This window comes from Hemiscyllium ocellatum, unplaced genomic scaffold, assembly GCF_020745735.1.
Source record: "Hemiscyllium ocellatum isolate sHemOce1 unplaced genomic scaffold, sHemOce1.pat.X.cur. scaffold_251_pat_ctg1, whole genome shotgun sequence".
Lineage (NCBI taxonomy): Eukaryota > Metazoa > Chordata > Chondrichthyes > Orectolobiformes > Hemiscylliidae > Hemiscyllium > Hemiscyllium ocellatum.
The window spans coordinates 278,694-350,402 of record NW_026868120.1 but is presented as its reverse complement, the minus strand read 5'-3'; the positions used below and the strand labels follow the sequence as shown (position 1 = coordinate 350,402).

General features: G+C 44.9%; 17 non-coding genes across 17 annotated transcripts; 1 reads left to right on the top strand and 16 right to left on the bottom strand.

The window, feature by feature from the left end:
• Window positions 1-795: 795 nt before the first annotated feature.
• trnas-uga (transfer RNA serine (anticodon UGA)) lies at window positions 796-877 on the top strand. Its single transcript has one exon. It is a non-coding gene; the product is annotated as a tRNA-Ser (tRNA).
• A 16,085-nt stretch (window positions 878-16,962) lies between these two features.
• Window positions 16,963-17,044, bottom strand: trnal-uag (transfer RNA leucine (anticodon UAG)). Its single transcript has one exon. It is a non-coding gene; the product is annotated as a tRNA-Leu (tRNA).
• Window positions 17,045-19,873: 2,829 nt separating this feature from the next.
• trnal-uag (transfer RNA leucine (anticodon UAG)) lies at window positions 19,874-19,955 on the bottom strand. Its single transcript has one exon. It is a non-coding gene; the product is annotated as a tRNA-Leu (tRNA).
• Window positions 19,956-22,784: 2,829 nt separating this feature from the next.
• Window positions 22,785-22,866, bottom strand: trnal-uag (transfer RNA leucine (anticodon UAG)). Its single transcript has one exon. It is a non-coding gene; the product is annotated as a tRNA-Leu (tRNA).
• A 2,830-nt stretch (window positions 22,867-25,696) lies between these two features.
• trnal-uag (transfer RNA leucine (anticodon UAG)) lies at window positions 25,697-25,778 on the bottom strand. Its single transcript has one exon. It is a non-coding gene; the product is annotated as a tRNA-Leu (tRNA).
• A 2,831-nt stretch (window positions 25,779-28,609) lies between these two features.
• trnal-uag (transfer RNA leucine (anticodon UAG)) lies at window positions 28,610-28,691 on the bottom strand. Its single transcript has one exon. It is a non-coding gene; the product is annotated as a tRNA-Leu (tRNA).
• A 2,830-nt stretch (window positions 28,692-31,521) lies between these two features.
• Window positions 31,522-31,603, bottom strand: trnal-uag (transfer RNA leucine (anticodon UAG)). The gene has a single exon. It is a non-coding gene; the product is annotated as a tRNA-Leu (tRNA).
• A 2,831-nt stretch (window positions 31,604-34,434) lies between these two features.
• trnal-uag (transfer RNA leucine (anticodon UAG)) lies at window positions 34,435-34,516 on the bottom strand. Its single transcript has one exon. It is a non-coding gene; the product is annotated as a tRNA-Leu (tRNA).
• A 2,829-nt stretch (window positions 34,517-37,345) lies between these two features.
• On the bottom strand, window positions 37,346-37,427 carry trnal-uag (transfer RNA leucine (anticodon UAG)). The gene has a single exon. It is a non-coding gene; the product is annotated as a tRNA-Leu (tRNA).
• A 2,831-nt stretch (window positions 37,428-40,258) lies between these two features.
• trnal-uag (transfer RNA leucine (anticodon UAG)) lies at window positions 40,259-40,340 on the bottom strand. The gene has a single exon. It is a non-coding gene; the product is annotated as a tRNA-Leu (tRNA).
• A 2,831-nt stretch (window positions 40,341-43,171) lies between these two features.
• Window positions 43,172-43,253, bottom strand: trnal-uag (transfer RNA leucine (anticodon UAG)). The gene has a single exon. It is a non-coding gene; the product is annotated as a tRNA-Leu (tRNA).
• Window positions 43,254-46,083: 2,830 nt separating this feature from the next.
• On the bottom strand, window positions 46,084-46,165 carry trnal-uag (transfer RNA leucine (anticodon UAG)). Its single transcript has one exon. It is a non-coding gene; the product is annotated as a tRNA-Leu (tRNA).
• Window positions 46,166-48,997: 2,832 nt separating this feature from the next.
• trnal-uag (transfer RNA leucine (anticodon UAG)) lies at window positions 48,998-49,079 on the bottom strand. The gene has a single exon. It is a non-coding gene; the product is annotated as a tRNA-Leu (tRNA).
• A 2,832-nt stretch (window positions 49,080-51,911) lies between these two features.
• trnal-uag (transfer RNA leucine (anticodon UAG)) lies at window positions 51,912-51,993 on the bottom strand. Its single transcript has one exon. It is a non-coding gene; the product is annotated as a tRNA-Leu (tRNA).
• A 2,831-nt stretch (window positions 51,994-54,824) lies between these two features.
• trnal-uag (transfer RNA leucine (anticodon UAG)) lies at window positions 54,825-54,906 on the bottom strand. Its single transcript has one exon. It is a non-coding gene; the product is annotated as a tRNA-Leu (tRNA).
• A 2,831-nt stretch (window positions 54,907-57,737) lies between these two features.
• Window positions 57,738-57,819, bottom strand: trnal-uag (transfer RNA leucine (anticodon UAG)). Its single transcript has one exon. It is a non-coding gene; the product is annotated as a tRNA-Leu (tRNA).
• A 2,727-nt stretch (window positions 57,820-60,546) lies between these two features.
• trnal-uag (transfer RNA leucine (anticodon UAG)) lies at window positions 60,547-60,628 on the bottom strand. Its single transcript has one exon. It is a non-coding gene; the product is annotated as a tRNA-Leu (tRNA).
• Window positions 60,629-71,709: the final 11,081 nt, after the last annotated feature.

The window sequence follows — 71,709 nt, the reverse complement described above, 5'->3', positions numbered from 1 at the left end:
GGAATTCAAACCTCGCCACAGCTACAAGACCACGAGAAGACTCGGGTACAAACACGTTAAGAAAAAAGCCTCGAAGTGAGCAGGAATCCTTTTGGAGAAAAGTTGGTTGCTGTGACGTGGATGTGTTTGCAGCTGGTACAGGATTGTTGCCATTTCACTACAGTGAATGTCCCAGGATTTACTGTTTTTGGATCGTGCAATGAGTAAGTTTACCCGTCTCTGTTACGTAATTGGTCAACACGTTCATCCATTAACCGAGCAGTTGGTGGTTTGGGACGTTCCAGGGTCGGATCTCTCACTGCTCATACTTCATCCGTTTTCTTTCCTGCACAGCTCCGGGATTTTAATGTGATCAGGAAAATGTTCCCCAAACAGGAATCTTATCCAGAATCGCAAAGGAATTTCTTTATCGTTTTAATGGCTAATGCAAAGGACTGTGGATGTTGGGAATGTGAAAAAAAAATAGAAAATTCTGGGGAATGTCAACAGGTTTGTCAGTATAACTGGGAGAAAACGGAGTTCTGAGAACGTTCTGAAGAAGTTTTGAAACGTTGAATCGCCTTTTCCCAGCCCAGCTCCTGCTCGACCTGCTGAGTATTTTTCTGCATTTTCCGCCGTCGTTTAAGCTGAATATAGATCCCACCTATCGGGGTGGAACACCCAGACCCACTTTGTCGCGACATTTCATCGATTTGAAAGCTGTGGGTTTTGAATTCAAATAAACCAAACCATGATTCACTACTGCTAAGCTCCCAGGGACAGAGACCTGGAAATGAGAACGCTGTGCATGCATTTGTAGTTGTGGCCGAGTGGTTAAGGCAATGGACTTGAAATCCATTGGGGCATTCCCACGCAGGTTCAAATCCTGTCAACTACGGCGAAGTTGGGTGGCCTTTCGCTTTTCGAGATTCAGATCACGGCGGGGAGAATCACTTCATCCTGTTCATGAATGGTGCAAATCTCCAGTTCACTCAAAGAACTGCACAGATGCACACTTCTTTTGCCAAATTTGTTTAGACTCGTTATGACACAGCATAAACCCTCCAGCTTACGATAAAACCAGTAACACAGAAATGATTTATGCTGTACAGGAATCTGCAACAATTCGATTGGCCAAGAACTACACGAAGTAAAAATTCAGCACTTCATTTCTAAAGTAAGAGAGAGATTAATTAACAAACCAATGTATTTCTATTACCCATTTTGATGTTCCATTCGATAATGCTATTCAGATAAAACTCCCAGTTAAGGTTTACAAAACAGCACTTCTTTATAAAAACCAGGCAGCTGTGGGTTCTTGTCTTCGGATCTTCCTGTCTCTTCTTTGTCCCTGTTGGGAGATTCTGTGTCAAAGATCACGGATCGAAAAGTTATGTTCCACATATATATTTTTTTACAAGAAGATTGTTACATGCAAGGTCCTGGCAGTCCTCCTCTCAACACTTCAATGTCCCCCATCTCATACCCCAGAGCATTTGATTGGGTCCCTGTTTATTATTAAAGACTTTCAAGAGACGCAATTAAAATTTGAATTGAAATTTATATATTTTCCTGATAAAAATTTAAACTGAGTGGCCAAACTCGAACTATTTATGTCTCCAGGCAATGAACGAATTGAATTGTTCAACCCAGGATTACGTCGTCGTCTTATTGAGAACACTTTTTTTGTGTCTGGTTGTTCTGCTGCTTTTAAATCTCTTAAATGTGCACTAATATGTTTAAAACACATCGACTCTACAGGAAACAATGAACCATCATAATGAAGATATGTTTACATTTTTATTTTTAAATACTTTACCCTAACATATCGATAAATTTCATGCAATTTCGGCTTAGTTTTTCCCTATATAAACATATAAAACATGAAATAAAGACAATCTCATCTGAACACCATCAGTTGAATCTGCGATAACGTATCTGTGATTTCATTCTACTGACCCACAACATGCATGATTTTTAAAGTGAACGTCTCTTCCATAAGAAGCCAATGAAATAGTCTCATATTATTACATATATACAACGTTTTAGCGGATTGTGGTCTGTGTACATAACCTCTCCGATCCGTCATTCGTGGCACATACATTATATTTGTAACGCCAGTACCAAGCTCAATAGTTTTTTTTTTTCGATTGTGGAGCATTTCTTCTGATAGATGTTGATTTTCTATGAAAAGTTATCAACTGGCAGTTCTTCCCCATGCTCATTTTTCCCGTTGGAGTACACCTCCAACTCTAACGACCATCGATGGCTACTTTAAAAGTTTTTTTAGATGTTTGGAGCAGGTAATACTGGTTTGGTGGTTAATATCGGCTTCAAATGGTCAATTGCCACGTGACATGTTGCTGTACACCGAAAAGTAGTGTTTTTCTTCAGCAAATCGGTTAACGATGCCACTATACTAGAACAGTTTGGAACAGACTTCTGATAGAGTCCGCCGAGTCTGAAGAATTAAAGAAACTCATTCTTCGAGGTTGATCATGGCAATTCCTCAGAAGCCTTCGTCCTCACGTTCCGGAGGGTGCTCAACCTGCCATGACCGATGTTACCTCCCAAGAACATCACCTCTGCTTCCGTGAATTCTGTTTTTGATATGTTTGCCATCAGTTTCGCTTCTCGTGGTCGTTCAAAGAGCTCTGCCAACAGACCCTTGTGATCATTCCTTGAATTGCTAAGGATCACTACATCGTCCAAATAGATTACACAATTTGTCAACCCGGCCACAACTTTGTACAAGTGTGTTTTGGTGTGCCGGGCTTGTTCTTCATTCAAAAGTGCATCACTTTAAACTGATATAGCTCATATGGAGTTACAAGCGCAGAGATTTGTTCACCAACTTTGACAATGGTACCTTCCAGTACCCACGCATTATGCCCGACTTGGTGATGTAACTGGCTTGTCCGACTTTCTGGATGCAGTCCTCCAATCTAGAAGTTGGATATGAGTTCGATTTTGTAACGGCATTGGCCGTTCCATAATCCACACGAAATTCAACACAAATCATCTGGTTTGGTAACTAAGACAATCAGCGAACTCCACGCGCTCTGGCTTGATTCAATGATGTTCTCGTCGAGCATGGTGTTCAACTGCATCTAGTCCTGTCAGCCTTTGAGACGATTAAGTCGAGAGGGATACTGCTTTATCGCAGCAGAATTCCCCACATCTACTTCGTGTTCAATTGCTTTCGTCCTCTCCATGTGATTCTTGCATGTACCCTGACTCTGTCGGAACAAAAAATCTTTCAACACTTTTCTATGCTCCTGAGACAGACAGCTTTCTAATCCATCCCACTCCTCAAGGACTTCATCATTTTAGAATCTGTTTTGAGGTACATCAAAATTCAAAGCAACTGAATTCGATTCCTCACTCTGCTGGGCAGTAACGAACAACTCTTCCTCCAGTTCCTCCTTTGTTGTGTATTACGTTTTCAACATGTTCACATGACATACCCAATACAGTTTTATTTTCTATCTGACATCTTTGCTAAATAGTTCAACTGACTCAACTTTTTCACAGGGACCAGTAAACCTAACTTTAAAGGGATCACCTATGATTGGTAACAGTACTGACAAGTTTTCCCTGTGGGAAAACTTCTGAGTCCCAGATTTTTATCTGCCACCTGCGTAATTCTATGCTGTGCCATTTTTGGGTGCTCTTTTGCTGAATCACTGACTAAATTTAGTATCTCCCTCAATTCCGTTACATGATTTAATTGTGTGATCTTCGACTTTGACCCTGTCATTTGTTTCTTTAATTAATTCCAAAGGGCAATCACTTCATGTGCGAATATGAACTTAAAAGGAATTGACTGAGTGGATTTGTTTGGAACATTCTTAATGGCAAACAATACGAATGGGATATCTTTGTCCCAATCATTCGGGTAATCTTGACAGTATGCTCTCTTCATGGTTTCAAGGTCTTAAGCCATCTTTCTAAAGTTCCCAACGATTCAGGAAGATATGCACTAGATTTAAAGTGTTGTATCTCAGCTATCAAAAACCTCCTTAAACAGTTGTACAGTAAAATTTGACCCTTAGTCTGACTAGTTAGGTCATAGCATGTGAAGAAAGCTACTAACTCCTCTACCAGAATTGTGGAAAGATAACTCAAAACCAGAAATTGCAGGAAATACAACTCAACAGGTCTTGCAGCATCTGTGGAGACAGATTCAGAGACAATGTTCCACGAGTTCTTCAGATCATTATGAGGTTCTTTTCCACCACCTGTAATGCAAAACCTGTGTGGATTTCCCCAGAAAGTTCCTGTTTTTATTCAGTGCCAGAAATCCGCAGTTTAACATTAGTCATTGTCAGAATCAGAAGACACGTTTGTGGTTCCGGATAAGATTACAGTTCTAGGGAACATTTGCTGACCCAATTTGTAACCCAGAACATGTGCACGAAACAAGGCATGTAGTGAAACAGTCATAGTATCAGCACCTGAAATCTCAAACATCAACTTTCGTTTAAACAGCCGCAAGTGTTCAACACACAGTTTGGGAAAATAGAAAGATATTTCTGTTAATCCTCAGAGTCTTCCTTGGGCTTCTCCAAATACAGGGAGTCACTTTCAAGTTTGGTTGCCACTCCCCTGAATATCAACTTCCTTTCTGTCTATTACGCCCAGCGTAAATTTCCCGGCTTCATTGGGGCTCCAAGTGATCTTACATAAGGGAACGCAATTTCTGCTCATATATACCTCAAATTCAACACTCATGGGAAATAGATATGAAAGGGACATATTCGCCCATCCTTACTACCAGCAATGGTTAGATCGTGTACTCTCGTGCCACCAGTTTAGCTTCTTTAAACACTTCTATTTTACAATTCCTAATTAACGAAAGTACTGATCCGTATTCAATACTTTCCGTATTCAGCTTTGCCAGAATGGAAACAGCTGAGTCCTTTCACCCCCTTTCGAACTCTTGGAAAGATGTCTGTACTGTCTCTGCTCAGTTGGGCGATTCACACTGCATTTCCCTCTAATTCTGCTTCCCAATCTGTTCGTAAAGATTCACAAAAGTGCACACTAGATTTCCTGTTGCATTTCGTTACAAAAATTCCACCTGCCAACTGACAATCTTTTCGCAAATTCACTTCATAAACCTCTGCCTTACAACATTACCAGGCATGAGGAAATCCCCTTTTCTGGACAGATTGCCGAGGGAGGTAAGGTCTTTTTTTGGAGGAAAGGTGAACCGGATATTTCCACTGACTGTTCATAATGACGTTGGAAGGAGCAGTGAGGATGGGCAATTTGATAAACAGTAGGAAGTGTTGTCACTCACCAGGGCCAGTTCCCTGAGCACTGGGATTGAAGATTTTTGAATGGAAGGCAGCACGTGCGCAGAATAAATGCAATCGAGCAGTATCCGTCGAAAGAGAAACAGGAGTGTATTTGTGTTTCAGACCTCGAGTTTCCTAAATGTAGACAAATGTCCAGAACTGTTTGATGCGACTGGGTTTTGAAGTTTGAAAAATAATTCGTACTGCAGGAGGTAAGTCGAAACTCAAATTGCCAATTTGTAGTCGATAGAATTCGAACCAATGCAGAGAAACCCCGGAAGGATTGCTAACGCATGACCTTATCCCCTCAGCCGCAGCTACGTGGGGCGTGGACCCTTAGCATTGCTTCTGGAATGGAGGCTTCCAATCTGAAAGACTGCTTCCTGGCTTGCTCTGTCTGCACAATGATCTCAATATTTGCTTTCCATATATATTTGTTAACAATGGAGGAAGCTGATGGGAGTTGAACTGAACGACACACATTGATGTTGGATAGAGCGGATGGGAAGAATCCATTTTCATGCGCAGTGAGATTAATAAACTTGGTATGGATCGAGAAAGAAAGATGTCATTTCATGTGTATAGTGTCTGCCAGCGCCAAATGGATCACAGCTGATGAAGTGTTTTTGAAGCAGAATCGTCATCGGCAAATCGAATTTGTAAATCAGGGCAGATTGTTTAACCAGAGGTCAAAAACGAAAATAATTCCAATGCTCACAATTGCCACTGGACACAAGAGTGAGTGCAGACCTAACTTGAGAGATTTGTTTGGCTTTGATTTAAACGTGGGATAGTGTAGGACAGAGGGTCTAATGTTAGAGGAAGGGGTTGCCCATTTAAGACACAAATGAGGAGGATATTCTCTCTTTCAGAGGGCAGCAAATTTGTTGATTTCCTTACAACAGAGGACTGACAAGGCTGGGTACATTCACAACTGAGGTAAAGAGACATTTACGCACTTTGGGAATCAAGGACCATGGGGTTAAGGCAGAACGGTGGAGTTGAGGACTAAATCTTCGAGTAAAAATGTAGGTCTGCAGATGCTGGAGATCAGAGCTGAAAATGTGTTGCTGGTTAAAGCATAGCAGGTTAGGCAGCATCCAAGGAACAGAAATTCGACGTTTCGGGCCAGAGCCCTTCATCAGGAATGAGGAGAGTGTGCCAGGCAGGCGAAGATAAAAGTAGGGAGGATGGACTTGGGGAGGGGCGATGGAGATGTGATAGGTGGAAGGACGTCAAGGTGAGGGTGATAGGCCGGAGTTGGGGTGGGGGGGGAGGGGTCAGGAAGCAGATTGCAGGTTAGGAGGGCGGTGCTGAGTTGAGGAACCGACTGAGACAAGGTTGGGGGAGGGAAATGAGGAAACTGGAGAAATCTGAGTTCATTCCTTGTTTTTGGAGGGTTCCCCGGAGGAAGATGAGGCGCTCTTCCTCCAGCCGTCATGTTGTTATGTTCTGCCGATGGAGGAGTCCAAGGACCTGCATGTCCTCGGTGGAGTGGGAGGGAGAGTTAAAGTGTTGATCCACGGGGTGGTTGGGTTGCTTAGTCCGGGCGTCCCAGAGGTGTTCCCTGAAGCGTTCCGCAAGTAGGCAGCCCGTCTCCCCAATATAGCGGAGGCCACATCGGGTGCAGCGGATGCAATAGATGATGTGTGTGGAGGTGGAGGTGCAGGTGCAGGTTTGGAGGTCCACCTCCAAACGGACCCCACCACCAGGGATATATTTCCCTCCCCTCCCCTATCAGCATTCCGCAAAGACCACTCCCTTCATGACTCCCTCGTCAGGTCCACACCCCCCACCAACCCAACCTCCACTCCCAGCACCTTCCCCTGCAACCGCAGGAAATGTAAAACTTGCGCCCACACCTCCTCCCTTACTTCTCTCCAAGGTCCCAAGGATCCTTCCATATCCGCCACAAATTCACCTGCACCTCCACACACATCATCTATTGCATCCGCTGCACCCGATGTGGCCTCCTCTATATTGGGGAGACGGCCGCCTACTTGTGGAACGCTTCAGGGAACATCTCTGGGATGCCCGGACCAACCAACCCATTCACCCCGTGGCTCAACACTTTAACTGTCCCTCCCACTCCACCGAGGACATGCAGGTCCTTGGACTCCTCCATCGGCAGAACATAACAACACGACTGTTGGAGGAAGAGCGCCTCATCTTCCGCCTGGGAATCCTCCAACCACAAGGAATGAACTCAGATTTCTCCAGTTTCCTCATTTCCCCTCCCCTCACATTGTCTCAGTCGGTTCCCTCAACTCAGCACCGCCCTCCTAACCTGCAATCTTCTTCCTGACCTCTCCGCCCCTACCCCACTCCGGCCTATCACCCTCACCTTGACCTCCTTCCACCTATCACATCTCCATCGCCCCTCCCCCAAGTCCCTCCTCCCTACCTTTTATCTTAGCCTGTCTGGCACACTCTCTTCATTCCTGATGAAGGGCTCTGGCCCGAACGTCGGATTTCCTGTTCCTTGGATGCTGCCTAACCTGCTGTGATTTAACCAGCAACACATTTTCAGAGTTGAGGATTAAACAAATCAGCCAGGATCTCATTGAACGTTGACGCTGACGGGATGGCCCAAATGGCTTCCATCTGCACCAATGCCATTTCTGTGAATTTGAAAATGCTGGAGACCATTGTAACGGAAGTAAAGCAGATAGTTTAGAAAAGATGATTGTAAACTCAGTCAACATCTTTCGTTGAAAGGAAAATCACACTTTGGCAATTTGCCGGAGATTTTTTGCTGACGTGAGATGAGGATTTTATCAAGGAAGCTGATAGATGAACTCTATTTCTATTTCTAGCAGAGACTCAATATGGGGCCAAATAATAAAACGTCGTTGAACAAGTTAAGAGTTCATGGTGTTGTGTAATAAATGCCTTTTGACTGTCCATTATTTACTGAACACAAGCCACCGAATCATGTGTAATTTTTAAAGTTGTAAAATGTAAATCGTGAAATGCAGTAATGTCAGGCATATGGCTTCAATGATCTTTCTCTGTATTAACGACCTGATGAAGTGGCAGAGTGAAATTTGTCCAGTTTTGCTGATGAGGCACAATAGATTGCAGGACATCTTGTGATGAGGTTGGGGAATCTGCAGTGCGATATACTGAATGTAGGTCGTCTGGGTAAGGAAAAAAAAATGACAGATGCAGTTTCCTGTCGGGTATGTGAGGCCATGAATTCGGTAGGAAGAGTCAAAGTCCGAAAACTATTAAAATCGAGAGAAACTGCAATAAAATGTGTGCAGAATAATCTGGATGTTCTTACGCATGAAACAAAGATGAGCAACTGATTTATTATTTTCTGGCAAAAAGATCCATACCCTTCTCTAATTTTTGCAATGAGATGGTTTTCCAGGAAATCACTGGAACTAAGGAATCTGTAAATTAATCGAAGACCATGATAAGTTTCGTTTTGTTCGATGGGACATATTTGATGCATCATTTAATGTTCTCTGAACTTTTTTTACAAAAGAGCCGAGACTGGGCGAGTAAATTAAGATCACTGAAGATTATTGCCATCCTTTATTTATCACACACAATTTTTTTTCTCATATGTTTTATTTCACATCATAGTTGCTGTGAGTGGGCTTGCAAACTACACCCGCTGGTGACTTGTTTCCTCACAATTTCTCATATCTAAACAAACAGATTCTACATTCTTACAATTGGACTATTTTCGACAGTCTTGTGTCCCATATCTCAGGAGGAATCCACTGCACTTTTATCGTGTTCAGAGGATGTTCATGAGAATGTTCTCAGGACTGAGGCAGGTTCTCAGGACTGGAGTTAGGTTCGCACGCTTGAGCTGGGAGGTTCATTTCAGAAGTTTCGTCACTCTGTTGGTAAATCTTCAGTGGGCCTCAGGCGAATCAGTGAACATGATTCCTGTTTTCTATTTATATGTTTGGGTTTCTTTGGGTTGGTGATGTTATTTCCTGTGGTGATGTCATTTCTTGTTATTTTCCTCAGGGGGTGGTAGATGGGGTATAACGCGATTTGTTTGTTGATAGTGTTCTGGCTGCAATTCCAAGCTTCTTGGAATTCCCGATTGCGTCTGTTTGTCTTGTCCTAAGATGGATGTGTTGTTCCAGTCGATGTGGTATCCTTCCTCATCTGTAAGGATACTAGTGAGAAGGTCATATCGTTTTGTGGATAGTTGGTGTTCATGTATCGTCGGGCTAGTTTTGTGCCTGTTGTCCAATATATTGTTTGTTACAGTTCTTGCACGTTATTTCGTAAATTGTATTAGTTTTGCTTGTGGTCTGGATGTGGTCTTCTAACTTCATTAGTTGCTGTTTTACTGTTTGGTTAATGTGATTCTATTCTCGGTGGAGTTTGGAGAGATGAACAGGCATCTAACTGAAAAGTGCAGAATACTGAATGTCCTGGGCAGAGTGGATGTTGGGAAAATGTTTCCATTAGTTGGAGATACTCGGACCTGAGGGCATAGACTTAGAGTTAAGCGAAGACCAAATAGAACAGAGATAAGGATAAAGTCTTCATCAAATGAGTGGTGAGATTATGGAATTCATTGCCACAGAAGGCTGTGGAGGCCAGGCCGATGAGTATGTATAAGACTGAGATAGATAGATAGGTTCTTGAGAATCAAGGGATACGAGGAGAAGCGGGAGAATGAGGTGAGGAAACGTATCATGCAAGATTGAAATGTATAGACGACTTGATGGTCTGAATGGACTAATATCTGCTCCTATATGTTATGGTCTAATATGCTAACTAAGTGCCCAAACTGTGTGTTCTGCAATGTTTGTTGTGTCAAGTTGCATTTTGCCTCAGTTTAGATACACAGCTTGTTATCAGCTGCAGATTTCATTTCGAGTTACTTGATCTTAAATCCACACCTTGATTACCTGAAAACGCTGAAAAATAATCAGAAACTCAGAGGGCGAGAGGGGTAGGTGGAGGGAGAGGGGGTGCAGAGTGAGAGAGAGAGAGAGAGACATCAAGATGGTTTCAATAGATCTGGGAATGCTAGACATTGAACAGGCTTTAACAATAAGTGGTTTGTATCAAGAAAAAAAGAAAGTTCTAAGTTAGGGTGGAACACAGGAGCAATGGAATATCAGAGCCATTAAGCCCGGAGAAGAGAAATAAAGTGTGTGCCGGGGCCAGCTTCAAACTGAAAGAAAATAAAGGACATAAACAATTGGAAAAAAAAGTGGAAAGTATGTAAATTCTGAATTTGTTGCATACGGTTTTGAATCCAGGAAGCGAGGAAGTGTGGAGGAAGGAAGCTAGAGAACTCATTAGTTTGTCACCTGGACCCACTCTCTATCCTGTTTCAAGCAACACATTATAAATTAGAACACGTGGCCCAAGGTCGAGGTGCTCACTGGCTGTCAGTCTCTCTTCTCCGGTTGTGCCTGAACACTGGCAACCTTTGAGACAGAACGTTCTGGGAATCTTTTTCCCTGAGTTTGGCTTCTGCTCAATTAATCTGTTCTCCTCTAAGGTTCTCAGACTTTCTTTCGTGAATTTCTTTCCTGAGCTGACAATGTCACTTATATCTTCTTTCACAGGGGATTGAATAGAGACCTCAACGAAACAGCACATCAAAATTTGAAAGAGTGACCCTTCTGCAGGGCCTGAAAATAACCAGCCTTCAACTGTCAAAGGAAAAACTGTCAAGGGATAACCAGATTTGACCTACAAAGAATGAAACCTGAAAGCAACAACACCCCCAGATTTTATGGACTACATAAAGTGCACAAACCAGACATCCCACTCAGACCCAAAGTATCACTACCAGGACACCATCACACAAACTTGCTAAAGAACTGCAACAGAAATAAAAACATCTGATCAGCGGATCCAGACACTCTATACAGTCAACGCTGGAATTCTTGGACATCATCAGAAATATACATATAGACAGGAAGAAACTATGGTCTCATTCGATGTAAAAGCATTGTTCACTTCTATCGACAAAACCCTAGCCAGAGAAACAATAGCCAACCTGCTGGACATACAGAACAGACAACAGGGCGTTGAATCTTTCAACACGGATGGCATAGTTAAACTACTCGTCCGGTGCCTCACAACGCTTCATATTCAACAACCAAATATATGAACGGTACACCAATGGGCTCACCCATCTCTGGACTCATAGCAGAAGCGGTAATGCAAAGGTTAGAACAAACTGTCTAACTGCAAATTCAACTCTGGGTCAGATATGTGGATTACACCTTTGTAATCATTAAAAACACAGAAATAGAGAACACACACCCGATCATCAACGCCATCCTCACAGGAATCCGATTCACTAGAGAAGAACAAAAGGACAATCAACTCCCATTCCTAGACGTGATGGTACAGAGAACACCGAACAGAGAATTCACCACAAAGGTATACAGGAAAGTCACTCACACAGACCAAGTCCTGAACTATGAAAGCAACCACCCCATCACACACAATAAGTTGCATCAAAACACACTTCAAAAGGGCACAACACATTTCAGTACACCAGGACTGCAAAAACAGGAAGAATAACACCGATACAATGTTTTAGCCAAAAACGGATAACCCCGCAATTTCATCAACAGATGCCTAAGGGAAAGGCAACGGAACGAGGACATGCCACAACGCAAATGACTAGCCACAGTACCTTACATCAAGAGTGTTTCAAAACTGACAGCCAGATTACTGCGACCACGAGGACTCATAGCAGCACACAAACCAACAGCCACTCTCAGACAATGACTCACCAGAACGAAGAACCCGATACCCAGCATGAGCAAAACCAACACAGTGTACAAACTCCCATGCAAGGACTGCACAAAACACTACACAGGACAAACAGGAAGACAAATAACGATCCGCATCCATGAACAACAATTAGCCACGAAACGAAACGACCAGCTATCCTGAGTAGCTACACACGCAGATGACAAGCAACATGAGTTCGACTGGGACAACACTACTATTATTGTACAAGCCAAACAGAGATCAGCCAGGGAATTCCTAGAGGCAATGCACTCATCCACAGATTCAATCAATAAGCACATCGACCTGGATCCAATATACCGACCACTGAAAGGACAGCTGGAACTGAAAACCGGAAGTGGCAGAGACAAACCACTATAAATTCCGGAGGAAACATCACAGGAGCGCTTCACAGGAGGCTCCCAAGCACTGAGGATGTCACATAGACAGGGGACGAAACGTCTGCAACAAAAAATTCGCAGCCTGGGCAACAGAACCACAACAACGAGCACCCGAGTTACAAATCTTCTCGCGAAGTTTTAACCCCAGTCCTGTTTCTCAAGGATGTGGAGGGGACCGGGTTTGAGAGTTGGGTTTGAGTTTCGCTGTCTTTGCTCTCGCTTCTGGTCTTACACATCCTCCGCCGTTTTCCTTCACTCACTCTTCATCTTGCACTCTCTCTACCTACCAATCTCCATGTCTCTGAATTACCTGATGCTTGGTTTTGCTTCTGTCGTGAAGAGATCACAGGCAATTGTTCGTGTAAAACAGCAGGGATGAAGACACAAGCTGCTGTTAGGGCAACATATGGAGTGATGTGTTCGCAGATTGTTTCCAAGACAACAGATTGGAATGGGGTTGCAGGTTCTTGATAGGGAACAGAATGATTTAACAGGCCATCAGTCGTAGAACAGAGTGGGAATGTTTCACAGGTAATTCCTGGGGAGGCAGAGTGGGGATTGAGTTACACGTTGTTGCGACGTAAGCAAAATGGGGCTGGGATCACATCATATTGCTACGAAAACGGTCACGAAACGGGATCACAGGCCAATGCCTGGATTACAGATCGTTGATGGGAGAAAAACGTGGGGTTGGGTTCAGAAAATTGATAGGAAAGGAGGATGAGAATGGGTTCACAGACCGTGGCTCTGAGAACGATCGTGCATATGGATACACAGACCATGGACATCACAGTGCGGATGGGATCACACGTCGTTGGTGTAGAAGAGAGTTGAAATGGATTTCCAAGCCGTTGCTGCGAGAAAAGAATGAGGATGGGTTCATTGGCCATTACGAGAAGAACAAAATGGGAATGGGTTCACAGGCCGTTGCGAGGGGTAGAGTATGGGGAAGGCTCTTGTGATCGATATGCAGCGGGGATGCTGTCACAGGCAGTTGGGAGGAGAACAGAGTCGGGGTGAGGTTTCAGCCGTTACGAGGGAAATAGGGAGGACTGAGTCACAAGTCATTGCTAGGAGTACAGAACTCGGCCAGAGAACAGTCACGAGATGTGGCTACAGGTCTTTCATGTGAGAAAAGAGTGGGGAACGATGCACAGTTTGTTGTTAGGGGAGCAGAAAGGGAATGTGTTCGCAGACTGTAGCCAGGGCACGGATCAATTATGATTTCAAACGCCGCTGTCTCCAGGACGGAAATGAAGGAAATGGAGAAACTCAATAACATATTCACTGGAATGATTTTCCAATTCATCAGAAAGCCAAATCACGATGAATCGACTCACCGCAGGAGTTTGTTTAACAACAGCGATGAAATGACAGTCTCCATTCTTGTCGAGTAACAACTCAACTTGCCTGAGACATAAAGCATCAGTCGAGCTGTTTGTGGCCTTCTGCCCGGGAGGTGAACACCGTCATGACAGCTGAGAAACTTTGCAAAACTCAGCACGATTCCACACCCCAGTTAATTCCCGGGGAAGCTAAACTACGTTTGTTTGAACAAAGATGCAGCAGGGATCGAAGCAGCATTTCAACAAAGGGAGCAGCAGTGGAGTTGATCAGCTGAAACGACAGAGAGGGAAATTTGAACACACCCACCTTGCAGGTTTGGAAGTAGAATCCAGTGCCTTAGACCGCTCGGCCACACTACCAAGCAATCAACCACCCCATTTTCTTGTATTTCTAATTGAGCTCCTGCATAACAACAGATGGAAAGTCACATGAAAAGGGTTCCATGATCCCTCTCCGACTCGCACGGCTGCTGGATGTGCCCGGCTACAATATCAATTTCGCAGCAGATAATGATAGCCCATCAATCCGGATAAAAAATCAATGGTAAGCTGAGGCTATCTTCTCAGACTCTTTTCAGCTACAAATGTATCTGTGAGTGCGTGAGCATACATGTTCGCTTATGATTTGGTCAAATAACCATGAACTGCTTGACATTACTGCAATTTCGATTCTTACTTTGCTAAATGATTTCACCCATTGCTCGAAATAGGACAACTTTCACGTTTACACGGAACATGAAACACACCGGACTACAGGGAAAATAAACAAAGCTGAGCAGGCCGTGTTCCACATCATACCGTGCAGCATAGTTTCAGTCACTGTGTCTGTTTTGTAGAATAATAGTCCCAAAGAATGTTCTCCACACTAACACCGGAGGTAGCATTACAATCCGAGAACGACCGATCACATTGTGAGGATGCTCTGACCTCGGGCCAGTTCGAGATGCCACTTTCCTTGCCTTTTATGCAATTGGCTGCAGGGATGTTCACACCTGGACATGAGCCACATCGACATCAACTGAGTTGGAAACCTGCGTGGGAATCGACGAGAAGCGACTCAAAAAATCTTGCTAAATTCCATGGTGCTTATTAGAAATGCAGTTTCTGTTCACCTCAATTTAAAAGGCAGTTTCTGAACAGAGGAACTGAAATCAAAAGCTAATTATCTCACCCCACCCCCACTCCGGAGTGGTGCTAACTGCACTTGATTGCTTTTTGTTCTCGATGTGAAGAGCTCTCACGCCTGAGTCACCTTCACGCCTCTTGTTGCTGAGTGACTCAAAAAGAAGGAGTTTCAACAGAGCTGCAACTGCCTCACTTTCCCAGTCGCTCTCCCCGTTTACATTTTCCTGCTCATCAGTGATTTAATGAAAACCAAAAGGATGCGATGTTATTCTGCAGCCTCTTTGTCGATTCCTCCGTTTAAATTCCAACATGGCTTAGATCTCGGGGCGCACCTTAATGCTAGCTTTGAAAGCACAGGTCCAGAGCTTCCTCTGAGAGTGCAATTTCTTTCATTGCTGTTGCTGATTGAATGAGCCACTAACGTGCGAACTGCTCCAAAACATGATGCAGGACCTCTGGTGCCAATTCTCGCACTTTGAATAACGACAGACAGCTTCCAAATGAGGCCTTTCAGATACGACTTTGGGGTACATTTGGCAGACAGAATAGTTCAGGAATCCGTGGTGCACTGTGACACCAGCGCATCACCTTCTTCCCTGTCTTTGAACCGGGCCGCCTCAGCAAGGAATGCAAATGCAGTATTGCTCTTCGTGGAAGGATCGGTAACTACACTCTCAAACTGAATGGCACATGATCAGAAGCAGTTTGTAGAATATCATCTTTACAATGCTCTGCACAGTAATCAAATGGAAATGCATTGCATTTCACTACGAGAGCAGATTTGTTCAAGCAAATTCGAAGGCAGGTTTGCAGATGGGAAAGCAAGCAGGAAAGCTCCGTTCTTGTCCATGTAAAAGGCTGCAGATGAAGAACAAAACAGTTTCGACCGCGGGAACCTATCTTGCGGAAGGTGAACGTGCTGATCACTATGCTACAGAAACAAGCCCACAGCCGCCCCTGCTGCAGCTCAGTGGTATCCGACACTGAAAGTTGAAGACGTTCTACCTTTCACCTTTCTGTTTCCAAATGCTCGTTGTTTCATGGGAGTTGTTTAATTTTGGCTGTGTGGTATGCATGGACGAGATACACCGAAGTATCTGTTTTCACGCGGTGTAGCCCAATAACGTTGTGTTGCTTACACCGGCTTTAAAAGGATAACTTTTTAGCCGAGCTGGCCGTCGCAGTCTGTGGCACAATCATTTAGTCTGTTCGACTGCTCACTGGAAAGGTAGTATTGTGAAACACTGCAGAAACGAAGGACTTCCTTACTTTTGCTGCGACTGACCATACTCTGTGAAATTTTCCCAGATTCTCAGTTGAGGAGTTTTTGCAGCTGGAAATTACCTCAGAAAGCCTGTTAATTCGTAATGTATTGAACGAATCGCAAAACAGAAAACATTTGGCACGCAACACAAACAAAACTGGCAAACCAAATGCATTTTCAGATACAGTGAGCATGAATGCTAAATGTGAGACACTCCGAGGGCATGAGCCGTAAAGTAATCTCACAACTAACAACAGGGCAATTCCAAATTACTTTTCAATGATACTTGAGCCTCAGTGCACCACCATATCACAGACAATGCTGAAAAGAGAGAAAGAAAGAACATAATAAGAATGGGCCACAAAAAGTGAATTTCACCAATCACAGTCTCGATTAGATTACCTTTCCCTTCAGGGGTCTCCGGGACAGAAACGAAGGAAATTGGAGAAATTCAATAGCATATGACATCAAAATTCATCGGAACGATTTTCCCACTCGCCAGAAAGCCAAATAACGATGAATCGACTCACCGCAGGACTTTGTTTCACAACAGCGATGAAATAGCAGTCACCATTCGGTTCCAGTAAAATCTCAACATGCTTGGAACGTAAAGCAACAGTAGAGATGTTTGCAATTTTCCACGCGGGAGACGAACACGATCATGACAGCAGAGGAAATTTGGCACTTTCCCACTCGACAGTTGATTCCCAGGGAAACAAATCGAATTTTGTTCTGAACGAAACAACATCAGTGGTGGCAACAGCATTTCAACAAGCTGCACCGTTGCAGTCGATCAGCAGCAATGGCAGTGGTGGGATTCGAACCCACGCCCCTGTCGAGACTGGAACCTAAATCCAGCGCCTTAGACCGCTCGGCCACACTACCAACTGCGCCAGTTCCCCATTTTCTTTCACTTCCAATTGAGCTCCTGCATAACAACAGATGGAAAGTCAAGTGAAAAGGGTTCCATGATCCCTCTCGGACTCGCACGGCTGCGTGGATGTGCCCGGCTACAATATCAATTTCGCAGCAGATAATGATAGCCCATCAATCCGGATAAAAATCAATGGTAAGCTGAGGCTATCTTCTCAGACTCTTTTCAACTACAAATGTATCTGTGAGTGCGTGAGCATACATGTTCGCTTATGATTTGGTCAAATAACCATGAACTGCTTGACATTACTGCAATTTCGATTCTTACTTTGCTAAATGATTTCACCCATTGCTCGAAATAGGACAACTTTCACGTTTACACGGAACATGAAACACACCGGACTACAGGGAAAATAAACAAAGCTGAGCAGGCCGTGTTCCACATCATACCGTGCAGCATAGTTTCAGTCACTGTGTCTGTTTTGTAGAATAATAGTCCCAAAGAATGTTCTCCACACTAACACCGGAGGTAGCATTACAATCCGAGAACGACCGATCACATTGTGAGGATGCTCTGACCTCGGGGCCAGTTCGAGATGCCACTTTCCTTGCCTTTTATGCAATTGGCTGCAGGGATGTTCACACCTGGACATGAGCCACATCGACATCAACTGAGTTGGAAACCTGCGTGGGAATCGACGAGAAGCGACTCAAAAAATCTTGCTAAATTCCATGGTGCTTATTAGAAATGCAGTTTCTGTTCACCTCAATTTAAAAGGCAGTTTCTGAACAGAGGAACTGAAATCAAAAGCTAATTATCTCACCCCACCCCCACTCCGGAGTGGTGCTAACTGCACTTGATTGCTTTTTGTTCTCGATGTGAAGAGCTCTCACGCCTGAGTCACCTTCACGCCTCTTGTTGCTGAGTGACTCAAAAGAAGGAGTTTCAACAGAGCTGCAACTGCCTCACTTTCCCAGTCGCTCTCCCCGTTTACATTTTCCTGCTCATCAGTGATTTAATGAAAACCAAAAGGATGCGATGTTATTCTGCAGCCTCTTTGTCGATTCCTCCGTTTAAATTCCAACATGGCTTAGATCTCGGGGCGCACCTTAATGCTAGCTTTGAAAGCACAGGTCCAGAGCTTCCTCTGAGAGTGCAATTTCTTTCATTGCTGTTGCTGATTGAATGAGCCACTAACGTGCGAACTGCTCCAAAACATGATGCAGGACCTCTGGTGCCAATTCTCGCACTTTGAATAACGACAGACAGCTTCCAAATGAGGCCTTTCAGATACGACTTTGGGGTACATTTGGCAGACAGAATAGTTCAGGAATCCGTGGTGCACTGTGACACCAGCGCATCACCTTCTTCCCTGTCTTTGAACCGGGCCGCCTCAGCAAGGAATGCAAATGCAGTATTGCTCTTCGTGGAAGGATCGGTAACTACACTCTCAAACTGAATGGCACATGATCAGAAGCAGTTTGTAGAATATCTTTACAATGCTCTGCACAGTAATCAAATGGAAATGCATTGCATTTCACTACGAGAGCAGATTTGTTCAAGCAAATTCGAAGGCAGGTTTGCAGATGGGAAAGCAAGCAGGAAAGCTCCGTTCTTGTCCATGTAAAAGGCTGCAGATGAAGAACAAAACAGTTTCGACCGCGGGAACCTATCTTGCGGAAGGTGAACGTGCTGATCACTATGCTACAGAAACAAGCCCACAGCCGCCCCTGCTGCAGCTCAGTGGTATCCGACACTGAAAGTTGAAGACGTTCTACCTTTCACCTTTCTGTTTCCAAATGCTCGTTGTTTCATGGGAGTTGTTTAATTTTGGCTGTGTGGTATGCATGGACGAGATACACCGAAGTATCTGTTTTCACGCGGTGTAGCCCAATAACGTTGTGTTGCTTACACCGGCTTTAAAAGGATAACTTTTTAGCCGAGCTGGCCGTCGCAGTCTGTGGCACAATCATTTAGTCTGTTCGACTGCTCACTGGAAAGGTAGTATTGTGAAACACTGCAGAAACGAAGGACTTCCTTACTTTTGCTGCGACTGACCATACTCTGTGAAATTTTCCCAGATTCTCAGTTGAGGAGTTTTTGCAGCTGGAAATTACCTCAGAAAGCCTGTTAATTCGTAATGTATTGAACGAATCGCAAAACAGAAAACATTTGGCACGCAACACAAACAAAACTGGCAAACCAAATGCATTTTCAGATACAGTGAGCATGAATGCTAAATGTGAGACACTCCGAGGGCATGAGCCGTAAAGTAATCTCACAACTAACAACAGGGCAATTCCAAATTACTTTTCAATGATACTTGAGCCTCAGTGCACCACCATATCACAGACAATGCTGAAAAGAGAGAAAGAAAGAACATAATAAGAATGGGCCACAAAAAGTGAATTTCACCAATCACAGTCTCGATTAGATTACCTTTCCCTTCAGGGGTCTCCGGGACAGAAACGAAGGAAATTGGAGAAATTCAATAGCATATGACATCAAAATTCATCGGAACGATTTTCCCACTCGCCAGAAAGCCAAATAACGATGAATCGACTCACCGCAGGACTTTGTTTCACAACAGCGATGAAATAGCAGTCACCATTCGGTTCCAGTAAAATCTCAACATGCTTGGAACGTAAAGCAACAGTAGAGATGTTTGCAATTTTCCACGCGGGAGACGAACACGATCATGACAGCAGAGGAAATTTGGCACTTTCCCACTCGACAGTTGATTCCCAGGGAAACAAATCGAATTTTGTTCTGAACGAAACAACATCAGTGGTGGCAACAGCATTTCAACAAGCTGCACCGTTGCAGTCGATCAGCAGCAATGGCAGTGGTGGGATTCGAACCCACGCCCCTGTCGAGACTGGAACCTAAATCCAGCGCCTTAGACCGCTCGGCCACACTACCAACTGCGCCAGTTCCCCATTTTCTTTCACTTCCAATTGAGCTCCTGCATAACAACAGATGGAAAGTCAAGTGAAAAGGGTTCCATGATCCCTCTCGGACTCGCACGGCTGCGTGGATGTGCCCGGCTACAATATCAATTTCGCAGCAGATAATGATAGCCCATCAATCCGGATAAAAATCAATGGTAAGCTGAGGCTATCTTCTCAGACTCTTTTCAACTACAAATGTATCTGTGAGTGCGTGAGCATACATGTTCGCTTATGATTTGGTCAAATAACCATGAACTGCTTGACATTACTGCAATTTCGATTCTTACTTTGCTAAATGATTTCACCCATTGCTCGAAATAGGACAACTTTCACGTTTACACGGAACATGAAACACACCGGACTACAGGGAAAATAAACAAAGCTGAGCAGGCCGTGTTCCACATCATACCGTGCAGCATAGTTTCAGTCACTGTGTCTGTTTTGTAGAATAATAGTCCCAAAGAATGTTCTCCACACTAACACCGGAGGTAGCATTACAATCCGAGAACGACCGATCACATTGTGAGGATGCTCTGACCTCGGGCCAGTTCGAGATGCCACTTTCCTTGCCTTTTATGCAATTGGCTGCAGGGATGTTCACACCTGGACATGAGCCACATCGACATCAACTGAGTTGGAAACCTGCGTGGAATCGACGAGAAGCGACTCAAAAAATCTTGCTAAATTCCATGGTGCTTATTAGAAATGCAGTTTCTGTTCACCTCAATTTAAAAGGCAGTTTCTGAACAGAGGAACTGAAATCAAAAGCTAATTATCTCACCCCACCCCCACTCCGGGAGTGGTGCTAACTGCACTTGATTGCTTTTTGTTCTCGATGTGAAGAGCTCTCACGCCTGAGTCACCTTCACGCCTCTTGTTGCTGAGTGACTCAAAAAGAAGGAGTTTCAACAGAGCTGCAACTGCCTCACTTTCCCAGTCGCTCTCCCCGTTTACATTTTCCTGCTCATCAGTGATTTAATGAAAACCAAAAGGATGCGATGTTATTCTGCAGCCTCTTTGTCGATTCCTCCGTTTAAATTCCAACATGGCTTAGATCTCGGGGCGCACCTTAATGCTAGCTTTGAAAGCACAGGTCCAGAGCTTCCTCTGAGAGTGCAATTTCTTTCATTGCTGTTGCTGATTGAATGAGCCACTAACGTGCGAACTGCTCCAAAACATGATGCAGGACCTCTGGTGCCAATTCTCGCACTTTGAATAACGACAGACAGCTTCCAAATGAGGCCTTTCAGATACGACTTTGGGGTACATTTGGCAGACAGAATAGTTCAGGAATCCGTGGTGCACTGTGACACCAGCGCATCACCTTCTTCCCTGTCTTTGAACCGGGCCGCCTCAGCAAGGAATGCAAATGCAGTATTGCTCTTCGTGGAAGGATCGGTAACTACACTCTCAAACTGAATGGCACATGATCAGAAGCAGTTTGTAGAATATCTTTACAATGCTCTGCACAGTAATCAAATGGAAATGCATTGCATTTCACTACGAGAGCAGATTTGTTCAAGCAAATTCGAAGGCAGGTTTGCAGATGGGAAAGCAAGCAGGAAAGCTCCGTTCTTGTCCATGTAAAAGGCTGCAGATGAAGAACAAAACAGTTTCGACCGCGGGAACCTATCTTGCGGAAGGTGAACGTGCTGATCACTATGCTACAGAAACAAGCCCACAGCCGCCCCTGCTGCAGCTCAGTGGTATCCGACACTGAAAGTTGAAGACGTTCTACCTTTCACCTTTCTGTTTCCAAATGCTCGTTGTTTCATGGGAGTTGTTTAATTTTGGCTGTGTGGTATGCATGGACGAGATACACCGAAGTATCTGTTTTCACGCGGTGTAGCCCAATAACGTTGTGTTGCTTACACCGGCTTTAAAAGGATAACTTTTTAGCCGAGCTGGCCGTCGCAGTCTGTGGCACAATCATTTAGTCTGTTCGACTGCTCACTGGAAAGGTAGTATTGTGAAACACTGCAGAAACGAAGGACTTCCTTACTTTTGCTGCGACTGACCATACTCTGTGAAATTTTCCCAGATTCTCAGTTGAGGAGTTTTTGCAGCTGGAAATTACCTCAGAAAGCCTGTTAATTCGTAATGTATTGAACGAATCGCAAAACAGAAAACATTTGGCACGCAACACAAACAAAACTGGCAAACCAAATGCATTTTCAGATACAGTGAGCATGAATGCTAAATGTGAGACACTCCGAGGGCATGAGCCGTAAAGTAATCTCACAACTAACAACAGGGCAATTCCAAATTACTTTTCAATGATACTTGAGCCTCAGTGCACCACCATATCACAGACAATGCTGAAAAGAGAGAAAGAAAGAACATAATAAGAATGGGCCACAAAAAGTGAATTTCACCAATCACAGTCTCGATTAGATTACCTTTCCCTTCAGGGGTCTCCGGGACAGAAACGAAGGAAATTGGAGAAATTCAATAGCATATGACATCAAAATTCATCGGAACGATTTTCCCACTCGCCAGAAAGCCAAATAACGATGAATCGACTCACCGCAGGACTTTGTTTCACAACAGCGATGAAATAGCAGTCACCATTCGGTTCCAGTAAAATCTCAACATGCTTGGAACGTAAAGCAACAGTAGAGATGTTTGCAATTTTCCACGCGGGAGACGAACACGATCATGACAGCAGAGGAAATTTGGCACTTTCCCACTCGACAGTTGATTCCCAGGGAAACAAATCGAATTTTGTTCTGAACGAAACAACATCAGTGGTGGCAACAGCATTTCAACAAGCTGCACCGTTGCAGTCGATCAGCAGCAATGGCAGTGGTGGGATTCGAACCCACGCCCCTGTCGAGACTGGAACCTAAATCCAGCGCCTTAGACCGCTCGGCCACACTACCAACTGCGCCAGTTCCCCATTTTCTTTCACTTCCAATTGAGCTCCTGCATAACAACAGATGGAAAGTCAAGTGAAAAGGGTTCCATGATCCCTCTCGGACTCGCACGGCTGCGTGGATGTGCCCGGCTACAATATCAATTTCGCAGCAGATAATGATAGCCCATCAATCCGGATAAAAATCAATGGTAAGCTGAGGCTATCTTCTCAGACTCTTTTCAACTACAAATGTATCTGTGAGTGCGTGAGCATACATGTTCGCTTATGATTTGGTCAAATAACCATGAACTGCTTGACATTACTGCAATTTCGATTCTTACTTTGCTAAATGATTTCACCCATTGCTCGAAATAGGACAACTTTCACGTTTACACGGAACATGAAACACACCGGACTACAGGAAAATAAACAAAGCTGAGCAGGCCGTGTTCCACATCATACCGTGCAGCATAGTTTCAGTCACTGTGTCTGTTTTGTAGAATAATAGTCCCAAAGAATGTTCTCCACACTAACACCGGAGGTAGCATTACAATCCGAGAACGACCGATCACATTGTGAGGATGCTCTGACCTCGGGGCCAGTTCGAGATGCCACTTTCCTTGCCTTTTATGCAATTGGCTGCAGGGATGTTCACACCTGGACATGAGCCACATCGACATCAACTGAGTTGGAAACCTGCGTGGGAATCGACGAGAAGCGACTCAAAAAATCTTGCTAAATTCCATGGTGCTTATTAGAAATGCAGTTTCTGTTCACCTCAATTTAAAAGGCAGTTTCTGAACAGAGGAACTGAAATCAAAAGCTAATTATCTCACCCCACCCCCCCTCCGGGAGTGGTGCTAACTGCACTTGATTGCTTTTTGTTCTCGATGTGAAGAGCTCTCACGCCTGAGTCACCTTCACGCCTCTTGTTGCTGAGTGACTCAAAAAGAAGGAGTTTCAACAGAGCTGCAACTGCCTCACTTTCCCAGTCGCTCTCCCCGTTTACATTTTCCTGCTCATCAGTGATTTAATGAAAACCAAAAGGATGCGATGTTATTCTGCAGCCTCTTTGTCGATTCCTCCGTTTAAATTCCAACATGGCTTAGATCTCGGGGCGCACCTTAATGCTAGCTTTGAAAGCACAGGTCCAGAGCTTCCTCTGAGAGTGCAATTTCTTTCATTGCTGTTGCTGATTGAATGAGCCACTAACGTGCGAACTGCTCCAAAACATGATGCAGGACCTCTGGTGCCAATTCTCGCACTTTGAATAACGACAGACAGCTTCCAAATGAGGCCTTTCAGATACGACTTTGGGGTACATTTGGCAGACAGAATAGTTCAGGAATCCGTGGTGCACTGTGACACCAGCGCATCACCTTCTTCCCTGTCTTTGAACCGGGCCGCCTCAGCAAGGAATGCAAATGCAGTATTGCTCTTCGTGGAAGGATCGGTAACTACACTCTCAAACTGAATGGCACATGATCAGAAGCAGTTTGTAGAATATCTTTACAATGCTCTGCACAGTAATCAAATGGAAATGCATTGCATTTCACTACGAGAGCAGATTTGTTCAAGCAAATTCGAAGGCAGGTTTGCAGATGGGAAAGCAAGCAGGAAAGCTCCGTTCTTGTCCATGTAAAAGGCTGCAGATGAAGAACAAAACAGTTTCGACCGCGGGAACCTATCTTGCGGAGGGTGAACGTGCTGATCACTATGCTACAGAAACAAGCCCACAGCCGCCCCTGCTGCAGCTCAGTGGTATCCGACACTGAAAGTTGAAGACGTTCTACCTTTCACCTTTCTGTTTCCAAATGCTCGTTGTTTCATGGGAGTTGTTTAATTTTGGCTGTGTGGTATGCATGGACGAGATACACCGAAGTATCTGTTTTCACGCGGTGTAGCCCAATAACGTTGTGTTGCTTACACCGGCTTTAAAAGGATAACTTTTTAGCCGAGCTGGCCGTCGCAGTCTGTGGCACAATCATTTAGTCTGTTCGACTGCTCACTGGAAAGGTAGTATTGTGAAACACTGCAGAAACGAAGGACTTCCTTACTTTTGCTGCGACTGACCATACTCTGTGAAATTTTCCCAGATTCTCAGTTGAGGAGTTTTTGCAGCTGGAAATTACCTCAGAAAGCCTGTTAATTCGTAATGTATTGAACGAATCGCAAAACAGAAAACATTTGGCACGCAACACAAACAAAACTGGCAAACCAAATGCATTTTCAGATACAGTGAGCATGAATGCTAAATGTGAGACACTCCGAGGGCATGAGCCGTAAAGTAATCTCACAACTAACAACAGGGCAATTCCAAATTACTTTTCAATGATACTTGAGCCTCAGTGCACCACCATATCACAGACAATGCTGAAAAGAGAGAAAGAAAGAACATAATAAGAATGGGCCACAAAAAGTGAATTTCACCAATCACAGTCTCGATTAGATTACCTTTCCCTTCAGGGGTCTCCGGGACAGAAACGAAGGAAATTGGAGAAATTCAATAGCATATGACATCAAAATTCATCGGAACGATTTTCCCACTCGCCAGAAAGCCAAATAACGATGAATCGACTCACCGCAGGACTTTGTTTCACAACAGCGATGAAATAGCAGTCACCATTCGGTTCCAGTAAAATCTCAACATGCTTGGAACGTAAAGCAACAGTAGAGATGTTTGCAATTTTCCACGCGGGAGACGAACACGATCATGACAGCAGAGGAAATTTGGCACTTTCCCACTCGACAGTTGATTCCCAGGGAAACAAATCGAATTTTGTTCTGAACGAAACAACATCAGTGGTGGCAACAGCATTTCAACAAGCTGCACCGTTGCAGTCGATCAGCAGCAATGGCAGTGGTGGGATTCGAACCCACGCCCCTGTCGAGACTGGAACCTAAATCCAGCGCCTTAGACCGCTCGGCCACACTACCAACTGCGCCAGTTCCCCATTTTCTTTCACTTCCAATTGAGCTCCTGCATAACAACAGATGGAAAGTCAAGTGAAAAGGGTTCCATGATCCCTCTCGGACTCGCACGGCTGCGTGGATGTGCCCGGCTACAATATCAATTTCGCAGCAGATAATGATAGCCCATCAATCCGGATAAAAATCAATGGTAAGCTGAGGCTATCTTCTCAGACTCTTTTCAACTACAAATGTATCTGTGAGTGCGTGAGCATACATGTTCGCTTATGATTTGGTCAAATAACCATGAACTGCTTGACATTACTGCAATTTCGATTCTTACTTTGCTAAATGATTTCACCCATTGCTCGAAATAGGACAACTTTCACGTTTACACGGAACATGAAACACACCGGACTACAGGGAAAATAAACAAAGCTGAGCAGGCCGTGTTCCACATCATACCGTGCAGCATAGTTTCAGTCACTGTGTCTGTTTTGTAGAATAATAGTCCCAAAGAATGTTCTCCACACTAACACCGGAGGTAGCATTACAATCCGAGAACGACCGATCACATTGTGAGGATGCTCTGACCTCGGGGCCAGTTCGAGATGCCACTTTCCTTGCCTTTTATGCAATTGGCTGCAGGGATGTTCACACCTGGACATGAGCCACATCGACATCAACTGAGTTGGAAACCTGCGTGGGAATCGACGAGAAGCGACTCAAAAAATCTTGCTAAATTCCATGGTGCTTATTAGAAATGCAGTTTCTGTTCACCTCAATTTAAAAGGCAGTTTCTGAACAGAGGAACTGAAATCAAAAGCTAATTATCTCACCCCACCCCCACTCCGGGAGTGGTGCTAACTGCACTTGATTGCTTTTTGTTCTCGATGTGAAGAGCTCTCACGCCTGAGTCACCTTCACGCCTCTTGTTGCTGAGTGACTCAAAAAGAAGGAGTTTCAACAGAGCTGCAACTGCCTCACTTTCCCAGTCGCTCTCCCCGTTTACATTTTCCTGCTCATCAGTGATTTAATGAAAACCAAAAGGATGCGATGTTATTCTGCAGCCTCTTTGTCGATTCCTCCGTTTAAATTCCAACATGGCTTAGATCTCGGGGCGCACCTTAATGCTAGCTTTGAAAGCACAGGTCCAGAGCTTCCTCTGAGAGTGCAATTTCTTTCATTGCTGTTGCTGATTGAATGAGCCACTAACGTGCGAACTGCTCCAAAACATGATGCAGGACCTCTGGTGCCAATTCTCGCACTTTGAATAACGACAGACAGCTTCCAAATGAGGCCTTTCAGATACGACTTTGGGGTACATTTGGCAGACAGAATAGTTCAGGAATCCGTGGTGCACTGTGACACCAGCGCATCACCTTCTTCCCTGTCTTTGAACCGGGCCGCCTCAGCAAGGAATGCAAATGCAGTATTGCTCTTCGTGGAAGGATCGGTAACTACACTCTCAAACTGAATGGCACATGATCAGAAGCAGTTTGTAGAATATCTTTACAATGCTCTGCACAGTAATCAAATGGAAATGCATTGCATTTCACTACGAGAGCAGATTTGTTCAAGCAAATTCGAAGGCAGGTTTGCAGATGGGAAAGCAAGCAGGAAAGCTCCGTTCTTGTCCATGTAAAAGGCTGCAGATGAAGAACAAAACAGTTTCGACCGCGGGAACCTATCTTGCGGAGGGTGAACGTGCTGATCACTATGCTACAGAAACAAGCCCACAGCCGCCCCTGCTGCAGCTCAGTGGTATCCGACACTGAAAGTTGAAGACGTTCTACCTTTCACCTTTCTGTTTCCAAATGCTCGTTGTTTCAGGGGAGTTGTTTAATTTTGGCTGTGTGGTATGCATGGACGAGATACACCGAAGTATCTGTTTTCACGCGGTGTAGCCCAATAACGTTGTGTTGCTTACACCGGCTTTAAAAGGATAACTTTTTAGCCGAGCTGGCCGTCGCAGTCTGTGGCACAATCATTTAGTCTGTTCGACTGCTCACTGGAAAGGTAGTATTGTGAAACACTGCAGAAACGAAGGACTTCCTTACTTTTGCTGCGACTGACCATACTCTGTGAAATTTTCCCAGATTCTCAGTTGAGGAGTTTTTGCAGCTGGAAATTACCTCAGAAAGCCTGTTAATTCGTAATGTATTGAACGAATCGCAAAACAGAAAACATTTGGCACGCAACACAAACAAAACTGGCAAACCAAATGCATTTTCAGATACAGTGAGCATGAATGCTAAATGTGAGACACTCCGAGGGCATGAGCCGTAAAGTAATCTCACAACTAACAACAGGGCAATTCCAAATTACTTTTCAATGATACTTGAGCCTCAGTGCACCACCATATCACAGACAATGCTGAAAAGAGAGAAAGAAAGAACATAATAAGAATGGGCCACAAAAAGTGAATTTCACCAATCACAGTCTCGATTAGATTACCTTTCCCTTCAGGGGTCTCCGGGACAGAAACGAAGGAAATTGGAGAAATTCAATAGCATATGACATCAAAATTCATCGGAACGATTTTCCCACTCGCCAGAAAGCCAAATAACGATGAATCGACTCACCGCAGGACTTTGTTTCACAACAGCGATGAAATAGCAGTCACCATTCGGTTCCAGTAAAATCTCAACATGCTTGGAACGTAAAGCAACAGTAGAGATGTTTGCAATTTTCCACGCGGGAGACGAACACGATCATGACAGCAGAGGAAATTTGGCACTTTCCCACTCGACAGTTGATTCCCAGGGAAACAAATCGAATTTTGTTCTGAACGAAACAACATCAGTGGTGGCAACGGCATTTCAACAAGCTGCACCGTTGCAGTCGATCAGCAGCAATGGCAGTGGTGGGATTCGAACCCACGCCCCTGTCGAGACTGGAACCTAAATCCAGCGCCTTAGACCGCTCGGCCACACTACCAACTGCGCCAGTTCCCCATTTTCTTTCACTTCCAATTGAGCTCCTGCATAACAACAGATGGAAAGTCAAGTGAAAAGGGTTCCATGATCCCTCTCGGACTCGCACGGCTGCGTGGATGTGCCCGGCTACAATATCAATTTCGCAGCAGATAATGATAGCCCATCAATCCGGATAAAAATCAATGGTAAGCTGAGGCTATCTTCTCAGACTCTTTTCAACTACAAATGTATCTGTGAGTGCGTGAGCATACATGTTCGCTTATGATTTGGTCAAATAACCATGAACTGCTTGACATTACTGCAATTTCGATTCTTACTTTGCTAAATGATTTCACCCATTGCTCGAAATAGGACAACTTTCACGTTTACACGGAACATGAAACACACCGGACTACAGGGAAAATAAACAAAGCTGAGCAGGCCGTGTTCCACATCATACCGTGCAGCATAGTTTCAGTCACTGTGTCTGTTTTGTAGAATAATAGTCCCAAAGAATGTTCTCCACACTAACACCGGAGGTAGCATTACAATCCGAGAACGACCGATCACATTGTGAGGATGCTCTGACCTCGGGGCCAGTTCGAGATGCCACTTTCCTTGCCTTTTATGCAATTGGCTGCAGGGATGTTCACACCTGGACATGAGCCACATCGACATCAACTGAGTTGGAAACCTGCGTGGGAATCGACGAGAAGCGACTCAAAAAATCTTGCTAAATTCCATGGTGCTTATTAGAAATGCAGTTTCTGTTCACCTCAATTTAAAAGGCAGTTTCTGAACAGAGGAACTGAAATCAAAAGCTAATTATCTCACCCCACCCCCACTCCGGGAGTGGTGCTAACTGCACTTGATTGCTTTTTGTTCTCGATGTGAAGAGCTCTCACGCCTGAGTCACCTTCACGCCTCTTGTTGCTGAGTGACTCAAAAAGAAGGAGTTTCAACAGAGCTGCAACTGCCTCACTTTCCCAGTCGCTCTCCCCGTTTACATTTTCCTGCTCATCAGTGATTTAATGAAAACCAAAAGGATGCGATGTTATTCTGCAGCCTCTTTGTCGATTCCTCCGTTTAAATTCCAACATGGCTTAGATCTCGGGGCGCACCTTAATGCTAGCTTTGAAAGCACAGGTCCAGAGCTTCCTCTGAGAGTGCAATTTCTTTCATTGCTGTTGCTGATTGAATGAGCCACTAACGTGCGAACTGCTCCAAAACATGATGCAGGACCTCTGGTGCCAATTCTCGCACTTTGAATAACGACAGACAGCTTCCAAATGAGGCCTTTCAGATACGACTTTGGGGTACATTTGGCAGACAGAATAGTTCAGGAATCCGTGGTGCACTGTGACACCAGCGCATCACCTTCTTCCCTGTCTTTGAACCGGGCCGCCTCAGCAAGGAATGCAAATGCAGTATTGCTCTTCGTGGAAGGATCGGTAACTACACTCTCAAACTGAATGGCACATGATCAGAAGCAGTTTGTAGAATATCTTTACAATGCTCTGCACAGTAATCAAATGGAAATGCATTGCATTTCACTACGAGAGCAGATTTGTTCAAGCAAATTCGAAGGCAGGTTTGCAGATGGGAAAGCAAGCAGGAAAGCTCCGTTCTTGTCCATGTAAAAGGCTGCAGATGAAGAACAAAACAGTTTCGACCGCGGGAACCTATCTTGCGGAAGGTGAACGTGCTGATCACTATGCTACAGAAACAAGCCCACAGCCGCCCCTGCTGCAGCTCAGTGGTATCCGACACTGAAAGTTGAAGACGTTCTACCTTTCACCTTTCTGTTTCCAAATGCTCGTTGTTTCATGGGAGTTGTTAATTTTGGCTGTGTGGTATGCATGGACGAGATACACCGAAGTATCTGTTTTCACGCGGTGTAGCCCAATAACGTTGTGTTGCTTACACCGGCTTTAAAAGGATAACTTTTTAGCCGAGCTGGCCGTCGCAGTCTGTGGCACAATCATTTAGTCTGTTCGACTGCTCACTGGAAAGGTAGTATTGTGAAACACTGCAGAAACGAAGGACTTCCTTACTTTTGCTGCGACTGACCATACTCTGTGAAATTTTCCCAGATTCTCAGTTGAGGAGTTTTTGCAGCTGGAAATTACCTCAGAAAGCCTGTTAATTCGTAATGTATTGAACGAATCGCAAAACAGAAAACATTTGGCACGCAACACAAACAAAACTGGCAAACCAAATGCATTTTCAGATACAGTGAGCATGAATGCTAAATGTGAGACACTCCGAGGGCATGAGCCGTAAAGTAATCTCACAACTAACAACAGGGCAATTCCAAATTACTTTTCAATGATACTTGAGCCTCAGTGCACCACCATATCACAGACAATGCTGAAAAGAGAGAAAGAAAGAACATAATAAGAATGGGCCACAAAAAGTGAATTTCACCAATCACAGTCTCGATTAGATTACCTTTCCCTTCAGGGGTCTCCGGGACAGAAACGAAGGAAATTGGAGAAATTCAATAGCATATGACATCAAAATTCATCGGAACGATTTTCCCACTCGCCAGAAAGCCAAATAACGATGAATCGACTCACCGCAGGACTTTGTTTCACAACAGCGATGAAATAGCAGTCACCATTCGGTTCCAGTAAAATCTCAACATGCTTGGAACGTAAAGCAACAGTAGAGATGTTTGCAATTTTCCACGCGGGAGACGAACACGATCATGACAGCAGAGGAAATTTGGCACTTTCCCACTCGACAGTTGATTCCCAGGGAAACAAATCGAATTTTGTTCTGAACGAAACAACATCAGTGGTGGCAACAGCATTTCAACAAGCTGCACCGTTGCAGTCGATCAGCAGCAATGGCAGTGGTGGGATTCGAACCCACGCCCCTGTCGAGACTGGAACCTAAATCCAGCGCCTTAGACCGCTCGGCCACACTACCAACTGCGCCAGTTCCCCATTTTCTTTCACTTCCAATTGAGCTCCTGCATAACAACAGATGGAAAGTCAAGTGAAAAGGGTTCCATGATCCCTCTCGGACTCGCACGGCTGCGTGGATGTGCCCGGCTACAATATCAATTTCGCAGCAGATAATGATAGCCCATCAATCCGGATAAAAATCAATGGTAAGCTGAGGCTATCTTCTCAGACTCTTTTCAACTACAAATGTATCTGTGAGTGCGTGAGCATACATGTTCGCTTATGATTTGGTCAAATAACCATGAACTGCTTGACATTACTGCAATTTCGATTCTTACTTTGCTAAATGATTTCACCCATTGCTCGAAATAGGACAACTTTCACGTTTACACGGAACATGAAACACACCGGACTACAGGGAAAATAAACAAAGCTGAGCAGGCCGTGTTCCACATCATACCGTGCAGCATAGTTTCAGTCACTGTGTCTGTTTTGTAGAATAATAGTCCCAAAGAATGTTCTCCACACTAACACCGGAGGTAGCATTACAATCCGAGAACGACCGATCACATTGTGAGGATGCTCTGACCTCGGGGCCAGTTCGAGATGCCACTTTCCTTGCCTTTTATGCAATTGGCTGCAGGGATGTTCACACCTGGACATGAGCCACATCGACATCAACTGAGTTGGAAACCTGCGTGGGAATCGACGAGAAGCGACTCAAAAAATCTTGCTAAATTCCATGGTGCTTATTAGAAATGCAGTTTCTGTTCACCTCAATTTAAAAGGCAGTTTCTGAACAGAGGAACTGAAATCAAAAGCTAATTATCTCACCCCACCCCCACTCCGGGAGTGGTGCTAACTGCACTTGATTGCTTTTTGTTCTCGATGTGAAGAGCTCTCACGCCTGAGTCACCTTCACGCCTCTTGTTGCTGAGTGACTCAAAAAGAAGGAGTTTCAACAGAGCTGCAACTGCCTCACTTTCCCAGTCGCTCTCCCCGTTTACATTTTCCTGCTCATCAGTGATTTAATGAAAACCAAAAGGATGCGATGTTATTCTGCAGCCTCTTTGTCGATTCCTCCGTTTAAATTCCAACATGGCTTAGATCTCGGGGCGCACCTTAATGCTAGCTTTGAAAGCACAGGTCCAGAGCTTCCTCTGAGAGTGCAATTTCTTTCATTGCTGTTGCTGATTGAATGAGCCACTAACGTGCGAACTGCTCCAAAACATGATGCAGGACCTCTGGTGCCAATTCTCGCACTTTGAATAACGACAGACAGCTTCCAAATGAGGCCTTTCAGATACGACTTTGGGGTACATTTGGCAGACAGAATAGTTCAGGAATCCGTGGTGCACTGTGACACCAGCGCATCACCTTCTTCCCTGTCTTTGAACCGGGCCGCCTCAGCAAGGAATGCAAATGCAGTATTGCTCTTCGTGGAAGGATCGGTAACTACACTCTCAAACTGAATGGCACATGATCAGAAGCAGTTTGTAGAATATCTTTACAATGCTCTGCACAGTAATCAAATGGAAATGCATTGCATTTCACTACGAGAGCAGATTTGTTCAAGCAAATTCGAAGGCAGGTTTGCAGATGGGAAAGCAAGCAGGAAAGCTCCGTTCTTGTCCATGTAAAAGGCTGCAGATGAAGAACAAAACAGTTTCGACCGCGGGAACCTATCTTGCGGAAGGTGAACGTGCTGATCACTATGCTACAGAAACAAGCCCACAGCCGCCCCTGCTGCAGCTCAGTGGTATCCGACACTGAAAGTTGAAGACGTTCTACCTTTCACCTTTCTGTTTCCAAATGCTCGTTGTTTCATGGGAGTTGTTTAATTTTGGCTGTGTGGTATGCATGGACGAGATACACCGAAGTATCTGTTTTCACGCGGTGTAGCCCAATAACGTTGTGTTGCTTACACCGGCTTTAAAAGGATAACTTTTTAGCCGAGCTGGCCGTCGCAGTCTGTGGCACAATCATTTAGTCTGTTCGACTGCTCACTGGAAAGGTAGTATTGTGAAACACTGCAGAAACGAAGGACTTCCTTACTTTTGCTGCGACTGACCATACTCTGTGAAATTTTCCCAGATTCTCAGTTGAGGAGTTTTTGCAGCTGGAAATTACCTCAGAAAGCCTGTTAATTCGTAATGTATTGAACGAATCGCAAAACAGAAAACATTTGGCACGCAACACAAACAAAACTGGCAAACCAAATGCATTTTCAGATACAGTGAGCATGAATGCTAAATGTGAGACACTCCGAGGGCATGAGCCGTAAAGTAATCTCACAACTAACAACAGGGCAATTCCAAATTACTTTTCAATGATACTTGAGCCTCAGTGCACCACCATATCACAGACAATGCTGAAAAGAGAGAAAGAAAGAACATAATAAGAATGGGCCACAAAAAGTGAATTTCACCAATCACAGTCTCGATTAGATTACCTTTCCCTTCAGGGGTCTCCGGGACAGAAACGAAGGAAATTGGAGAAATTCAATAGCATATGACATCAAAATTCATCGGAACGATTTTCCCACTCGCCAGAAAGCCAAATAACGATGAATCGACTCACCGCAGGACTTTGTTTCACAACAGCGATGAAATAGCAGTCACCATTCGGTTCCAGTAAAATCTCAACATGCTTGGAACGTAAAGCAACAGTAGAGATGTTTGCAATTTTCCACGCGGGAGACGAACACGATCATGACAGCAGAGGAAATTTGGCACTTTCCCACTCGACAGTTGATTCCCAGGGAAACAAATCGAATTTTGTTCTGAACGAAACAACATCAGTGGTGGCAACAGCATTTCAACAAGCTGCACCGTTGCAGTCGATCAGCAGCAATGGCAGTGGTGGGATTCGAACCCACGCCCCTGTCGAGACTGGAACCTAAATCCAGCGCCTTAGACCGCTCGGCCACACTACCAACTGCGCCAGTTCCCCATTTTCTTTCACTTCCAATTGAGCTCCTGCATAACAACAGATGGAAAGTCAAGTGAAAAGGGTTCCATGATCCCTCTCGGACTCGCACGGCTGCGTGGATGTGCCCGGCTACAATATCAATTTCGCAGCAGATAATGATAGCCCATCAATCCGGATAAAAATCAATGGTAAGCTGAGGCTATCTTCTCAGACTCTTTTCAACTACAAATGTATCTGTGAGTGCGTGAGCATACATGTTCGCTTATGATTTGGTCAAATAACCATGAACTGCTTGACATTACTGCAATTTCGATTCTTACTTTGCTAAATGATTTCACCCATTGCTCGAAATAGGACAACTTTCACGTTTACACGGAACATGAAACACACCGGACTACAGGGAAAATAAACAAAGCTGAGCAGGCCGTGTTCCACATCATACCGTGCAGCATAGTTTCAGTCACTGTGTCTGTTTTGTAGAATAATAGTCCCAAAGAATGTTCTCCACACTAACACCGGAGGTAGCATTACAATCCGAGAACGACCGATCACATTGTGAGGATGCTCTGACCTCGGGGCCAGTTCGAGATGCCACTTTCCTTGCCTTTTATGCAATTGGCTGCAGGGATGTTCACACCTGGACATGAGCCACATCGACATCAACTGAGTTGGAAACCTGCGTGGGAATCGACGAGAAGCGACTCAAAAAATCTTGCTAAATTCCATGGTGCTTATTAGAAATGCAGTTTCTGTTCACCTCAATTTAAAAGGCAGTTTCTGAACAGAGGAACTGAAATCAAAAGCTAATTATCTCACCCCACCCCCACTCCGGGAGTGGTGCTAACTGCACTTGATTGCTTTTTGTTCTCGATGTGAAGAGCTCTCACGCCTGAGTCACCTTCACGCCTCTTGTTGCTGAGTGACTCAAAAAGAAGGAGTTTCAACAGAGCTGCAACTGCCTCACTTTCCCAGTCGCTCTCCCCGTTTACATTTTCCTGCTCATCAGTGATTTAATGAAAACCAAAAGGATGCGATGTTATTCTGCAGCCTCTTTGTCGATTCCTCCGTTTAAATTCCAACATGGCTTAGATCTCGGGGCGCACCTTAATGCTAGCTTTGAAAGCACAGGTCCAGAGCTTCCTCTGAGAGTGCAATTTCTTTCATTGCTGTTGCTGATTGAATGAGCCACTAACGTGCGAACTGCTCCAAAACATGATGCAGGACCTCTGGTGCCAATTCTCGCACTTTGAATAACGACAGACAGCTTCCAAATGAGGCCTTTCAGATACGACTTTGGGGTACATTTGGCAGACAGAATAGTTCAGGAATCCGTGGTGCACTGTGACACCAGCGCATCACCTTCTTCCCTGTCTTTGAACCGGGCCGCCTCAGCAAGGAATGCAAATGCAGTATTGCTCTTCGTGGAAGGATCGGTAACTACACTCTCAAACTGAATGGCACATGATCAGAAGCAGTTTGTAGAATATCTTTACAATGCTCTGCACAGTAATCAAATGGAAATGCATTGCATTTCACTACGAGAGCAGATTTGTTCAAGCAAATTCGAAGGCAGGTTTGCAGATGGGAAAGCAAGCAGGAAAGCTCCGTTCTTGTCCATGTAAAAGGCTGCAGATGAAGAACAAAACAGTTTCGACCGCGGGAACCTATCTTGCGGAAGGTGAACGTGCTGATCACTATGCTACAGAAACAAGCCCACAGCCGCCCCTGCTGCAGCTCAGTGGTATCCGACACTGAAAGTTGAAGACGTTCTACCTTCACCTTTCTGTTTCCAAATGCTTGTTGTTTCATGGGAGTTGTTAATTTTGGCTGTGTGGTATGCATGGACGAGATACACCGAAGTATCTGTTTTCACGCGGTGTAGCCCAATAACGTTGTGTTGCTTACACCGGCTTTAAAAGGATAACTTTTTAGCCGAGCTGGCCGTCGCAGTCTGTGGCACAATCATTTAGTCTGTTCGACTGCTCACTGGAAAGGTAGTATTGTGAAACACTGCAGAAACGAAGGACTTCCTTACTTTTGCTGCGACTGACCATACTCTGTGAAATTTTCCCAGATTCTCAGTTGAGGAGTTTTTGCAGCTGGAAATTACCTCAGAAAGCCTGTTAATTCGTAATGTATTGAACGAATCGCAAAACAGAAAACATTTGGCACGCAACACAAACAAAACTGGCAAACCAAATGCATTTTCAGATACAGTGAGCATGAATGCTAAATGTGAGACACTCCGAGGGCATGAGCCGTAAAGTAATCTCACAACTAACAACAGGGCAATTCCAAATTACTTTTCAATGATACTTGAGCCTCAGTGCACCACCATATCACAGACAATGCTGAAAAGAGAGAAAGAAAGAACATAATAAGAATGGGCCACAAAAAGTGAATTTCACCAATCACAGTCTCGATTAGATTACCTTTCCCTTCAGGGGTCTCCGGGACAGAAACGAAGGAAATTGGAGAAATTCAATAGCATATGACATCAAAATTCATCGGAACGATTTTCCCACTCGCCAGAAAGCCAAATAACGATGAATCGACTCACCGCAGGACTTTGTTTCACAACAGCGATGAAATAGCAGTCACCATTCGGTTCCAGTAAAATCTCAACATGCTTGGAACGTAAAGCAACAGTAGAGATGTTTGCAATTTTCCACGCGGGAGACGAACACGATCATGACAGCAGAGGAAATTTGGCACTTTCCCACTCGACAGTTGATTCCCAGGGAAACAAATCGAATTTTGTTCTGAACGAAACAACATCAGTGGTGGCAACAGCATTTCAACAAGCTGCACCGTTGCAGTCGATCAGCAGCAATGGCAGTGGTGGGATTCGAACCCACGCCCCTGTCGAGACTGGAACCTAAATCCAGCGCCTTAGACCGCTCGGCCACACTACCAACTGCGCCAGTTCCCCATTTTCTTTCACTTCCAATTGAGCTCCTGCATAACAACAGATGGAAAGTCAAGTGAAAAGGGTTCCATGATCCCTCTCGGACTCGCACGGCTGCGTGGATGTGCCCGGCTACAATATCAATTTCGCAGCAGATAATGATAGCCCATCAATCCGGATAAAAATCAATGGTAAGCTGAGGCTATCTTCTCAGACTCTTTTCAACTACAAATGTATCTGTGAGTGCGTGAGCATACATGTTCGCTTATGATTTGGTCAAATAACCATGAACTGCTTGACATTACTGCAATTTCGATTCTTACTTTGCTAAATGATTTCACCCATTGCTCGAAATAGGACAACTTTCACGTTTACACGGAACATGAAACACACCGGACTACAGGGAAAATAAACAAAGCTGAGCAGGCCGTGTTCCACATCATACCGTGCAGCATAGTTTCAGTCACTGTGTCTGTTTTGTAGAATAATAGTCCCAAAGAATGTTCTCCACACTAACACCGGAGGTAGCATTACAATCCGAGAACGACCGATCACATTGTGAGGATGCTCTGACCTCGGGGCCAGTTCGAGATGCCACTTTCCTTGCCTTTTATGCAATTGGCTGCAGGGATGTTCACACCTGGACATGAGCCACATCGACATCAACTGAGTTGGAAACCTGCGTGGGAATCGACGAGAAGCGACTCAAAAAATCTTGCTAAATTCCATGGTGCTTATTAGAAATGCAGTTTCTGTTCACCTCAATTTAAAAGGCAGTTTCTGAACAGAGGAACTGAAATCAAAAGCTAATTATCTCACCCCACCCCCACTCCGGGAGTGGTGCTAACTGCACTTGATTGCTTTTTGTTCTCGATGTGAAGAGCTCTCACGCCTGAGTCACCTTCACGCCTCTTGTTGCTGAGTGACTCAAAAAGAAGGAGTTTCAACAGAGCTGCAACTGCCTCACTTTCCCAGTCGCTCTCCCCGTTTACATTTTCCTGCTCATCAGTGATTTAATGAAAACCAAAAGGATGCGATGTTATTCTGCAGCCTCTTTGTCGATTCCTCCGTTTAAATTCCAACATGGCTTAGATCTCGGGGCGCACCTTAATGCTAGCTTTGAAAGCACAGGTCCAGAGCTTCCTCTGAGAGTGCAATTTCTTTCATTGCTGTTGCTGATTGAATGAGCCACTAACGTGCGAACTGCTCCAAAACATGATGCAGGACCTCTGGTGCCAATTCTCGCACTTTGAATAACGACAGACAGCTTCCAAATGAGGCCTTTCAGATACGACTTTGGGGTACATTTGGCAGACAGAATAGTTCAGGAATCCGTGGTGCACTGTGACACCAGCGCATCACCTTCTTCCCTGTCTTTGAACCGGGCCGCCTCAGCAAGGAATGCAAATGCAGTATTGCTCTTCGTGGAAGGATCGGTAACTACACTCTCAAACTGAATGGCACATGATCAGAAGCAGTTTGTAGAATATCTTTACAATGCTCTGCACAGTAATCAAATGGAAATGCATTGCATTTCACTACGAGAGCAGATTTGTTCAAGCAAATTCGAAGGCAGGTTTGCAGATGGGAAAGCAAGCAGGAAAGCTCCGTTCTTGTCCATGTAAAAGGCTGCAGATGAAGAACAAAACAGTTTCGACCGCGGGAACCTATCTTGCGGAGGGTGAACGTGCTGATCACTATGCTACAGAAACAAGCCCACAGCCGCCCCTGCTGCAGCTCAGTGGTATCCGACACTGAAAGTTGAAGACGTTCTACCTTTCACCTTTCTGTTTCCAAATGCTCGTTGTTTCATGGGAGTTGTTTAATTTTGGCTGTGTGGTATGCATGGACGAGATACACCGAAGTATCTGTTTTCACGCGGTGTAGCCCAATAACGTTGTGTTGCTTACACCGGCTTTAAAAGGATAACTTTTTAGCCGAGCTGGCCGTCGCAGTCTGTGGCACAATCATTTAGTCTGTTCGACTGCTCACTGGAAAGGTAGTATTGTGAAACACTGCAGAAACGAAGGACTTCCTTACTTTTGCTGCGACTGACCATACTCTGTGAAATTTTCCCAGATTCTCAGTTGAGGAGTTTTTGCAGCTGGAAATTACCTCAGAAAGCCTGTTAATTCGTAATGTATTGAACGAATCGCAAAACAGAAAACATTTGGCACGCAACACAAACAAAACTGGCAAACCAAATGCATTTTCAGATACAGTGAGCATGAATGCTAAATGTGAGACACTCCGAGGGCATGAGCCGTAAAGTAATCTCACAACTAACAACAGGGCAATTCCAAATTACTTTTCAATGATACTTGAGCCTCAGTGCACCACCATATCACAGACAATGCTGAAAAGAGAGAAAGAAAGAACATAATAAGAATGGGCCACAAAAAGTGAATTTCACCAATCACAGTCTCGATTAGATTACCTTTCCCTTCAGGGGTCTCCGGGACAGAAACGAAGGAAATTGGAGAAATTCAATAGCATATGACATCAAAATTCATCGGAACGATTTTCCCACTCGCCAGAAAGCCAAATAACGATGAATCGACTCACCGCAGGACTTTGTTTCACAACAGCGATGAAATAGCAGTCACCATTCGGTTCCAGTAAAATCTCAACATGCTTGGAACGTAAAGCAACAGTAGAGATGCTTGCAATTTTCCACGCGGGAGACGAACACGATCATGACAGCAGAGGAAATTTGGCACTTTCCCACTCGACAGTTGATTCCCAGGGAAACAAATCGAATTTTGTTCTGAACGAAACAACATCAGTGGTGGCAACAGCATTTCAACAAGCTGCACCGTTGCAGTCGATCAGCAGCAATGGCAGTGGTGGGATTCGAACCCACGCCCCTGTCGAGACTGGAACCTAAATCCAGCGCCTTAGACCGCTCGGCCACACTACCAACTGCGCCAGTTCCCCATTTTCTTTCACTTCCAATTGAGCTCCTGCATAACAACAGATGGAAAGTCAAGTGAAAAGGGTTCCATGATCCCTCTCGGACTCGCACGGCTGCGTGGATGTGCCCGGCTACAATATCAATTTCGCAGCAGATAATGATAGCCCATCAATCCGGATAAAAATCAATGGTAAGCTGAGGCTATCTTCTCAGACTCTTTTCAACTACAAATGTATCTGTGAGTGCGTGAGCATACATGTTCGCTTATGATTTGGTCAAATAACCATGAACTGCTTGACATTACTGCAATTTCGATTCTTACTTTGCTAAATGATTTCACCCATTGCTCGAAATAGGACAACTTTCACGTTTACACGGAACATGAAACACACCGGACTACAGGGAAAATAAACAAAGCTGAGCAGGCCGTGTTCCACATCATACCGTGCAGCATAGTTTCAGTCACTGTGTCTGTTTTGTAGAATAATAGTCCCAAAGAATGTTCTCCACACTAACACCGGAGGTAGCATTACAATCCGAGAACGACCGATCACATTGTGAGGATGCTCTGACCTCGGGGCCAGTTCGAGATGCCACTTTCCTTGCCTTTTATGCAATTGGCTGCAGGGATGTTCACACCTGGACATGAGCCACATCGACATCAACTGAGTTGGAAACCTGCGTGGGAATCGACGAGAAGCGACTCAAAAAATCTTGCTAAATTCCATGGTGCTTATTAGAAATGCAGTTTCTGTTCACCTCAATTTAAAAGGCAGTTTCTGAACAGAGGAACTGAAATCAAAAGCTAATTATCTCACCCCACCCCCACTCCGGGAGTGGTGCTAACTGCACTTGATTGCTTTTTGTTCTCGATGTGAAGAGCTCTCACGCCTGAGTCACCTTCACGCCTCTTGTTGCTGAGTGACTCAAAAAGAAGGAGTTTCAACAGAGCTGCAACTGCCTCACTTTCCCAGTCGCTCTCCCCGTTTACATTTTCCTGCTCATCAGTGATTTAATGAAAACCAAAAGGATGCGATGTTATTCTGCAGCCTCTTTGTCGATTCCTCCGTTTAAATTCCAACATGGCTTAGATCTCGGGGCGCACCTTAATGCTAGCTTTGAAAGCACAGGTCCAGAGCTTCCTCTGAGAGTGCAATTTCTTTCATTGCTGTTGCTGATTGAATGAGCCACTAACGTGCGAACTGCTCCAAAACATGATGCAGGACCTCTGGTGCCAATTCTCGCACTTTGAATAACGACAGACAGCTTCCAAATGAGGCCTTTCAGATACGACTTTGGGGTACATTTGGCAGACAGAATAGTTCAGGAATCCGTGGTGCACTGTGACACCAGCGCATCACCTTCTTCCCTGTCTTTGAACCGGGCCGCCTCAGCAAGGAATGCAAATGCAGTATTGCTCTTCGTGGAAGGATCGGTAACTACACTCTCAAACTGAATGGCACATGATCAGAAGCAGTTTGTAGAATATCTTTACAATGCTCTGCACAGTAATCAAATGGAAATGCATTGCATTTCACTACGAGAGCAGATTTGTTCAAGCAAATTCGAAGGCAGGTTTGCAGATGGGAAAGCAAGCAGGAAAGCTCCGTTCTTGTCCATGTAAAAGGCTGCAGATGAAGAACAAAACAGTTTCGACCGCGGGAACCTATCTTGCGGAGGGTGAACGTGCTGATCACTATGCTACAGAAACAAGCCCACAGCCGCCCCTGCTGCAGCTCAGTGGTATCCGACACTGAAAGTTGAAGACGTTCTACCTTTCACCTTTCTGTTTCCAAATGCTCGTTGTTTCATGGGAGTTGTTTAATTTTGGCTGTGTGGTATGCATGGACGAGATACACCGAAGTATCTGTTTTCACGCGGTGTAGCCCAATAACGTTGTGTTGCTTACACCGGCTTTAAAAGGATAACTTTTTAGCCGAGCTGGCCGTCGCAGTCTGTGGCACAATCATTTAGTCTGTTCGACTGCTCACTGGAAAGGTAGTATTGTGAAACACTGCAGAAACGAAGGACTTCCTTACTTTTGCTGCGACTGACCATACTCTGTGAAATTTTCCCAGATTCTCAGTTGAGGAGTTTTTGCAGCTGGAAATTACCTCAGAAAGCCTGTTAATTCGTAATGTATTGAACGAATCGCAAAACAGAAAACATTTGGCACGCAACACAAACAAAACTGGCAAACCAAATGCATTTTCAGATACAGTGAGCATGAATGCTAAATGTGAGACACTCCGAGGGCATGAGCCGTAAAGTAATCTCACAACTAACAACAGGGCAATTCCAAATTACTTTTCAATGATACTTGAGCCTCAGTGCACCACCATATCACAGACAATGCTGAAAAGAGAGAAAGAAAGAACATAATAAGAATGGGCCACAAAAAGTGAATTTCACCAATCACAGTCTCGATTAGATTACCTTTCCCTTCAGGGGTCTCCGGGACAGAAACGAAGGAAATTGGAGAAATTCAATAGCATATGACATCAAAATTCATCGGAACGATTTTCCCACTCGCCAGAAAGCCAAATAACGATGAATCGACTCACCGCAGGACTTTGTTTCACAACAGCGATGAAATAGCAGTCACCATTCGGTTCCAGTAAAATCTCAACATGCTTGGAACGTAAAGCAACAGTAGAGATGTTTGCAATTTTCCACGCGGGAGACGAACACGATCATGACAGCAGAGGAAATTTGGCACTTTCCCACTCGACAGTTGATTCCCAGGGAAACAAATCGAATTTTGTTCTGAACGAAACAACATCAGTGGTGGCAACGGCATTTCAACAAGCTGCACCGTTGCAGTCGATCAGCAGCAATGGCAGTGGTGGGATTCGAACCCACGCCCCTGTCGAGACTGGAACCTAAATCCAGCGCCTTAGACCGCTCGGCCACACTACCAACTGCGCCAGTTCCCCATTTTCTTTCACTTCCAATTGAGCTCCTGCATAACAACAGATGGAAAGTCAAGTGAAAAGGGTTCCATGATCCCTCTCGGACTCGCACGGCTGCGTGGATGTGCCCGGCTACAATATCAATTTCGCAGCAGATAATGATAGCCCATCAATCCGGATAAAAATCAATGGTAAGCTGAGGCTATCTTCTCAGACTCTTTTCAACTACAAATGTATCTGTGAGTGCGTGAGCATACATGTTCGCTTATGATTTGGTCAAATAACCATGAACTGCTTGACATTACTGCAATTTCGATTCTTACTTTGCTAAATGATTTCACCCATTGCTCGAAATAGGACAACTTTCACGTTTACACGGAACATGAAACACACCGGACTACAGGGAAAATAAACAAAGCTGAGCAGGCCGTGTTCCACATCATACCGTGCAGCATAGTTTCAGTCACTGTGTCTGTTTTGTAGAATAATAGTCCCAAAGAATGTTCTCCACACTAACACCGGAGGTAGCATTACAATCCGAGAACGACCGATCACATTGTGAGGATGCTCTGACCTCGGGGCCAGTTCGAGATGCCACTTTCCTTGCCTTTTATGCAATTGGCTGCAGGGATGTTCACACCTGGACATGAGCCACATCGACATCAACTGAGTTGGAAACCTGCGTGGGAATCGACGAGAAGCGACTCAAAAAATCTTGCTAAATTCCATGGTGCTTATTAGAAATGCAGTTTCTGTTCACCTCAATTTAAAAGGCAGTTTCTGAACAGAGGAACTGAAATCAAAAGCTAATTATCTCACCCCACCCCCACTCCGGGAGTGGTGCTAACTGCACTTGATTGCTTTTTGTTCTCGATGTGAAGAGCTCTCACGCCTGAGTCACCTTCACGCCTCTTGTTGCTGAGTGACTCAAAAAGAAGGAGTTTCAACAGAGCTGCAACTGCCTCACTTTCCCAGTCGCTCTCCCCGTTTACATTTTCCTGCTCATCAGTGATTTAATGAAAACCAAAAGGATGCGATGTTATTCTGCAGCCTCTTTGTCGATTCCTCCGTTTAAATTCCAACATGGCTTAGATCTCGGGGCGCACCTTAATGCTAGCTTTGAAAGCACAGGTCCAGAGCTTCCTCTGAGAGTGCAATTTCTTTCATTGCTGTTGCTGATTGAATGAGCCACTAACGTGCGAACTGCTCCAAAACATGATGCAGGACCTCTGGTGCCAATTCTCGCACTTTGAATAACGACAGACAGCTTCCAAATGAGGCCTTTCAGATACGACTTTGGGGTACATTTGGCAGACAGAATAGTTCAGGAATCCGTGGTGCACTGTGACACCAGCGCATCACCTTCTTCCCTGTCTTTGAACCGGGCCGCCTCAGCAAGGAATGCAAATGCAGTATTGCTCTTCGTGGAAGGATCGGTAACTACACTCTCAAACTGAATGGCACATGATCAGAAGCAGTTTGTAGAATATCTTTACAATGCTCTGCACAGTAATCAAATGGAAATGCATTGCATTTCACTACGAGAGCAGATTTGTTCAAGCAAATTCGAAGGCAGGTTTGCAGATGGGAAAGCAAGCAGGAAAGCTCCGTTCTTGTCCATGTAAAAGGCTGCAGATGAAGAACAAAACAGTTTCGACCGCGGGAACCTATCTTGCGGAAGGTGAACGTGCTGATCACTATGCTACAGAAACAAGCCCACAGCCGCCCCTGCTGCAGCTCAGTGGTATCCGACACTGAAAGTTGAAGACGTTCTACCTTTCACCTTTCTGTTTCCAAATGCTCGTTGTTTCATGGGAGTTGTTAATTTTGGCTGTGTGGTATGCATGGACGAGATACACCGAAGTATCTGTTTTCACGCGGTGTAGCCCAATAACGTTGTGTTGCTTACACCGGCTTTAAAAGGATAACTTTTTAGCCGAGCTGGCCGTCGCAGTCTGTGGCACAATCATTTAGTCTGTTCGACTGCTCACTGGAAAGGTAGTATTGTGAAACACTGCAGAAACGAAGGACTTCCTTACTTTTGCTGCGACTGACCATACTCTGTGAAATTTTCCCAGATTCTCAGTTGAGGAGTTTTTGCAGCTGGAAATTACCTCAGAAAGCCTGTTAATTCGTAATGTATTGAACGAATCGCAAAACAGAAAACATTTGGCACGCAACACAAACAAAACTGGCAAACCAAATGCATTTTCAGATACAGTGAGCATGAATGCTAAATGTGAGACACTCCGAGGGCATGAGCCGTAAAGTAATCTCACAACTAACAACAGGGCAATTCCAAATTACTTTTCAATGATACTTGAGCCTCAGTGCACCACCATATCACAGACAATGCTGAAAAGAGAGAAAGAAAGAACATAATAAGAATGGGCCACAAAAAGTGAATTTCACCAATCACAGTCTCGATTAGATTACCTTTCCCTTCAGGGGTCTCCGGGACAGAAACGAAGGAAATTGGAGAAATTCAATAGCATATGACATCAAAATTCATCGGAACGATTTTCCCACTCGCCAGAAAGCCAAATAACGATGAATCGACTCACCGCAGGACTTTGTTTCACAACAGCGATGAAATAGCAGTCACCATTCGGTTCCAGTAAAATCTCAACATGCTTGGAACGTAAAGCAACAGTAGAGATGTTTGCAATTTTCCACGCGGGAGACGAACACGATCATGACAGCAGAGGAAATTTGGCACTTTCCCACTCGACAGTTAATTCCCAGGGAAACAAATCGAATTTTGTTCTGAACGAAACAACATCAGTGGTGGCAACAGCATTTCAACAAGCTGCACCGTTGCAGTCGATCAGCAGCAATGGCAGTGGTGGGATTCGAACCCACGCCCCTGTCGAGACTGGAACCTAAATCCAGCGCCTTAGACCGCTCGGCCACACTACCAACTGCACCAGTTCCCCATTTTCTTTCACTTCCAATTGAGCTCCTGCATAACAACAGATGGAAAGTCAAGTGAAAAGGGTTCCATGATCCCTCTCGGACTCGCACGGCTGCGTGGATGTGCCCGGCTACAATATCAATTTCGCAGCAGATAATGATAGCCCATCAATCCGGATAAAAATCAATGGTAAGCTGAGGCTATCTTCTCAGACTCTTTTCAACTACAAATGTATCTGTGAGTGCGTGAGCATACATGTTCGCTTATGATTTGGTCAAATAACCATGAACTGCTTGACATTACTGCAATTTCGATTCTTACTTTGCTAAATGATTTCACCCATTGCTCGAAATAGGACAACTTTCACGTTTACACGGAACATGAAACACACCGGACTACAGGGAAAATAAACAAAGCTGAGCAGGCCGTGTTCCACATCATACCGTGCAGCATAGTTTCAGTCACTGTGTCTGTTTTGTAGAATAATAGTCCCAAAGAATGTTCTCCACACTAACACCGGAGGTAGCATTACAATCCGAGAACGACCGATCACATTGTGAGGATGCTCTGACCTCGGGGCCAGTTCGAGATGCCACTTTCCTTGCCTTTTATGCAATTGGCTGCAGGGATGTTCACACCTGGACATGAGCCACATCGACATCAACTGAGTTGGAAACCTGCGTGGGAATCGACGAGAAGCGACTCAAAAAATCTTGCTAAATTCCATGGTGCTTATTAGAAATGCAGTTTCTGTTCACCTCAATTTAAAAGGCAGTTTCTGAACAGAGGAACTGAAATCAAAAGCTAATTATCTCACCCCACCCCCACTCCGGGAGTGGTGCTAACTGCACTTGATTGCTTTTTGTTCTCGATGTGAAGAGCTCTCACGCCTGAGTCACCTTCACGCCTCTTGTTGCTGAGTGACTCAAAAAGAAGGAGTTTCAACAGAGCTGCAACTGCCTCACTTTCCCAGTCGCTCTCCCCGTTTACATTTTCCTGCTCATCAGTGATTTAATGAAAACCAAAAGGATGCGATGTTATTCTGCAGCCTCTTTGTCGATTCCTCCGTTTAAATTCCAACATGGCTTAGATCTCGGGGCGCACCTTAATGCTAGCTTTGAAAGCACAGGTCCAGAGCTTCCTCTGAGAGTGCAATTTCTTTCATTGCTGTTGCTGATTGAATGAGCCACTAACGTGCGAACTGCTCCAAAACATGATGCAGGACCTCTGGTGCCAATTCTCGCACTTTGAATAACGACAGACAGCTTCCAAATGAGGCCTTTCAGATACGACTTTGGGGTACATTTGGCAGACAGAATAGTTCAGGAATCCGTGGTGCACTGTGACACCAGCGCATCACCTTCTTCCCTGTCTTTGAACCGGGCCGCCTCAGCAAGGAATGCAAATGCAGTATTGCTCTTCGTGGAAGGATCGGTAACTACACTCTCAAACTGAATGGCACATGATCAGAAGCAGTTTGTAGAATATCTTTACAATGCTCTGCACAGTAATCAAATGGAAATGCATTGCATTTCACTACGAGAGCAGATTTGTTCAAGCAAATTCGAAGGCAGGTTTGCAGATGGGAAAGCAAGCAGGAAAGCTCCGTTCTTGTCCATGTAAAAGGCTGCAGATGAAGAACAAAACAGTTTCGACCGCGGGAACCTATCTTGCGGAGGGTGAACGTGCTGATCACTATGCTACAGAAACAAGCCCACAGCCGCCCCTGCTGCAGCTCAGTGGTATCCGACACTGAAAGTTGAAGACGTTCTACCTTTCACCTTTCTGTTTCCAAATGCTCGTTGTTTCATGGGAGTTGTTTAATTTTGGCTGTGTGGTATGCATGGACGAGATACACCGAAGTATCTGTTTTCACGCGGTGTAGCCCAATAACGTTGTGTTGCTTACACCGGCTTTAAAAGGATAACTTTTTAGCCGAGCTGGCCGTCGCAGTCTGTGGCACAATCATTTAGTCTGTTCGACTGCTCACTGGAAAGGTAGTATTGTGAAACACTGCAGAAACGAAGGACTTCCTTACTTTTGCTGCGACTGACCATACTCTGTGAAATTTTCCCAGATTCTCAGTTGAGGAGTTTTTGCAGCTGGAAATTACCTCAGAAAGCCTGTTAATTCGTAATGTATTGAACGAATCGCAAAACAGAAAACATTTGGCACGCAACACAAACAAAACTGGCAAACCAAATGCATTTTCAGATACAGTGAGCATGAATGCTAAATGTGAGACACTCCGAGGGCATGAGCCGTAAAGTAATCTCACAACTAACAACAGGGCAATTCCAAATTACTTTTCAATGATACTTGAGCCTCAGTGCACCACCATATCACAGACAATGCTGAAAAGAGAGAAAAGAAAGAACATAATAAGAATGGGCCACAAAAAGTGAATTTCACCAATCACAGTCTCGATTAGATTACCTTTCCCTTCAGGGGTCTCCGGGACAGAAACGAAGGAAATTGGAGAAATTCAATAGCATATGACATCAAAATTCATCGGAACGATTTTCCCACTCGCCAGAAAGCCAAATAACGATGAATCGACTCACCGCAGGACTTTGTTTCACAACAGCGATGAAATAGCAGTCACCATTCGGTTCCAGTAAAATCTCAACATGCTTGGAACGTAAAGCAACAGTAGAGATGTTTGCAATTTTCCACGCGGGAGACGAACACGATCATGACAGCAGAGGAAATTTGGCACTTTCCCACTCGACAGTTGATTCCCAGGGAAACAAATCGAATTTTGTTCTGAACGAAACAACATCAGTGGTGGCAACAGCATTTCAACAAGCTGCACCGTTGCAGTCGATCAGCAGCAATGGCAGTGGTGGGATTCGAACCCACGCCCCTGTCGAGACTGGAACCTAAATCCAGCGCCTTAGACCGCTCGGCCACACTACCAACTGCGCCAGTTCCCCATTTTCTTTCACTTCCAATTGAGCTCCTGCATAACAACAGATGGAAAGTCAAGTGAAAAGGGTTCCATGATCCCTCTCGGACTCGCACGGCTGCGTGGATGTGCCCGGCTACAATATCAATTTCGCAGCAGATAATGATAGCCCATCAATCCGGATAAAAATCAATGGTAAGCTGAGGCTATCTTCTCAGACTCTTTTCAACTACAAATGTATCTGTGAGTGCGTGAGCATACATGTTCGCTTATGATTTGGTCAAATAACCATGAACTGCTTGACATTACTGCAATTTCGATTCTTACTTTGCTAAATGATTTCACCCATTGCTCGAAATAGGACAACTTTCACGTTTACACGGAACATGAAACACACCGGACTACAGGGAAAATAAACAAAGCTGAGCAGGCCGTGTTCCACATCATACCGTGCAGCATAGTTTCAGTCACTGTGTCTGTTTTGTAGAATAATAGTCCCAAAGAATGTTCTCCACACTAACACCGGAGGTAGCATTACAATCCGAGAACGACCGATCACATTGTGAGGATGCTCTGACCTCGGGGCCAGTTCGAGATGCCACTTTCCTTGCCTTTTATGCAATTGGCTGCAGGGATGTTCACACCTGGACATGAGCCACATCGACATCAACTGAGTTGGAAACCTGCGTGGGAATCGACGAGAAGCGACTCAAAAAATCTTGCTAAATTCCATGGTGCTTATTAGAAATGCAGTTTCTGTTCACCTCAATTTAAAAGGCAGTTTCTGAACAGAGGAACTGAAATCAAAAGCTAATTATCTCACCCCACCCCCCACTCCGGGAGTGGTGCTAACTGCACTTGATTGCTTTTTGTTCTCGATGTGAAGAGCTCTCACGCCTGAGTCACCTTCACGCCTCTTGTTGCTGAGTGACTCAAAAAGAAGGAGTTTCAACAGAGCTGCAACTGCCTCACTTTCCCAGTCGCTCTCCCCGTTTACATTTTCCTGCTCATCAGTGATTTAATGAAAACCAAAAGGATGCGATGTTATTCTGCAGCCTCTTTGTCGATTCCTCCGTTTAAATTCCAACATGGCTTAGATCTCGGGGCGCACCTTAATGCTAGCTTTGAAAGCACAGGTCCAGAGCTTCCTCTGAGAGTGCAATTTCTTTCATTGCTGTTGCTGATTGAATGAGCCACTAACGTGCGAACTGCTCCAAAACATGATGCAGGACCTCTGGTGCCAATTCTCGCACTTTGAATAACGACAGACAGCTTCCAAATGAGGCCTTTCAGATACGACTTTGGGGTACATTTGGCAGACAGAATAGTTCAGGAATCCGTGGTGCACTGTGACACCAGCGCATCACCTTCTTCCCTGTCTTTGAACCGGGCCGCCTCAGCAAGGAATGCAAATGCAGTATTGCTCTTCGTGGAAGGATCGGTAACTACACTCTCAAACTGAATGGCACATGATCAGAAGCAGTTTGTAGAATATCTTTACAATGCTCTGCACAGTAATCAAATGGAAATGCATTGCATTTCACTACGAGAGCAGATTTGTTCAAGCAAATTCGAAGGCAGGTTTGCAGATGGGAAAGCAAGCAGGAAAGCTCCGTTCTTGTCCATGTAAAAGGCTGCAGATGAAGAACAAAACAGTTTCGACCGCGGGAACCTATCTTGCGGAAGGTGAACGTGCTGATCACTATGCTACAGAAACAAGCCCACAGCCGCCCCTGCTGCAGCTCAGTGGTATCCGACACTGAAAGTTGAAGACGTTCTACCTTTCACCTTTCTGTTTCCAAATGCTCGTTGTTTCATGGGAGTTGTTTAATTTTGGCTGTGTGGTATGCATGGACGAGATACACCGAAGTATCTGTTTTCACGCGGTGTAGCCCAATAACGTTGTGTTGCTTACACCGGCTTTAAAAGGATAACTTTTTAGCCGAGCTGGCCGTCGCAGTCTGTGGCACAATCATTTAGTCTGTTCGACTGCTCACTGGAAAGGTAGTATTGTGAAACACTGCAGAAACGAAGGACTTCCTTACTTTTGCTGCGACTGACCATACTCTGTGAAATTTTCCCAGATTCTCAGTTGAGGAGTTTTTGCAGCTGGAAATTACCTCAGAAAGCCTGTTAATTCGTAATGTATTGAACGAATCGCAAAACAGAAAACATTTGGCACGCAACACAAACAAAACTGGCAAACCAAATGCATTTTCAGATACAGTGAGCATGAATGCTAAATGTGAGACACTCCGAGGGCATGAGCCGTAAAGTAATCTCACAACTAACAACAGGGCAATTCCAAATTACTTTTCAATGATACTTGAGCCTCAGTGCACCACCATATCACAGACAATGCTGAAAAGAGAGAAAGAAAGAACATAATAAGAATGGGCCACAAAAAGTGAATTTCACCAATCACAGTCTCGATTAGATTACCTTTCCCTTCAGGGGTCTCCGGGACAGAAACGAAGGAAATTGGAGAAATTCAATAGCATATGACATCAAAATTCATCGGAACGATTTTCCCACTCGCCAGAAAGCCAAATAACGATGAATCGACTCACCGCAGGACTTTGTTTCACAACAGCGATGAAATAGCAGTCACCATTCGGTTCCAGTAAAATCTCAACATGCTTGGAACGTAAAGCAACAGTAGAGATGTTTGCAATTTTCCACGCGGGAGACGAACACGATCATGACAGCAGAGGAAATTTGGCACTTTCCCACTCGACAGTTGATTCCCAGGGAAACAAATCGAATTTTGTTCTGAACGAAACAACATCAGTGGTGGCAACAGCATTTCAACAAGCTGCACCGTTGCAGTCGATCAGCAGCAATGGCAGTGGTGGGATTCGAACCCACGCCCCTGTCGAGACTGGAACCTAAATCCAGCGCCTTAGACCGCTCGGCCACACTACCAACTGCGCCAGTTCCCCATTTTCTTTCACTTCCAATTGAGCTCCTGCATAACAACAGATGGAAAGTCAAGTGAAAAGGGTTCCATGATCCCTCTCGGACTCGCACGGCTGCGTGGATGTGCCCGGCTACAATATCAATTTCGCAGCAGATAATGATAGCCCATCAATCCGGATAAAAATCAATGGTAAGCTGAGGCTATCTTCTCAGACTCTTTTCAACTACAAATGTATCTGTGAGTGCGTGAGCATACATGTTCGCTTATGATTTGGTCAAATAACCATGAACTGCTTGACATTACTGCAATTTCGATTCTTACTTTGCTAAATGATTTCACCCATTGCTCGAAATAGGACAACTTTCACGTTTACACGGAACATGAAACACACCGGACTACAGGGAAAATAAACAAAGCTGAGCAGGCCGTGTTCCACATCATACCGTGCAGCATAGTTTCAGTCACTGTGTCTGTTTTGTAGAATAATAGTCCCAAAGAATGTTCTCCACACTAACACCGGAGGTAGCATTACAATCCGAGAACGACCGATCACATTGTGAGGATGCTCTGACCTCGGGGCCAGTTCGAGATGCCACTTTCCTTGCCTTTTATGCAATTGGCTGCAGGGATGTTCACACCTGGACATGAGCCACATCGACATCAACTGAGTTGGAAACCTGCGTGGGAATCGACGAGAAGCGACACAAAAAATCTTGCTAAATTCCATGGTGCTTATTAGAAATGCAGTTTCTGTTCACCTCAATTTAAAAGGCAGTTTCTGAACAGAGGAACTGAAATCAAAAGCTAATTATCTCACCCCACCCCCACTCCGGGAGTGGTGCTAACTGCACTTGATTGCTTTTTGTTCTCGATGTGAAGAGCTCTCACGCCTGAGTCACCTTCACGCCTCTTGTTGCTGAGTGACTCAAAAAGAAGGAGTTTCAACAGAGCTGCAACTGCCTCACTTTCCCAGTCGCTCTCCCCGTTTACATTTTCCTGCTCATCAGTGATTTAATGAAAACCAAAAGGATGCGATGTTATTCTGCAGCCTCTTTGTCGATTCCTCCGTTTAAATTCCAACATGGCTTAGATCTCGGGGCGCACCTTAATGCTAGCTTTGAAAGCACAGGTCCAGAGCTTCCTCTGAGAGTGCAATTTCTTTCATTGCTGTTGCTGATTGAATGAGCCACTAACGTGCGAACTGCTCCAAAACATGATGCAGGACCTCTGGTGCCAATTCTCGCACTTTGAATAACGACAGACAGCTTCCAAATGAGGCCTTTCAGATACGACTTTGGGGTACATTTGGCAGACAGAATAGTTCAGGAATCCGTGGTGCACTGTGACACCAGCGCATCACCTTCTTCCCTGTCTTTGAACCGGGCCGCCTCAGCAAGGAATGCAAATGCAGTATTGCTCTTCGTGGAAGGATCGGTAACTACACTCTCAAACTGAATGGCACATGATCAGAAGCAGTTTGTAGAATATCTTTACAATGCTCTGCACAGTAATCAAATGGAAATGCATTGCATTTCACTACGAGAGCAGATTTGTTCAAGCAAATTCGAAGGCAGGTTTGCAGATGGGAAAGCAAGCAGGAAAGCTCCGTTCTTGTCCATGTAAAAGGCTGCAGATGAAGAACAAAACAGTTTCGACCGCGGGAACCTATCTTGCGGAAGGTGAACGTGCTGATCACTATGCTACAGAAACAAGCCCACAGCCGCCCCTGCTGCAGCTCAGTGGTATCCGACACTGAAAGTTGAAGACGTTCTACCTTTCACCTTTCTGTTTCCAAATGCTCGTTGTTTCATGGGAGTTGTTTAATTTTGGCTGTGTGGTATGCATGGACGAGATACACCGAAGTATCTGTTTTCACGCGGTGTAGCCCAATAACGTTGTGTTGCTTACACCGGCTTTAAAAGGATAACTTTTTAGCCGAGCTGGCCGTCGCAGTCTGTGGCACAATCATTTAGTCTGTTCGACTGCTCACTGGAAAGGTAGTATTGTGAAACACTGCAGAAACGAAGGACTTCCTTACTTTTGCTGCGACTGACCATACTCTGTGAAATTTTCCCAGATTCTCAGTTGAGGAGTTTTTGCAGCTGGAAATTACCTCAGAAAGCCTGTTAATTCGTAATGTATTGAACGAATCGCAAAACAGAAAACATTTGGCACGCAACACAAACAAAACTGGCAAACCAAATGCATTTTCAGATACAGTGAGCATGAATGCTAAATGTGAGACACTCCGAGGGCATGAGCCGTAAAGTAATCTCACAACTAACAACAGGGCAATTCCAAATTACTTTTCAATGATACTTGAGCCTCAGTGCACCACCATATCACAGACAATGCTGAAAAGAGAGAAAGAAAGAACATAATAAGAATGGGCCACAAAAAGTGAATTTCACCAATCACAGTCTCGATTAGATTACCTTTCCCTTCAGGGGTCTCCGGGACAGAAACGAAGGAAATTGGAGAAATTCAATAGCATATGACATCAAAATTCATCGGAACGATTTTCCCACTCGCCAGAAAGCCAAATAACGATGAATCGACTCACCGCAGGACTTTGTTTCACAACAGCGATGAAATAGCAGTCACCATTCGGTTCCAGTAAAATCTCAACATGCTTGGAACGTAAAGCAACAGTAGAGATGTTTGCAATTTTCCACGCGGGAGACGAACACGATCATGACAGCAGAGGAAATTTGGCACTTTCCCACTCGACAGTTGATTCCCAGGGAAACAAATCGAATTTTGTTCTGAACGAAACAACATCAGTGGTGGCAACAGCATTTCAACAAGCTGCACCGTTGCAGTCGATCAGCAGCAATGGCAGTGGTGGGATTCGAACCTACGCCCCTGTCGAGACTGGAACCTAAATCCAGCGCCTTAGACCGCTCGGCCACACTACCAACTGCGCCAGTTCCCCATTTTCTTTCACTTCCAATTGAGCTCCTGCATAACAACAGATGGAAAGTCAAGTGAAAAGGGTTCCATGATCCCTCTCGGACTCGCACGGCTGCGTGGATGTGCCCGGCTACAATATCAATTTCGCAGCAGATAATGATAGCCCATCAATCCGGATAAAAATCAATGGTAAGCTGAGGCTATCTTCTCAGACTCTTTTCAACTACAAATGTATCTGTGAGTGCGTGAGCATACATGTTCGCTTATGATTTGGTCAAATAACCATGAACTGCTTGACATTACTGCAATTTCGATTCTTACTTTGCTAAATGATTTCACCCATTGCTCGAAATAGGACAACTTTCACGTTTACACGGAACATGAAACACACCGGACTACAGGGAAAATAAACAAAGCTGAGCAGGCCGTGTTCCACATCATACCGTGCAGCATAGTTTCAGTCACTGTGTCTGTTTTGTAGAATAATAGTCCCAAAGAATGTTCTCCACACTAACACCGGAGGTAGCATTACAATCCGAGAACGACCGATCACATTGTGAGGATGCTCTGACCTCGGGGCCAGTTCGAGATGCCACTTTCCTTGCCTTTTATGCAATTGGCTGCAGGGATGTTCACACCTGGACATGAGCCACATCGACATCAACTGAGTTGGAAACCTGCGTGGGAATCGACGAGAAGCGACACAAAAAATCTTGCTAAATTCCATGGTGCTTATTAGAAATGCAGTTTCTGTTCACCTCAATTTAAAAGGCAGTTTCTGAACAGAGGAACTGAAATCAAAAGCTAATTATCTCACCCCACCCCCACTCCGGGAGTGGTGCTAACTGCACTTGATTGCTTTTTGTTCTCGATGTGAAGAGCTCTCACGCCTGAGTCACCTTCACGCCTCTTGTTGCTGAGTGACTCAAAAAGAAGGAGTTTCAACAGAGCTGCAACTGCCTCACTTTCCCAGTCGCTCTCCCCGTTTACATTTTCCTGCTCATCAGTGATTTAATGAAAACCAAAAGGATGCGATGTTATTCTGCAGCCTCTTTGTCGATTCCTCCGTTTAAATTCCAACATGGCTTAGATCTCGGGGCGCACCTTAATGCTAGCTTTGAAAGCACAGGTCCAGAGCTTCCTCTGAGAGTGCAATTTCTTTCATTGCTGTTGCTGATTGAATGAGCCACTAACGTGCGAACTGCTCCAAAACATGATGCAGGACCTCTGGTGCCAATTCTCGCACTTTGAATAACGACAGACAGCTTCCAAATGAGGCCTTTCAGATACGACTTTGGGGTACATTTGGCAGACAGAATAGTTCAGGAATCCGTGGTGCACTGTGACACCAGCGCATCACCTTCTTCCCTGTCTTTGAACCGGGCCGCCTCAGCAAGGAATGCAAATGCAGTATTGCTCTTCGTGGAAGGATCGGTAACTACACTCTCAAACTGAATGGCACATGATCAGAAGCAGTTTGTAGAATATCTTTACAATGCTCTGCACAGTAATCAAATGGAAATGCATTGCATTTCACTACGAGAGCAGATTTGTTCAAGCAAATTCGAAGGCAGGTTTGCAGATGGGAAAGCAAGCAGGAAAGCTCCGTTCTTGTCCATGTAAAAGGCTGCAGATGAAGAACAAAACAGTTTCGACCGCGGGAACCTATCTTGCGGAAGGTGAACGTGCTGATCACTATGCTACAGAAACAAGCCCACAGCCGCCCCTGCTGCAGCTCAGTGGTATCCGACACTGAAAGTTGAAGACGTTCTACCTTTCACCTTTCTGTTTCCAAATGCTCGTTGTTTCATGGGAGTTGTTTAATTTTGGCTGTGTGGTATGCATGGACGAGATACACCGAAGTATCTGTTTTCACGCGGTGTAGCCCAATAACGTTGTGTTGCTTACACCGGCTTTAAAAGGATAACTTTTTAGCCGAGCTGGCCGTCGCAGTCTGTGGCACAATCATTTAGTCTGTTCGACTGCTCACTGGAAAGGTAGTATTGTGAAACACTGCAGAAACGAAGGACTTCCTTACTTTTGCTGCGACTGACCATACTCTGTGAAATTTTCCCAGATTCTCAGTTGAGGAGTTTTTGCAGCTGGAAATTACCTCAGAAAGCCTGTTAATTCGTAATGTATTGAACGAATCGCAAAACAGAAAACATTTGGCACGCAACACAAACAAAACTGGCAAACCAAATGCATTTTCAGATACAGTGAGCATGAATGCTAAATGTGAGACACTCCGAGGGCATGAGCCGTAAAGTAATCTCACAACTAACAACAGGGCAATTCCAAATTACTTTTCAATGATACTTGAGCCTCAGTGCACCACCATATCACAGACAATGCTGAAAAGAGAGAAAGAAAGAACATAATAAGAATGGGCCACAAAAAGTGAATTTCACCAATCACAGTCTCGATTAGATTACCTTTCCCTTCAGGGGTCTCCGGGACAGAAACGAAGGAAATTGGAGAAATTCAATAGCATATGACATCAAAATTCATCGGAACGATTTTCCCACTCGCCAGAAAGCCAAATAACGATGAATCGACTCACCGCAGGACTTTGTTTCACAACAGCGATGAAATAGCAGTCACCATTCGGTTCCAGTAAAATCTCAACATGCTTGGAACGTAAAGCAACAGTAGAGATGTTTGCAATTTTCCACGCGGGAGACGAACACGATCATGACAGCAGAGGAAATTTGGCACTTTCCCACTCGACAGTTGATTCCCAGGGAAACAAATCGAATTTTGTTCTGAACGAAACAACATCAGTGGTGGCAACAGCATTTCAACAAGCTGCACCGTTGCAGTCGATCAGCAGCAATGGCTGTGGTGGGATTCGAACCCACGCCCCTGTCGAGACTGGAACCTAAATCCAGCGCCTTAGACCGCTCGGCCACACTACCAACTGCGCCAGTTCCCCATTTTCTTTCACTTCCAATTGAGCTCCTGCATAACAACAGATGGAAAGTCAAGTGAAAAGGGTTCCATGATCCCTCTCGGACTCGCACGGCTGCGTGGATGTGCCCGGCTACAATATCAATTTCGCAGCAGATAATGATAGCCCATCAATCCGGATAAAAATCAATGGTAAGCTGAGGCTATCTTCTCAGACTCTTTTCAACTACAAATGTATCTGTGAGTGCGTGAGCATACATGTTCGCTTATGATTTGGTCAAATAACCATGAACTGCTTGACATTACTGCAATTTCGATTCTTACTTTGCTAAATGATTTCACCCATTGCTCGAAATAGGACAACTTTCACGTTTACACGGAACATGAAACACACCGGACTACAGGGAAAATAAACAAAGCTGAGCAGGCCGTGTTCCACATCATACCGTGCAGCATAGTTTCAGTCACTGTGTCTGTTTTGTAGAATAATAGTCCAAAGAATGTTCTCCACACTAACACCGGAGGTAGCATTACAATCCGAGAACGACCGATCACATTGTGAGGATGCTCTGACCTCGGGGCCAGTTCGAGATGCCACTTTCCTTGCCTTTTATGCAATTGGCTGCAGGGATGTTCACACCTGGACATGAGCCACATCGACATCAACTGAGTTGGAAACCTGCGTGGGAATCGACGAGAAGCGACACAAAAAATCTTGCTAAATTCCATGGTGCTTATTAGAAATGCAGTTTCTGTTCACCTCAATTTAAAAGGCAGTTTCTGAACAGAGGAACTGAAATCAAAAGCTAATTATCTCACCCCACCCCCACTCCGGGAGTGGTGCTAACTGCACTTGATTGCTTTTTGTTCTCGATGTGAAGAGCTCTCACGCCTGAGTCACCTTCACGCCTCTTGTTGCTGAGTGACTCAAAAAGAAGGAGTTTCAACAGAGCTGCAACTGCCTCACTTTCCCAGTCGCTCTCCCCGTTTACATTTTCCTGCTCATCAGTGATTTAATGAAAACCAAAGGATGCGATGTTATTCTGCAGCCTCTTTGTCGATTCCTCCGTTTAAATTCCAACATGGCTTAGATCTCGGGGCGCACCTTAATGCTAGCTTTGAAAGCACAGGTCCAGAGCTTCCTCTGAGAGTGCAATTTCTTTCATTGCTGTTGCTGATTGAATGAGCCACTAACGTGCGAACTGCTCCAAAACATGATGCAGGACCTCTGGTGCCAATTCTCGCACTTTGAATAACGACAGACAGCTTCCAAATGAGGCCTTTCAGATACGACTTTGGGGTACATTTGGCAGACAGAATAGTTCAGGAATCCGTGGTGCACTGTGACACCAGCGCATCACCTTCTTCCCTGTCTTTGAACCGGGCCGCCTCAGCAAGGAATGCAAATGCAGTATTGCTCTTCGTGGAAGGATCGGTAACTACACTCTCAAACTGAATGGCACATGATCAGAAGCAGTTTGTAGAATATCTTTACAATGCTCTGCACAGTAATCAAATGGAAATGCATTGCATTTCACTACGAGAGCAGATTTGTTCAAGCAAATTCGAAGGCAGGTTTGCAGATGGGAAAGCAAGCAGGAAAGCTCCGTTCTTGTCCATGTAAAAGGCTGCAGATGAAGAACAAAACAGTTTCGACCGCGGGAACCTATCTTGCGGAAGGTGAACGTGCTGATCACTATGCTACAGAAACAAGCCCACAGCCGCCCCTGCTGCAGCTCAGTGGTATCCGACACTGAAAGTTGAAGACGTTCTACCTTTCACCTTTCTGTTTCCAAATGCTCGTTGTTTCATGGGAGTTGTTTCATTTTGGCTGTGTGGTATGCATGGACGAGATACACCGAAGTATCTGTTTTCACGCGGTGTAGCCCAATAACGTTGTGTTGCTTACACCGGCTTTAAAAGGATAACTTTTTAGCCGAGCTGGCCGTCGCAGTCTGTGGCACAATCATTTAGTCTGTTCGACTGCTCACTGGAAAGGTAGTATTGTGAAACACTGCAGAAACGAAGGACTTCCTTACTTTTGCTGCGACTGACCATACTCTGTGAAATTTTCCCAGATTCTCAGTTGAGGAGTTTTTGCAGCTGGAAATTACCTCAGAAAGCCTGTTAATTCGTAATGTATTGAACGAATCGCAAAACAGAAAACATTTGGCACGCAACACAAACAAAACTGGCAAACCAAATGCATTTTCAGATACAGTGAGCATGAATGCTAAATGTGAGACACTCCGAGGGCATGAGCCGTAAAGTAATCTCACAACTAACAACAGGGCAATTCCAAATTACTTTTCAATGATACTTGAGCCTCAGTGCACCACCATATCACAGACAATGCTGAAAAGAGAGAAAGAAAGAACATAATAAGAATGGGCCACAAAAAGTGAATTTCACCAATCACAGTCTCGATTAGATTACCTTTCCCTTCAGGGGTCTCCGGGACAGAACGAAGGAAATTGGAGAAATTCAATAGCATATGACATCAAAATTCGGTTCCAGTAAAATCTCAACATGCTTGGAACGTAAAGCAACAGTAGAGATGTTTGCAATTTTCCACGCGGGAGACGAACACGATCATGACAGCAGAGGAAATTTGGCACTTTCCCACTCGACAGTTAATTCCCAGGAAACAAATCGAATTTTGTTCTGAACGAAACAACATCAGTGGTGGCAACAGCATTTCAACAAGCTGCACCGTTGCAGTCGATCAGCAGCAATGGCAGTGGTGGGATTCGAACCCACGCCCCTGTCGAGACTGGAACCTAAATCCAGCGCCTTAGACCGCTCGGCCACACTACCAACTGCGCCGGTTTCCCATTTTCTTTCACTTCCAATTGAGCTCCTGCATAACAACACTCTGGTGATATCACTCAGGATCTCTCCATGTGGTATCCTCACTGTGTGGGTCTAATTGCTGCCTCTGTCAGCGAGTCTCGCTCTTGCAGCTACTCCAGATCCTGAGGCAACAAAATGGTTCACTCCACAGAGACGCAGCAGCACAGGCCAGGGATGGAGACTGGGACTTTCCATATATCTATGGGACTCTGTGCCATTCTCCATATGTAACCCTCATTGTATCAGCCTAATTTCCCATTCTCTCTCTCTCTGTGTCTCCTGTAGGTTCCCAGAAAGTTCCTGACTCAATTGACTTCCCAAATGCTGGGTGTCTCGTACATTACCACATTGAAGATGGTTAGTCAGCCAGAGAGACAAAGGGCAGGGAGATCTGGAGTCTTCAATAAATCCTGCAGAGAGGTAAGATCACTCACAGTGCACAGAGCAGGGAGCAATGAGAGGGCTCCTAACATCGCTAACAAGACATGACACAGATACAGTGCTGGAGGGGAGCACAGTACAGAGACACACCTGAGGCTCAATCACTGCCCCCACTGTTAGTTTTGTTGTTTTGAGAAAGCATATAGAGTTCACAATTATCCATCCAGGTCTGTGCTGTCTTCGTGAGCATCAGTACAACAGAGGGAAAAGCAGGCCTCCCACAAGAGGGAGGGAATGCTGCATGGGATCTTTCTGTTCTGTATTCCCTCTCCAACACTGTATCTACAGCATGTCAGTGTCTTCAATAATTTTTAACTCCTATAACAGCTCCTGTCCCTGTAACCTCCTCCCTTCCCCTACATTCCCTCCACATATTTGAAATATGCTGCATTCCGGACTATCATCTCTATTGCTGCAACTTGGTTCAGTCTCTGCAACATGCCTTATCTCGATACTCTCCCCCTCCAATGATAAAGTCATACAGCATGAAAACAGAACCTTCAATGCAACTAGTCCATGTCCATGTTGACCATGGTTCCTGAACGAGTGACATTTCCCTGCATTTGATCCATATCCCTTCAAACCTTCTCCTCTCCATGTTCCTACCTAAATATATTTTCCATGGTGTACTTGCACTTTTCTCTCCCATTTCTCTGACAGCTCATTCAATACGTGCACCATCCTCTGTGTGGGAAATGTTCTCCTCCGGTCCATTTTAAGTATTTCCTCTCTCACCTCATATTTATGCCCTCTAGTATGGGATCCCCTACCCGGGGATAGAGACCTTCACTATTCACCCTACGTATACGCCCTGTGGTTTTATAATCCTTTATAATCCTTTATAAGCTCACCCCTCAGCCACCTACGCCCAAGGGAAATGTGAAGGACGACACAAATATCTCTGCCACTTTCTCTGCTGCAACTTTGCCACAATGTTCTGGGATACACTTGTTCAGGACCTGGGGCTTTCTCTACCTTTGTGTTCTAAGATCTCCAGCACCACCTCTTCTGTAATGGGGACTCTTTATAAGGCATCACTGATTATTTCCCTTTGTTTCCAAGTCTTTGTCCATAGTACGTTCTGACATGAAATGTTCATTTAGGCTCTCCACCACCTCCTGTGGTTCCACGCATGGATGGCCTCGTTGATCTGTTGTCTCTCCAGTTGCTCTTTTGTTCGTGCATGCTGTAGGATCTCTTTGCATACTCTTAACCTTATCTGTCAAATATATCTCATCCCAACGTTTTGTTTTCCAACTTATCCATCCTCTCCTTTCAAGTCAAACCCTCCAGTATCAGTAACATCTTTGTCAATCTTTCCTCCATTTTCAGTTTGAGAATATGCTTCCCAAAGCAGGAGGATCAGAATTCTACACAGTCCTCCATCTGGAGACCCAGCAATGTCTGAAACTGCCATATCACGATGTATCAACTCATGTACTCAATGCTCTGTTCCATGAGGGGAAATGTGTCACATGCTGCTTTCCCTGGCCTGTCCACCTGCGATGCCACTTCCAAGGAACAATGTAACTGAAGCTCTTGGACTTTCTGCCTCTCTCTCTCTCTCTCTGTTTGACAACACGGCCCAGAGCTATTCCATTGATTGTTTTAGTTGTCTCTGGTTTGTTATAACAAAATCCAGCTCCTGAATTCAACTCCACCTTTCATTTCTTGAACAACTGGCTCAGTGGGTTAAGATCACCTTTGATAACTGTATTCACTGCCCACTATAACACTTATTTTACTATCCACAAACTTACTAAAATTAATTCCTATACTCTCGCTTATGTCAATAATGCACATGCGTGACCCCAGCACCAATCCTTATGGCACACCGCTGGTCAGAGGCACCCAGTCTGCACAACAACCCTCTGCCACCATCCTCTGTCTCCTACTATCAAGCCCATTTTGTGTCTGTTTGTCTCGGTCTCCCTGATCCCATGTGATCTAACCTTACTAACCAGTGCACCATGATAAACCCTGTCAAACGCCTTGCTGAAGTTAGGATAGACAACGTCTACTGCTCTGCCTTCATCCACCTCCTTGGTCACCTCTTAAACAACCTCTATCAGGTTTGAGAGACACTCCTTTATACGCACAAAGCTTTGCTGACTATCTCTAATCAATCATTGCCTTTCCAAATGCATGTTACGCCTGTCCCACAGAATCACTTCCAACATCACTCACACCACTGACATCAAGCTAATTTGTGTTTATGTCCCTGGCTTTGCCTCACAGCCTTTCCTAAATGCTGGCACAACATTAGCCATAATCCAGGCTCCCAACTCACTCCCCGTGGCTGTCAGTGATAGAAATGTCTTTGTAAGTTTGTTTCCTAATTTACCCCAATGTCCTGGGATGTACTTGACTAGTTCCCAAGGAGTTGTATAATTGCAATGCATTTTAACACCTTTAGCATCTCCTGTGTACATCACTGTTTATTTCCCGGCTTCTCCAGTGTTTTTTCCACAGTCAGTTCTGACATGAAATTTTGTTTCTGATCTCGCCATTTTCTGTTGTTCCAGACATGGATGGCTTCACTGAACTTTAAGGAATCACATGATGTCTCGAGGTAATCTTCTGTTGTTATTATACTTGTACAATCTCTCTGGATTTTTCTGAACCTTCTCTGCCAAAGCTCTGTCAGGTCCCCTTTGGGCCCTCATGGTTTCCCCCTTAAGAGTATTACTACACCCACAATGTTCTTCAAGGGATTGAGTTAATCCAGCTGGCTGTATATGACATGTATCCCCTTTTGTCTTGACCAGAGCCTCAATATCCCCAGTCATCCAGTATTTCCCACTTATGTCTGCATTGTCCTTCACACTAAAAGGAATATGCTGGCCCTGAAATCTTAATTTATCTCTCTTTTGAAAGAATCCCACTTTACTTGCTAATAGCCTCCACGAATCAACTTTTGGATGGTCTTGTCTAATACCTTCTGGATTGGGGCAAGGTTAGTTTTGACCTTTGACTTGTGGACCAGGCTGTTCTTTTCCATCTCTATTTTCAAACTAATGGAATTATGGTGACTTTGCAAATGTGCTCCCCCACAAACACTTCAGCCCCTTTCACTACCTTGTCTCCCAAAGGGAGGTCAGATTTTATCCCTATCTCCAGTCGGACCAGTTCCATGGATAGAGACAGTTTTCTTGAACACACCGAACAAATTCCTTCAATCCAAGCTCTGAACACTCTTGCAGTCCGAGTCTAGCTTTGGAAAGTTAAAATCCCCGACCATTACAACCCTATCATTCTTACAGATATCTGAGATCTCCGACATATTTGCTGCTCAATTTCCCACTGACTACTGCGGGCCTGTCGTACAGTCATATCAAACTGATTATTCATTCTTATTTCTCAGTTCCACTAACATAGCTTCACTGGGAGATCCCCAGGAATATCCTCTCTCAGTGCTGCAGTGATGTTTTCACTGATCAAAAACTCCATTCCCCCATTCTCTTGCCTCTCCTTCTATCCCTCCTGCTGAAACTGTCCCCTGGAACAGTGATCTGCGAGTCCTGTCCCTCCCTCAGCTGTGTTTCTGGAACTCCTGTGATTTCCCAGTCCCAGGTTCCCATCCATGTCTTGCTTTAATCAGCCTTACCTGTCAGGCATTTTACATCAAAGTAAAAGCAGTTTTCCCTCATTGCCTGCTGTGCTCTTGCCTGGTTATCAATTGAAATTACTCTGTTGAAATCCCGTCCCAGCCTCAACCTTCAGACTGTAGCCTGAGACCATCCTCCTCACTGTGTAGAACACTCTCACCTTTCAAGTCTTTGCAAACCTACTAATGATTCCTTCTGCTTTCATATCCAAGTGATTAATGCCCATAAGTAGCAGCAATGACTCCTGCACAGGCCCCTGTGGTACACCCGCCGGGCAAAGGCTTTCAAACAAAAAGATAACCCTCCACCAATTGTGGATTCAATTTGCCAACTTGCTTTGGATCCCATGGGCTCTTCCCTTTTGGACCAGCCTCCCATGTGGGCCCTTGTCAAAGACCTTAATGAACTCCATGGAACTCACATCATTTGCACTGCACTCATCAATATTTTCAGACACCAATTTAAAAAAAAAAACTGAACTGATTTATTCAGACAAGATTTTTCAGTTCTTAGGTCAATGGGATCTCTTCTGGGTAGAGGTGACCTGTACCAGGGGGATGGTTTGCACTCGAAGCAGGGGTACCAGTATCCCAGAGTGGAGATTTGCTCGTGTTACCGGGCAGGAATTAAACGAGTCTGGCAGGGAGTTGAGACTCTGAATAAGAGAGGGGCCATCAACTCGTCAGGAGAAAATACATCAGCCATCGAGAGCTAGTTTCCTATTCAGGATATCCAGGACACAGTAAAGGGAGGGAAGAGACTTCTGGTTTAAAGGGTATTTATTACAACGCACGAGGCCTGACTGGTAAGGCAGACGAGCTCAGAGCATGGATTGACTCTGGGAACTGGGATATTATAGCCATAACAGAAACATGGCTGAGAGAAGGGCAGGACTGGCAGACCAGTGTTCCAGGATGCAGAAGCTACAGGCTGGACAGAAGGACAAGTAAGTGAGTAGGGGAAGTTGTCCCTTTCATTAGGGAGGACATAGCAACAGTGCTTAGGGACAATATTGTTAAGTGGTATTTGAATGAGGCCATATTTTTACAAGTTAGAAACAAAAAGGGGATGGTCAGTCTGCTGGGATGGTGTTCTAGATCCCCACATAGCCAAAGGATACGAGTGGAGCAATTGCATTGTGAGATTGCAGGTACCTATAAAAATAATAGAGTAGTATTGGATGGAGATTTTAACTTCCCCTGGATTGACTGGGTCACCCAGAGTGTAAAAGGTCCATACGGGGTGGAATTTGTCAAATATGTCTAAGAACGTTTCCTAAACCAAGATGTAGAGTGCTCTACGCTACACAGGCGGATGCAACACGAGACCTCCCCTCAGAAACCGAGGTCGGCCAAGTGACTGAAATTTCATTCGGAGAGCACATTGCATCCAGTGACCACAACTGTCTTCGTTTTAACATCGCCAGGGGAAAATGATCAGTCAGGTCCACAAATTAAGGTCTTAAACTGGAAGAGGGCCAATGTTGGGGCCATTCAGAAGGATCAAGCAGGGGTTGATTGGGTGCAGGTAAAAATCACACAACACCAGGTTATCATCCAGCTGGTTTACACAGGAACCTCGATTATCTGAATGAAATGGGCGGGCAAAAGTTCATTCAGATAATTGATTATTCAATTAATCAATTCAATGCCTTTCCTCTGGAGATCGGAATTTTTGGTAATGGCAAGACTCCGTTGAGGTGACTCGGCAGCAGCAAACCATGTGTGAGCCCTCACACCCCGCCAGCCACCAAAAACCCATCCAACACCGACCCACACCCGCCCCGCCAACAAAACCGTCCAACACCACCCTCCACTGACCACCTGCCACTGCCGCCAAACCCATCCAACACCACCCTCCACCCGCCTCCAAACCCGTCAAACACTGCACCCACCCGGTCCCAAACCCATCCAACACTGCCCCCCACCATTCGCGCCCATACTCCCAGCTGCCCTGCCATCTGTGCGCCCCTGCCCCCATCATCTCCTCCCCCTCCTGGGCAGCCGGAGTGGACACCAACAGTAAGAGAGCTGCTGCCTTTGGTGGTTAAGTCTCCAAATAGCGCACACACATGTACACATACATGAGCACACAGCCACATGTACACACGTACACACTTTATACTGCAACATTTCGAAAAGTTCCATCTGTGCACTGTACAGGAAAATGTTCGAGAGAATATCTGGGGAAGGGTTCTTTAGGATTTACCCCTGTGTAGAACTTCAGGCTAAGTGTGGGGAGAGGGTGGGAGGTCAGTCAATTGGAGATGGTATCTGGGCTCGATGTCCAGGACTATTCATGGCAACGGTTCAGTCAGCTGAGATCGGTTTTAATCAGTGTGAACAAAAAAAAACGCAATCAGGGTTGAAACATCTTGTTGATATAATGTTTCTCTCAGGACCTCGAGATCTCCTTTGGATAATCAGATATTTGGATAATTGGTATTTGGATAATCGAGGACCCTCTGTGTTTAGAAGTGCTAGACTTAGAAGCGCTGGGGATCATTCTAAAAGATGAAAGACTTAATCAAAACTTGTTTAATATTTCATTCCATGACACTGCCATCCTGTTGCTATAAATTCTGTGACTGTGCTCCACAACTACCTGATGAAGATGCAGCACTTGGAAAGCTAGTGCGTCCAAATGAACCTAGTGCACCTATAAGCTGGTGTTGTCATTTTTAACTTTGCCCATCCCAGTCCAACAATGGCACGTCCAAATCATGGGTCAGTCTGTTTGAAGGAAAAGGAATAACTAGCAAATGGGAGACTTTTAAAAGTGTGACCTCAAGAATCCAGTATGTCCCTGTTAGTGTGAAGGGAAAATCCCATACAACCCTTCCCACTTTGACCATTCTGGAGGAGGTTACTAATGCTCCCTTATCTGAAAAACTGTCTCCAACCAAAATTACTGCCGTTCTGGAAAATCTGTCAGACTCCACCCTCCATATCTAAATAATCTGCAGAGTCTAAACCTTCCTGTATCTATAAACATCTTCAGCCATGACTACCCTCCATATCTCTGTTTCTTCCTCCAGTCAATACAACCCACTTTATTGCTGTAATCTGCTCGATTCGCCTAAAACATTCCTGCCTGTGTACACCGCTCCATCCAACCAATATCCTTATCCCTGTCAACTGGCCCATCCCTCCTAAACTCCCCAACTCCATGAACTCCTGCAGGCCATACAGCTCTCCGCATCTCTGTTCCCTCCTGTGACTGTTTGGTCCTCCCTCCCTGTTAAAACACCTCCAATCCCCACACCCATCCCAGGCTGTGTCATCTGCTTCAGATCAGGTGTTTCTGTTATCTCTGGCACTCCGAGCAAACCTTCCTAATTATGTCTATTCATTCAGATCCCATCCTCTCCAGCCTCCTGAAACCTCTTCCTGCCATTGTAATCCTCCTTGTTTGGAACACAGAACAGTACAGCACAGTTTCTCCTGTAACCACATCTTACTAGTGACCAAATCTTTCGATACTTTGACAATTCCAAAAAAACCTGTAATTGACGTTTTCCCAGAATTTCCTGTCAGAGCCTAATTCACTGTCCATTCCTGTTCCTTTCTGCTTGTCTTCAGTCACATTCCCATGCTGTTCTGATGTGACACCTTTTCTCTTTGGATTTGGAAAGCTCCTTTCACCTGAACTCTGTCCCTGCATCCACTCTGTCAGTTTAAAGCCCTGTCCATAAACCTAACGACATGATTGGCCAGGACACTGCTCCCAGCAGTGTTGTTTTTAATTCACTCGTTGCATATTGGTGTCTCTAGCTGGCCAGCATTTCATGCCCACCCCCGAGCTGCCCATGAGCTGAGTGGCTTGCCAGATCATTTCAGGGGACAGTTGAGAGTCAACCTCCCTGTTCTGGGTCTGGATTCATATGTACGCCAGACCGGCAGCCTATAAAAGATTTCCTTACTTAAAGGGTATTAAGCAGTCAGATGGGTATCCCTGCTACCGGCATTAAATTCTGGATGAACAGTCGAGTGAGAGTAACATGAGATCATTGCCTGGCCCACTGATTGCTCCCTCATCTCTGAGTACTGCTCCCAGTGCACCTTCTTCCTGACCGTGATTTGATTGTGATACTTCCTGCACTCTGGTGATATCACGCGGTATCTCTCCATGTGGTATCCCTCACTGGAAGGGTCTAATTGCTGCCGGTGACTGCACCTTTTGCAGCTACTCCAGATCCTGAGCCAACAGAGTTCTCCATTCATGGGAGATGGGCAGCACAGACCAGGGATGGAGACTGGGATTTTCCAGATCTCTGTGGGACTCATTGCCATTCTCCATGTGTAAACCTAACTGCATCAGTCTAGTTTCCCATTCTGTCTGTTTCTCTGTCTCCTGTTCGTACTCGGGATGCTCCTGACTCAGCAGAATTCCCAACTCCTGTTTTGTTCATCACCACATTGAAGACAGTTGGTCAGCCAGAGAGATGGAGAGTGAGATCTGGAGCCTTCAGTAAATCCTGCAGTGATCACTCACAGTGCACAGAACAGAGTGTATTTAATACGTCGAACTTTGGTCCAGAAGACATGACATAGATACAGTGTTGGAGAACGAACACAGAGCATGGTGGTCCCAGGCTCAAACCCCACCCTCTTGTTAATTTTCATCTCTGCTGTACTGAACTGTGTCAATATAGGAAGTTCTGTACTGTGTCAATATAGGAAGTTCACAGTTATCAATCCAAGCCTGTGCAGTCTCAGTGAGGATCAGTACAACAGAGGGGAAAGCAGGTCTCCACCAAGGAGATGGCAATGAAACCTGGAATCTTTCTGTTCTATATTCCCCCCTCACGCTGTCTCTTGTCATGGGATAGAGTCATTCAGCAAGGAATCATTCCTTTCGATCCAACTTGTTTGTGCCAGTGTCTTGAATGCTGGTAATTCCCAGAAAATTTCCTGTTACTATAATCTCCACCCTTCTCATATTCCGTCTGTGTATTTGAAACCTACTCCAATGCTGACGACTCTCCCTGTGTGTAAATTGCTCCAGTGTCGATAACATGCCCAATCTCAATAATCCCATCCTGCACTCAGTCCAATACTCCCTACTTCGGTAGGCTTGCACAATACTTACAGTGCCCCCGTCTCTGTAAAATCCTCCAGCCCGGACCAAAACACCCACCTGTGTACCTTCCTCAAGCCCCAGGAGAACATGATATCACTGAAACCTTCTGCAGGCCCTATAACACTCCTGCCTCCTGGCCTATAGCACCACACGACCACAGTAACCTTCTCCAATCCCTACCGAGCTCCTTATCTGTTTTCAAGCCACAACAGCACTCCACATCTCTGTTTGTTCCTCCACTCCCTACATCCCTCCCAGCACCTCAAACATTCTCTCTTTGTATAAGTCTGCAATTTGGGGCAGCACGGTGGCTCAGTGGTGAGCAATGGTGCCTCACAGCGCCAGGGAACGAGGTTCGATTCCAGCGTTTGGTGACTCGCTGTGTGGAGTTTGCACATTCTCCCTGTGTCTGCATGAGTTTCCTTCGGGTGTTCTGGTTTCTTCCCACAGTCCAAAGATGTACAGGTCAGGTGAATTTACCATGCTAAATTGTTCAAAGTGTTAGTTGTCAGAGAGAAGTGGATCTGGGTGGGTTACTCTTTGGAGAGTTGGTGTGGACTTGTTGGGCCGAAGTACCTGTTCCCATGCTGTAGGGAATCTAATCTAAACTCTCCCTCTGCGTTCCATATTACTGTCCCTAAATATATCCCTTTATCCATAAATAGCCCCAAACTCTTCAAACCTCCGAGTCTCTGTGAACTCCCACAGCTCCAACATCCCTCCTTAACTGTGTAACCTTTCCTAATCCTGGAACACTCTGAAAATGTGGACATCCTACAATCGTCCCTATCTGCATAATCCTCTCAGGTCCCTGCAACACCGCCGATCTGTGGAACCAACTCCAATGCTTGTGACTCTCCCGATCAGTTTCTACAAGACTTACTCTCTACGTAACATCCTCCCGTCGCTAACACCAGCCTGTCAATGTAAGCTCCTCCAGTCTCCCCACCAATCTAATCATCTCTATAACCTTCTCCAGCTCTTACACCCCTATCTGTGTAAACGTTACATTCCCCTACAACCATCCCTAACACAGAAACCTCCTCCAGTGTCTGCAATGCTCCCTCTCTGTGTTAGTGTTTCCAGGCTCTATTGCTGTTCCTGTCTCTGTAAGCTCTGACAGATTGCCCAGCTTTCCTGTCCATATAATTTCCAGAACCTCAGCATCCGACATCAACAAATGTCTTCATTAACTACAGCCTCCCATATCTGTTTTCGTCCTCAATTCTATACAACTTCATAATCTCAGTAAATAACGCCATTCCATAAAATACTCCCTGTCTGTGTAAACTGCCCCGATCCTACAATGAGAAGACTCACTCTCCTTTTGATCATCTCTGTTCCCTTCAGATCTCCCTGCATCTTTCCTGACTCCATTGAACACAACTCATCTCATTTCATAATTCTTCTAAATCATATGTTACTCCCCATTTCTGTATTATTCTTCAGTTCCTGCAATTCTCATTTTTTATCTCCAGAACTTCCAATCCCCCTGATCGATGTAAGGTTATTGATCCCTTGCAGCATGTTTAACACCTGTAGCAGTCTCCAACTCCTCAATGCATCCTGTCTCTGTAACCTCCTCAAATACTACAGCTCACTATCTTTGTAATATCTTCCAGTAACTGCAACCCTGTTGATATCTGTAACCTCCACCAGAACAATACTCCACATCTCTGTGTAACTGATGGGAATGCTGCAAACCTACATTCACAGTCCTCACTAACTCTCTGAACTCCTGCAGCTCTCCAACCCTCAGTATCTCTGTATGTCCAATCCCTACACTTCTCCCTGGCTGTGTGAACTGATCTAGCCCCTTCAACCCTCCCTATCTCACTCACTCATGCAGCTCCATTATTGTCTGTGTTAATGTAATTTCCAGCACCAACAATCCTCCATAAACTCCTGCAGCTC